This window comes from Bos taurus, chromosome 18, assembly GCF_002263795.3.
Source record: "Bos taurus isolate L1 Dominette 01449 registration number 42190680 breed Hereford chromosome 18, ARS-UCD2.0, whole genome shotgun sequence".
Taxonomy (NCBI): domain Eukaryota; kingdom Metazoa; phylum Chordata; class Mammalia; order Artiodactyla; family Bovidae; genus Bos; species Bos taurus.
Genome location: NC_037345.1, coordinates 15,384,766 through 15,446,039, shown reverse-complemented (window position 1 = coordinate 15,446,039; position 61,274 = coordinate 15,384,766). Strand labels below are relative to the sequence as shown.

The 61,274-nt window shown below is 43.9% G+C and overlaps 1 protein-coding gene, 2 long non-coding RNA genes and 1 pseudogene across 3 annotated transcripts in view; 2 read left to right on the top strand and 2 right to left on the bottom strand.

The window, feature by feature from the left end:
* Positions 1–2,946: 2,946 nt before the first annotated feature.
* LOC789587 (large ribosomal subunit protein uL22-like) lies at positions 2,947–3,528 on the bottom strand (annotated as a pseudogene).
* Positions 3,529–10,231: 6,703 nt separating this feature from the next.
* LOC132342797 (uncharacterized) lies at positions 10,232–11,266 on the top strand. The gene is made up of 3 exons (XR_009491290.1): positions 10,232–10,332; positions 10,761–10,923; positions 10,998–11,266. It is a non-coding gene; the product is annotated as an uncharacterized lncRNA (long non-coding RNA).
* Positions 11,267–22,669: 11,403 nt separating this feature from the next.
* On the bottom strand, positions 22,670–57,277 carry LOC132342796 (uncharacterized). Its single transcript, XR_009491289.1, has 2 exons — positions 57,182–57,277; positions 22,670–23,644 (listed from the first exon to the last, which is right to left on the bottom strand). It is a non-coding gene; the product is annotated as an uncharacterized lncRNA (long non-coding RNA).
* A 2,038-nt stretch (positions 57,278–59,315) lies between these two features.
* Positions 59,316–61,274, top strand: part of DNAJA2 (DnaJ heat shock protein family (Hsp40) member A2) — an 11,559-nt gene continuing 9,600 nt past the window's right edge. Inside the window, exons 1-3 of the mRNA NM_001040491.1 lie at positions 59,316–59,448; positions 60,880–60,939; positions 61,233–61,274. The exon at positions 61,233–61,274 is cut by the window's right edge and continues 182 nt beyond it. Coding sequence (NP_001035581.1) covers positions 59,371–59,448; positions 60,880–60,939; positions 61,233–61,274 — 180 coding nt within the window. The 5' untranslated portion in view covers positions 59,316–59,370. The remainder of the gene's footprint in view (positions 59,449–60,879; positions 60,940–61,232) is intronic.

Here is a 61,274-nt window from a genome sequence, read left to right as displayed (position 1 = left end):
TTGAAGATTTTTCCAGTTTGTTGTGATCCACACAGTCAAAGGCTTTGGAATAGTCAATAAAGCAGAAATAGATGTTTTTCAGGAACTCTCTCGCTTTTTGATGATCAAAAGATGTTGACAATTTGATCTCTGGTTCCTCTGCCTTGTCTACATCCAGCTTGAACATCTGGAAGTTCACAGTTCAGATACTGTTGAAGCCTGGCTTGGAAAATTTTGAGCTATATTTTGCTAGCGTGTGAGATGAGGGCAATTGTGCACTAGTTGGAACATTCTTTGGCATTGCCTTTCTTTGGGATTGGAATGAAAACTGACCTTTTCTAGTCCTGTGGCCACTGCTGAGTTTTCCAAATTTGCTGGCATATTGGTTGCAGCGCTTTCACAGCATCATTTTTTACAATTTGAAATAGCTCAAGTGGAATTCCATCACCTCAACTAGCTTTGTTCGTAGTGGTGCTTCCTAAGACTCACTTGACTTCACATTCCAGGAAGTCTGGCTCTAGGTGAGTGATCACATCATCGTGATTATCTAAGTCATGAAGATCTTTTTTGTATAGTTCTTCTGTGTATTGTTACCACCTCTTCTTAATATCTTCTGCTTCTGTTAGGTCCATACCATTTCAGTCCTTTATTGTGCCCTTCTTTGCATGAAAACTTCCCTTGGTATCTCTAATTTTCTTGAAGAGATCTCTAGCCTTTCCCATTCTATTGTTTTCCTCTATTTCTTTGCATTGATCACTGAGGAAGGCTTTCTCATCTCTCCTTGTTATTCTTTGGAACTCTGCATTCAAATGGGTATATCTTTCCTTTTCTCCTTTGCTTTTCGCTTCTCTTCTTTTCACAGCTATTTGTAAGCCCTCCTCAGACAACAATTTTGCCTTTTTGCATTTCTTCGGGATGGCCTTGATCACTGCCTCCTGTACAATATCATGAACCTCTGTCCATAGTTCTTCAGGCACTCTATCAGACCTAATCCCTTGAATCTATTTGTCGTTTCCACTGTATAGTCGTAAGGGATTTGATTTAGATCATACCTGAATGGTCTAGTGGTTTTCCCTACTTTATTCAATTTAATGATCTGAGCTACAGTCAGCTCCTGATCTTGTTTTGGCTGACTGTATAGAGCTTCTCCATCTTTGGCTGTAGATACAATCAATCTGACTTCAGTATTGACTATGGTGATGTCCATATGTAGAGTCTTCTCTTGTGTTGTTGGAAGGGGATTCTCTTCTTCAGGATCCTGACTTGCTGAGAGATCAAGGAACAACTTTCTCAGCTTCCTTTTCCTTGATCCCAAGTTTACAAACTCCTTTCCTGCAGCACTGATGGACAGGGTCATATTATCTCCCTGGGAGCTGAAGAAAGGTGAGTGACTGTTAACTTTTGTTAACAGTCATGCAGGTTCTCTGAGGCAGGCCATTACGTATAAATATATTTTCAAAAGCAAGAAACAGTTCCAAGACAGAGTCAGAATTGGCTCTTCCCTGCAACAATACTTGTTCTGCCCACTTGGCAGGCATAGGTCAGTGACACGTGGGACCTCAGTGTTTTGTGAATCATGAGGATGCTGGCCCACTTGGGCAGGCCCTCCTCCAGCGCTCTCCTATGACCCCACCCTGGCCTCCTAGTGTGCCTGGACCCTGGTCCAGCTCCCCTCCGGAGACCTGGCAGGGCTCTGGGAACCTGCCCCTGTTGTATCTGCTCACATCCCTATCCTTTTATTTCTCCTTCAAGACATCTTCTCAGTTTACTGTTAATTTTCTTAATTGATTCATATTTTCTTAATTATTATAAAAGTAATCAAATGTCCTGGTTAAAAAAAAAATGCAAACAGCTCACTGAGATAGAAGATGAAAAGGAGAGGTTTTCCTTTTCCAAGCTTCTCAAGCCCCTCCTGTATCAGTAGCTTCAGTTCAGTTCAGTTCAGTCACTCAGTCGTGTCTGACTCTTTGCGACCCCATGAATTGCAGCACGCCAGGCCTCCCTGTCCATCACCAATGCCCGGAGTTCACTCAGACTCACGTCCATAGAGTCAGTGATGCCATCCAGCCATCTCATCCTCTGTCGTCCCCTTCTTCTCCTGCCCCCAATCCCTCCCAACATCAGGGCCTTTTCCAATGACTCAAATCTTCGCATGAGGTGGCCAAAGTACTGGAGTTTCAGCTTTAGCATCATTCCTTCCAAAGAAATCCCAGGGCTCATCTCCTTCAGAATGGACTGGTTGGATCTCCTTGCAATCCAAGGGACTCTCAAGAGTCTTCTCCAACACCACAGTTCAAAAGCATCAATTCTTTGGCGCTCAGCCTTCTTCACAGTCCAACTCTCACAGCCATACATGACCACTGGAAAAACCATAGCCTTGACTAGACAGACCTTTGTTGGCAAAGTAATGTCTCTGCTTTTCAATATGCTATCTAGGTTGGTCATAACTTTTCTTCCAAGGAGTAAGTGTCTTTTAATTTCATGGCTGCAATCACCATCTGCAGTGATTTTGGAGCCCCAAAAAATAAAATCTGACACTGTTTCCCCATCTATTTGCCATGAAGTGATGGGACTGGATGCCATGATCTTCGTTTTCTGAATGTTGAGCGTTAAGCCAACTTTTTCACTCTCCACTTTCACCTTCATCAAGAGGCTTTTTAATTCCTCTTCACTTTCTGCCATAAGGGTGGTGTCATCTGCATACCTGAGGTTATTGATATTTCTCCCGGCAGTCTTGATTCCAGCTTGTGCTTCTTCCAGCCCATTGTTTCTCATGACGTACTCTGCATATAAGTTAAATAAGCAGGGTGACAATATACAGCTTTGACGTACTCCTTTTCCTATTTGGAACCAGTCTGTTGTTCCATGTACAGTTCTTTTTTTTTTTTTTTTTTTTGTGCTAACACGTGAAATACATTTACTAATTAAGACAACCAACACTTTTATTTGCATTTATTTTTTGCGGCATTTATTCCTGGGCCATAAGTTTTTGTTTCTTCAGTTTCTTCTGGGATATCTTTTTCTTCTGTGCAACCTCCTCTTCTGGTTTAGGAACAATCTGTTCTTTTTCAGTAAGGATCATCTCAATGTGGCATGGAGAGCTCATGTGTGGGTTGATCCGACCGTGAGCTCTGTAAGTCCTGCGCCGCATCTTGGGGGCTTTGTTCACTTGGATGTGCTCAATGACCAGAGAATCTACATCTAAGCCCTTAAGTTCAGCGTTACTCTCTGCATTTTTGAGCATGTGTAGTAAAAATTCAGCACTTTTTTTTGGGCCGCCGACCCTGCGTCCAGCCCCACTGTTTAGCCTGTGCACACCTACCAACTCCACCATTGTAACGACGGAATGGCACACATTGTTTCTTTAAAGTGACATCCTTCAGATACTTGGTGGCTTTTCGGATATGCATACCCTTCATGGCCTGGGCAGTTTCACGAGTGTTCTTAAAGTGAACACGAAGATTTGAACCTCTTGATTTGCATGATTTTGTGGGGTTTTCTGGGTCAAGTGAATAGCGCACCATTTTTAGGGGTCACCTCAGGCCGCTTACCAGAAAAGCCATGTCCAGTTCTAACTGTTGCTTCCTGACCTGCATACAGATTTCTCAAGAGGCAGGTCAGGTGGTCTGGTATTCCCATCTCTTGAAGAATTTTCCACAGTTTATTGTGATCCACACAGTCAAAGGCTTTGGCATAGTCAATAAAGCAGAAATAGATGTTTTTCTGGAACTCTCTTGCTTTTTCCATGATCCAGCAGATGTTCGCAATTTGATCTCTGGTTCCTATACCTTTTCTAAAGCCAGCTTGAACAACTGGAAGTTCACGGTTCACGTATTGCTGAATCCTGGCTTGGAGAATTTTGAGCATTACTTTACTAGTGTGTGAGATGAGTGCAATTGTGCGGTAGTTTGAGCATTCTTTGGCATTGCCTTTCTTTGGGATTGGAATGAAAACTGACCTTTTCCAAAAAAAAAAAAAATGCAAACAGCTGTCTGAGATAGAAGATAAAAAGGAGAGGTTTTCCTTTTCCAAGCTTCTCAAGCCTCCCCTGTATCAGTAGCTTAGCATCCCAGCTAACTCCTTGTTCTCTCCATACAGCCCAGGGCATGAGACAGTCTCTGCTTGCAAGGGCCCTACCCTGCCCTACTCAGGGAAATTGGCTTGCACAGGCAACCTCACCAGATGTTTGTGGGGATGGAAGGCATATACACCACTAGCCCCTCAGCACAGAAGTCTGAGCCCCCATGCTCATCTCTGGGCAGCAAGGTGACCAGCATCTGCTGGGTGCCTGGCGCTGCTGCCCATACCCCAGCACTGGGGGGAGAAGGAGTAGGAGAGGGGGCTCCTGGCACTGTGCCTGCAAGGGAGTTGCTGACTGGGGTGGTTGACAGCTTTTTCTGAAATGCCAATAAATCACCAATCTCTGCCTGGCTCACTAGGATAGATTCCGTCACTTAAAAACTCTAATCCTCAGAAGCTCATCACCCCCTATCCAGTGTCTTTATGTTCCCATGGCAGTTGACAAACATAAGACCTCTGGTTGGTGGTGTCAATTATAAAAATATATGCACAACCTAAAAGTTGAGTTATATTTTATTCAGTGGAAGTTTCTAGGACTTCAAGCCCAGGAAGCAGCATCTCCAAAAACCCTGAGAGAACTGCTCTGAGAAGGCTAGTTGTGCAGCCAGGTTATAAGGAAGTTTTGCAACAAAAGGCAAGTAGTAGAAACAAAAGATTAATTAATTAAAGCTAACTAGTTCCAAAGAATAGCAAGAAGAGATAAGAAAGACTTCCTCAACGATCGATGCAAAGAAATAGAGGAAAACAACAGAATGGGAAAGACTAAAGATCTCTTCAAGAAAATTAGAGATACCAAGGGAACATTTCATGCAAAGATGGGCTCGATAAAGGACAAAAATGGTATGGACCTAACAGAAGCAGAAGATATTGAGAAGAGGTGGCAATAATACACAGAAGAACTGTACAAAAAAGATCTTCACGACCCAGATAATCATGATGGTGTGATCACTCACCTAGAGCCAGACATCCTGGAATGTGAAGTCAAGTGGGCCTTGGAAAGCATCACTAGGAACAAAGCTAGTGGAGGTGATGGAATTCCAGTTGAGCTATTTCAAATCCTGAAAGATGATGCTGTGAAAGTGCTACACTCAATATGCCAGCAAATTTGGAAAACTCAGCGGTGGCCACAGGACTGGAAAAGGTCAGTTTTCATTCCAATCCCAAAGAAAGGCAATGTCAAAGAATGCTCAAACTACCACACAATTGCACTCATCTCACATGCTAGTAAAGTAATGCTCAAAATTCTCCAAGCCAGGATTCAGCAATACGTGTACCGTGAACTTCCAGTTGTGCAAGCTGGTTTTAGAAAAGGCAGAGGAACCACAGATCAAATTGCCAACATTTGCTGGATCATGGAAAAAGCAAGAGAGTTCCAGAAAAACATCCATTTCTGCTTTATTGACTATGCCAAAGCCTTTGACTGTGTGGATCACAATAAACTGTGGAAAATTCTTCAAGAGATGGGAATACCAGACCACCTGACCTGCCTCTTGAGAAATCTGTATGCAGGTCAGGAAGCAACAGTTAGAACTGGACATGGAACAACAGACTGGTTCCAAATAGGAAAAGGAGTCCGTCAAGGCTGTATATTGTCACCCTGCTTATTTAACTTATATGCAGAGTACGTCATGAGAAACGCTGGATTGGAAGAAGCACAAGCTGGAATCAAGACTGCCGGGAGAAATATCAATAACCTCAGGTATGCAGATGACACCACCCTTATGGCAGAAAATGAAGAGGAACTAAAAAGCCTCTTGATGAAGGTGAAAGTGGAGAGTGAAAAAGTTGGCTTAATGCTCAACATTCAGAAAATGAAGATCATGGCATCCTGGTCCCATCACTTCGTGACAAATAGATGGGGAAACAGTGGAAACAGTGTCAGACTTTATTTTTTGGGGCTCCAAAATCACTGCAGATGGTGATTGCAGCCATGAAATTAGAAGACACTTACTCCTTGGAAGAAAAGTTATGACCAACCTAGATAGCATATTGAAAAGCAGAGACATTACTTTGCCAACAAAGGTCTGTCTAGTCAAGGCTATGGTTTTTCCTGTGGTCATGTGTGGATGTGAGAGTTGGACTGTGAAGAAGGCTGAGCGCCAAAGAATTGATGCTTTTGAACTGTGGTGTTGGAGAAGACTCTTGAGAGTCCCTTGGACTGCAAGGAGATCCAACCAGTCCATTCTGAAGGAGATGAGCCCTGGGATTTCTTTGGAAGGAATGATGCTGAAGCTGAAACTCCAGTACTTTGGCCACCTCATGCGAAGATTTGACTCATTGGAAAAGACCCTGATGTTGGGAGGGATTGGGGGCAGGAGGAGAAGGGGACAACAGAGGATGAGATGGCTAGATGGCATCACTGACGCGATGGACATGAGTCTGAGTGAACTCCGGGCGTTGGTGATGGACAGGGAGGCCTGGCGTGCTGCGATTCATGGGGTCGCAAAGAGTCAGACACGACTGAGCGACTGAACTGAACTGAGATATCTAATTAAAGTTAATTAAAGAAAACTAGATATCTCAAGGAATTTAACAATTTTCTACACATGGAAAGATGCAAATCTGGGCTTACTGAAATCATTCCTTTGCTATGCACCTCAGCTATCTGGGTCCAGTATCCTATGACTTCACATCCCGAATTTCCTCTGAGATCACCATAGGGAGTGGCTACAGCCTGGTGGCTGCTAGACGTCAGGTATTTGCTTCCTTCCTAAGTTCCTTTGGACCCACCAGCTCACTGTTGGTGGTGGCTGAAATTGCTGATGACTGTGACATCCTTTGTTTACTGATATGTCAGGAAATATTCCATTTCTCAGAGGCATCACATCTGCAGACCTTTGGCCATGGGACTGGGCATGAAGGGTGAGTGTACTCTCTCTGGGTCTTTCTAGGATATAACCACTGGCCAGATGTGCCTGATTTCTGGTCCCAGTCTGTCCTGGCTGCGATGAAATCTTGAATGGAATGCTTTCCCTGGGAGAATGGCATTGAAACATGCATAATATCATATATGAAATGAGTCGCCAGTCCAGGTTCGATGCATGATCTGGATGTTTGGGGCTGGTGCACTGGGATGACCCAGAGGGATGGTATAGGGAGGGAGGAGGGAGGAGGGTTCAGGATGGGGAACACATGTATACCTGTGGTGGATTCATTTTGATATATGGCAAAACCAATACAATATTGTAAAGTTAAAAAATAAATAAAAATTTATAACTCAGAAAGAAGAAAAGTGAAAGTAAAATAAATAAATAAATAAATTTACTTAGAAAAAAAAAAAGAAATGCTTTCCCTTTCTTTATCTCAGTTTCCCCATCTTTACTAATCAACATTGATTGAATTCACTGTTTTACTTGTAAATACAGTTTATTTGGGAACTTCCCAGTGGCTCAATCAGTAAAGAATCTTCCTGTGATGCAGGAGACATGGGTTGGATCAGGAAGATCCCCTAGCGAAGAAAATGGCAACCCACTCCAGTATTCTTGCCTGGGAAATCCCATGGACAAAGGAACCCAGAGGACTACAGTCCATGGGGTTGCAAGAGAGTCAGACACAACTTAGCAACTAAACCCCCATCAGTGGCTCAGAGGTATAGAATCTTCCTGAAATGCAGGACACCCGGGTTTGATCCCTGGATTGAGAAGATCCCCTGGAGAAGGAAATGGCAACCCATTCCATTCAGTATTCTTGCCTAGAGAATTCCATGGACAGAGAAGCCTGGCAGGCTACAGTTTATGGGGTCTCAAAAGAGTTGGACATGACTTAGGGGCTAAACAACACTTTATTTACAATATCTTTGAGTCCTAATACTCATTCCTTAAGGCAGGTACTCACTTTGTCCTTGTCCTCCATGTTGTTACAAATTTTACAACCTGAGGCATGGAGAGGTCAAAGGGCATCCCTATAGGGCACAAGACCAGTGGGTGGCAGAGCTACGGTTTGAGCAATCTAAGCACAGCCCCCATGTTCTGGCTTGCCGACTCAGGAGGCCAAAAGGGGAATTCTTCAGTCCAGCAGGAGCCCCAGGTCCTCTTTTCACAAAAGACTTGGGGGATGAGGAGAGAGAGCAAGCCTTGGAAAGCACTTGCCAGCTTCATACCATTCAGGGAGGCCCATGAGTAGACGAGGAAGGCTGGGGACCCTCCAAGCTGTGGAGTGAGAGCCCCCAGGGGCTTTCACAGACAACACAGGCTTGGGCCCGGAGCAATGGCCAGAGGCTGGTTCGTAGACATCTTCACCTCCCCCACCCCTCACCCCAAGATGGCTGTGGCCACCTTCCTCTCAAAATCTCAAAGCCCCAAAGTGAAACAGGAGGGAATGGGGCAGGGTACAATCTTTAAATACATCTAAGATGGTAGATGAGTTGACTTCCACTAGGCCTTAAGCCTCAGTATACTCTCACCGTGACACAACAGCAAGCTAAGTGATACACCCACAGACGACATGACAGTTCCAAGGCCAACCATCAAAACCCAAAAGTGGAAAGTGCCCCCATTCCTGGACATCTCTGTCTCTTCCTCAAAATAGTTGGAATAACCCTTCCACTCATTAGCCTATGAAATTACTCAGCCCATGAAAACTAAGCACACCATATTTAAGGGCCTTTCACCTTACAAGATGGCCCACACTCTGTCTGTGGAGTGTTTCTCTCTAAATAAATCCACTTCTTACCTATCACTTTGTCTCTCATTGAATTCTTTCTACAACAAGATATCAAGAACCTGAGCATCATTAGGTCCTGAAACCAGCTATGTGATCTCATTTGGAAGACTGAGGCTTTGGCTTAGGTTTTGGCGAGGTCCAAATCCTAATCTGAGGTGAACAGTTTCAACAGGGCCAGCCCCGCCAGTCACCTGAGCATTTCCCCCTAGTGCAGTGGTCTGGGGCTTCAGCTGAGGATGCAGCCTCCGCTCACTTGTCCTTCCCTGGGGCTCTTTTGCAGGCAGGGGGACCTACGGGCCCTGCTGCCGAGGAGGGGGTTGACAGCAAGAACTAGTGGCCCATCAGGGCTGTCCCCATCCCCCCAGACATGTCTCGAAGGGAGAGGCCCAGGAGGCCCTGGTCACTGGTGCAGATGGAAAGAGACTCCAGTCCCTGTCACATACACACTTCCTGGGGGAACCACGCTGAGGACTGTGGTTTCAAGAGAGAGAAACCTGAATCCAACAAGCTCCAGAAGAAGGGGGTTTGTTGGAAGCTACTGGGGCTTCTCACCACTCATGCGCCTCAGGGACAACTAGAATAAAAGACTCAAATACTACAGGGTGCGGCCCACCCGGCCCTGCCCTGTTGCTACATCTGTCTTCCCGACTTCCTCCACACGGGAGTGACCTCAGATGGCCTCGGCCAGCAGCGGCCTGAAGCAGGGTTTCGATTCCTGGCCAGAGGCTGAGTCCAGGCCACAGTGGTGAGAGCATCATATGCTGGTACTAGACCAGTGGTCAGTGATCAGGCCTTGGCTCTTTGGCTTTGAGGAAAAGAATTCCCACAAAGACAAAAAGGAGTGAAACAAAGTATTTATTAGGACAAAAAAGAGTACAGCACCTCTGGATAGACATACAGGCAGACTCAGAGAGAGCTGGGCCCTCATGGAGGTTTAAATCACTTTCTTTGGGGTTTCCTTTGGCCAATTATTTTGATTTGCCTGGTTCAGAGTCCATATTTGGAATATCTCGATCTTCCCATATGTGTAGGTGCATCTCTTAGCCAACATGGATTCTTCTGAAGAGGCCTATGGGTAGTCATCATCACTTGCCTTTTGACCATCAGGGAACATTCATTTCTCCACATGTGTAGTCAGGGAGGTCTTCTGACTTTGAGAAAGAGAAATATGTGGTCTCTTATCTTCTATCAGAGCAGGGCCCAGACTCCTCTCCCAATTTTCCTGCTATTCTCATCTTGAAGTATTAATCCATAGGGAACAAATCTCCAATTGCTCCTCTAGGGTGAGGAGGGGGCCCGTCAACCCCCAGCCACAGGAAATACAAGGCTGCCACAGCTCCAGCCATCACCAGAGGGGGACCACTCCCTTGCCTTACTTCCAGCCTGTCAAATCCAAGAAAGGGGCTTTGATTGGCCAAGCTCGTGTCAGTAGCCCATTCCTAGCCCAATCAGGTTGCCGAGAGGGCAGGACAACATGACATAGGCAAAGCCATTGGCTAGAGAAGGAAACTGGAGAAGGAGACTCACTGAGGGCCAGGAAGTCAATTCAGTTGTTTGTATCTGTTACACCTCTGTGAGATTTCATTTCCTCACCAGTGAATTGATGCTGATGTCAGTGACCACTTCATGGGTGGTTGTGGTTTAATGAGAAGATAGTGAAGTAAATAGTTTGGTGCCGAGAAGTAATCCACAAATATTGGCTTTATTATTGTTGATGTTAATAGGATTTGCTGTAGCTAAGTGAGGAATAAGGTTCCCACTGAGAAGGTTGTGGGTGGAGCAGGGCCTCAGCTGTCGGTCCTGCCTGAACCCCAGTATTCTTGACGTCACTCGCCCGTTAACACGCCCCAGGCAGCAGAGAGGAGGGCTCCCTCCCCAGCTGAACCCCACCCCACCCCCATCTCAGTTTCTTGGTCATCAAACGGACAATAATCCAGACTTGTTTTCCTTTGCTACAGTTGCGAGCAGCAAGCATGAAAGCCTGCGAAGGGGAAACTGCAACGTCTTACTAACAGTTTATTGTTGTTATTAATTATCAGCTCCAGAAAACTGCTGGGATTATGAGCGGGTATTTTCCCCACGTTTCCTCTAAAGGCCATTACAACGAGGGAAGCCAAGCAGACTTAATTTGCTAATGCCAACCACTAAATTATGCAAAACCAGATCTGCTAATGAATTTCTCCCCTCTGGCTGCCAGTGCTGGTTAGTTTGGGGTGCCTTGTTGGAGGGAGAGGCAGGGAAGGGGCCCAGTGCTCAGCTCCCTCTTCCACACCCAGGCAGCCTGCACACGCCCCCTGGATGAGGGCCTCTTAAGATGTGACTCCCTACCCGAGAGGCCTCGAGGGGGCTGAGGAGCTTCTTTGGTAATTCAAGATGGTTTTCGGTTTCTTCGGTTTGAAAAGAATCTCACAGCTTATTTCAGAGGAAGAAAAAGAACACCTTTGAATTAAATGTGAGCCCACAAATGACTTCTCTCTTTCTCTGCTTTATTTCTGACGACTATTTATAGATCTGAGTCCATCACTGCAAATGAAGGACCTTTTCATTCTCCCTCAGCCTCCACTGCTCCCATCCCAGCTTGTGAGGATGATGGTCATTGAGGGGCTCAGCTGAGGCTCCCCTCCTGACAAGGAGCTCCTCCAGGAGAGGGGTGGGGCTGCATGCCCAGGGCCAGGTGAGGCAGGCACAGGCCTCATATCCACCTGGTAAGTCATGGCAAGCTAAGGAAAAACTCTTGGCTTACTTAGGCCAAAGAAGGTAGTTTATCAGAAGGATGCAGGCAGCTCACAGATGAAGAGAAAGGCCTGAATGACCTTTCCCAGCCTTGGAAAGGGCAGGAGCGGGGCAGCCTGGGGACCCAGGTGACAGGAACTATATTTTCAAGGCGCAGTTCTTCCCCAAGGAAATCCAACCAGTCCATCCTAAAGGAAATCAGTCCTGAATATTCATTGGAAGGACTGATGCTGAAGCTGAAACTCAAATACTTTGGCTTCCTCATGCGAAGAACTGACTCACTGGAAAAGACCCTGATGCTGGGAAAGATTGAAGGCAGGAGGAGAAGGGGACGACAGAGGATGAGATGGTTGGATAGCATCACCGACTCAATGGACATGTGTTTGAGTAAATTCTGGGAGTTGGTGATGGACAGGGAGGCCTAGCATGCTGCAGTCCATGGGGTCGCAAAGAGTCAGACACGACTGAGCGACTGAACTAAACTGAACTGAGATACTCCCCAGTTGTTCTTAACTGAAGTGGTTCAAATCCCTCAGTGCCAACCCCATGTGTGACCTTGGCTGGGTTTCTGACTCTGTCTGGGGCTAATTTATTCTGTGAAATGGGGCTCACAGAGCCTTTCTCCCCACCTCTCACAGTTGCTGTGTGTATAACCCAGATGCCAGCTGCAGTTAGACACTGTTCTTTGAAATTTAAATTAAATTGGCTAGGACTTCAATCCCTTGTGAACAGGAAATCCAATATTTTCCCCCAAGATTTCTGTGACTCCCTGGGGACGGCTGCACTCAGGGCCACCCTCTGCCCCTGCTGGCCTCTCCTGCTCATTTGTATCTCACTCCCGTGGCTGTTTTGGCGTCTGCTCAGTGCTGATCCCCACGTGCAACTCAGCACCTCCCTAAAGGCTCCCAGGAGACATTTACGCGTGAAATTTACTGAAAATGGGGGCCGGGGAAGAGGAGGTTTACTCGGTCAATCACAAACAACCACATATAGCATATTAGACTGTTTTCAAAGACACAGAGAGGCAACGTAGCCTAGTGGTTAATAGCTCAGGCACTGGGAGGGGGCCCGTGGAGGCTCAGATCCCAGCATTGCCACTTACTGGGCATGTGGCCTAGAACAAATGACCTCATATCACTTCCCTACAGAGTGAGGATTAGAAACTTCATGATGTGTGTGTGTGTGTGTGCATGCACGTGCACCACTTATGACACGCCCAGGACACAGTAAGTCGTATAAGGGTTATGGACTCTTGTGAAGAATCAGCCTCCTGCCCTCTTGCCTGGCACTGCCCACCCCACCTCCTTTCCTCTCCTCTGTCCCAGTCCCACCTGAAGTCTCCCTGCATTTCTTATGTAGAGCAGTAGGATGCCTCTTTGCTTCACTGTCACCTTCTAAACCAGGATATCACCTTCCACCTCTGAACTGTTTTATCAAGGGCTTTCCTAAAGTTGGTCTCCTCCTTTAGCAGTGCCATTCGTCAAAATAATTGTTTCATATTCAATGCATGAAGAGTGTATAAATGTGAAAACGCTTTGAAAACCCCAAAGTACAGCCCACAGATGAAGCGTCATTTACCTGTTTCTACAAGTACCCATTTTGTGGACAAAGCTTCCTCGGAGGTACCTAAGTTTCTCTTGGCTCATGTTACTGACATCCATCTCTTCCCATTGTTGGTCATGAGTAAGATGGTAAGGATTTTTCTGAAAGAATCCTTTTCGGGCTCAAAATGAACTCAGTCCCCTGAAACTAAACAAATCTATCTCTAACCACCCCTTCCCAATTTTTAAACTTCTTACTGGAAAATAATTTACATAGGGAAAGTCATGTCGTCAACTTTCACACCTGCACCACCAGCTCTGCGCTCAAGACACGGACAATGACCCACTCCCAGAAGCATCCCTGTGTTTCCTTCCATCTGACCCCAAAGGGAGCCCGCCAGCCATCCTGACTGCTACCAGCTCCCTCAGCTCTGCCTGCTTCTGACCTTTACATGCACGGAGTCTTACCTTGTACATGATACTGCGTCTGGCTCCTTCCCCACATGGCTGTGAGATTCACGAATATTCCTGCAGGTCCCCGTTGCTGCACAGAACTCTCTCCTGCGCAGTGTCTACTGCTGATGAACACTGGGGTAGTTCCCACTGCTTTGGACATTCTAGTTGTTTTTCAGCACACATATGGATGTATTTCTGTTGGGTATATACCTAGAAGTAAAACTGTTGACTCACTGGTACCCTTGTGTTCATTTTAAATAAAAGTTGCCAAGTATTTTTCTTCCCACCTTCTTTTCTGAGCATCTGCTCTCAGACCACACTCTGTGGGTCATACCCTAAACAGCAGTGCTGGGATTGGAGTCTATGCTCAGAGGCTGACCTCCTAACCAATAGGCCACACTGCCCTCCCATGTTTCTGAGAACAAAGACTGTAGTATACAACAGAAAGTTGTGTGTAGATTGCAATGTAAACCTCCACGTGCAGTGGGCATGTCTGTTCTTCACTCCAAAAGGAAACACTACCACTCTCTTCTAAGGTTGTTTGCTATTCAAACATCCTGGAAATGACCATCTGGAACGTGCAGTGGGCATGTCTGCTCTTCACTCCAAAAGGAAACACAACGTGCAGTGGGCATATCTGCTCTTCACTCCAAAAGGAAACACTACCACTCTCTTCTAAGGTTGTTTGCTATTCAAACATCCTGGAAATGACCATCTGGAAAGAACGCAATCAGTGCCTGTGCTCACGAAATGTGCAAAGTACGAGAGACCCTAGAGGATTATCTCTAACACCCGGCTCCTCGGCCTGGAGGCTGGGCTCTGGCCACCTGCAGCATCTGCTGCCTCCGTCCCCAGCAGAGGTGCTCGGGGTGTAACACAGCCGGAATGCCTGGGAGCTAGCCTGGAGGGGTTGCAGTGCCATGTGGAAGACACCAGCTGCTGCCACACTTGGGGGCAGGGGGCACACCAAGGCCTCAGCCCAGGCCCTGCAGGGCTCTCCCCATCTCTCCTCTGCCCTTTGCCTCCCCCTCCTTCATCTCTGCTCCCCTGACCCTCTCTTTCTCCCTGTACTTTACCCTCTCTTCATTGCTGCTTCTCCTTCCCTCCTTCTTGCCTTTCATGTATCTCTCTTACTTTCCTTCTCGTGCTTTCTCTCTGGATGATTTTATCTCAGGGACTGTGAGACTTTAAAGGACAAACTTTAAAAAACAAATTAAACAAACATGAACCACAAATGTGAGGAAGCAAGCGAGACTCACCCACAATCCCCCCCCCAGAGATAACCACCGTGAACACCAACTCCAGAGTTTTATACACACACATGTCCGCACCTATCAACACACTTCCTACCAAATTGGGATCCTAAGTAGACAGAGCTCACACTTCCTGGCTACTCCAGAGAAGAGGAGGCTTGTGGAAGGAGCTAAAGGAAGGCTTTCTTCCCCTTGAGAAAAAGAATGAGAAGGAATCCAGGACCACTGCAGACTGCCCAGAGCGTTGAACTTCCAGGGCCCAGACAATCCTAAGCCCCTTCTCCCAGCCCATTCCTGTCAGCAGGGTGAGGCCAGGGGCAAAGTCAGAGAGAGGCCTTGGCAGTGGGGGGTCCCAGGACTGGCCTGGGGCAGAGAACCACATGTGAGCCCTCAACCCAGAGCAGAGGCCAGATCAGAGGCGTGTGTTGGGGGCAGGAAGGTAACAGGTCTGGTATGTGTGTGTGCACATGCTCACACAGCAGCCACTGGGGTCCCTGCCACGGCCGCACAATTCTCTTTTCTTTGACTCAACTCTGGACTGATTCCCACCCTTTGATGTGTCTCACCTTCGACCCTATTGCAGGCTGGGCTGGAAGGGCAGCCTGACTAGACAGACCGGGGAGACCTCCAGGCTTGGCCTGGGGCCTTTGGATTGTCTCTACATTTTCCCTGTTACAAACGTTCCCTTTCCAACGTTCCTGAAGGATAAGGATTGTTACAAGAAACTCAGACAGCAGCCAGTGTCACAGAATGTTGGACGTTCTCCCTACCCTCCCCTTCTTCAATTCCACTCCCCGTGAAGGTGACCACCAGAGACAGCGGTTAATACCCTCTCAGAGTTATCCCTCACAGAAACCAAAATATGAGCCCACGGGACATTTTGTTCCTAGCGCACTGGCCTGCAGAGTTCCACAACTTCCCTTTCACTCACTCATCAAGGCTTCGGAGGCATTTTGCCAGGTCAGCACACACAGAGCTGCTTCGCAGTCGAGAGGGCTGCTCAGAGAGAGAAGCCCGTCAAGACCTGGCAGGTAAGAACTATCAGTCTTTCCACACCTGCGTGTCCTGGGCACTGTTCACAGCCTGAGCAAGACGCAGACAGCCCCATGCTCACAGTCCCCACCTTCCAGCTGTGCGGCCCTGGAGAGGTCACTTGACCCGAGGGCCTGCCCGTGGTGCTGTGGGGATTAAGTGATCCTCTGTGTGGGAGGCTTGGCAGAACCAAAGCGTGCACGACTGTGGGAACCACGACAGTTACCCCAGAAACAGACAAGCGAGGGGAGGAGTGGCTGGAGGCATGCAGCCTCTTCACTCCGCTTGTTTCGTTTTCCACAGTGTTCTCATTTATTCCACAAACAAGATCACTTTCCTCCTGATGCACTTATCAGATCACTACGTTTGGAGTGTTAGTCTGAAAAAGGCTGTTAGTCTGACCACTCTCTGTGGTCACCTCGGGCAGCACTTGGGGTCCCTGAGCCTTGCCTCCTGTCTCTAAAATGGAGAAATGGAGAAATCAATCCCATCCCTCAGCTGCCTAGATGACAGGAGAAACTTCCTATAGAAGTGCTCTGTAAACTGAGGTCTTGTGGACCTAGGGGGGAATTGTGTGGGGTACAGGCTGTGCCCCATTAGAAGGTTCCCTCTTGTGAGGATAGAAACATGGACTCAGTAAATGCTAGCTGCATAACGAAGAAACCTGCTCACCTGAAATAAGAAAATTAAAGCCCTGGGTCCCTAGAATATTTAGCAAACGGACAGGAGGGAAGAGGAAATGCTGATCACACCTAGAGTGTGTCTCCTGCCTTCTCTCCTCTCCCTTCACTCTTTCCTCCTTCCCTCCCTCCTTTCCTCCTTTTATTCAACACAGTGTCCTGACTTTTTTAGGGGAAGAAGAGATTAACAAGGACACTAGCCGACAGCTCCTCATTATCACACACATTTTGTGGTTTACAAAGCACTGTCACATGGTCACATGCTTTCTCTTTTGACCACTGAAATTCAAATTTAACTAGGCCATCCAGTGTTTTGTCTGACAACCCAATACCCAGCCTCTAGGAGACCTCCCCTCAGCTCCCACAGGCCCGACCCAGGGCTTCCCAGTGAGATAAACTCCCCTTCCTGGTTCATCTGGAGTTCATTGACCCTGAATATTCATTGGAAGGACTGATGCAGAAGCTAAAACTCCAATACTTTGGCCACCTAATGCGAAGAACAGACTCATTGGAAAAGACTCTGATGCTGGGAAAGATTGAAGGCAGGAGGAGAAGGGGACGACTGAGGATGAGATGGTTGGATGGCCTCACTGACTCGATGGACATGAGCTTGCGCAAGCTCTGGGAGTTGGTGATGAACAGGGAAGCCTGATGTGCTGGAGTCCATGGGGTCGCAAAGAGTCGGACACGATTGAGCAACTGAACTGACATTGACCCAGGCTTCAGAAATGGCCCAAGCATCCCCCACCTGCCCAATGGCTGTGAAGAAAGCCCTGTGCCAGACTCTTCGGGGTGAGATGACCTGGCAGGGTCTGCCCTGGAGAACCTCAGTAGGAGAGGAAGGATGCATCTATGAGCAACACTGTTAACAGGCGGCAAGTGCCAAGTACATCCATGATGTGGAAACTGAGGTCTGAAAAAGAAGTTACACAGTCTAAGTGTGAAAGCCATGCTATGATTCCTACACCACTTTCACTATGCCTCTCTCTTTCTGAAACGTTCCCCTTCCCTCCTGTGCCCTCCTACCCCTTCTCCTTCCCAGGCTTCCCTCTAGACCACCATCGGCACCCCGAATGCTTGGTTCTCAGTGCTTCCCTTCCTGGAGGGCCATTCGTTCTCTTTGAACCCGTGTTTCATCAAGTGTCTTTCGTGTGTCAAGCCCTGGGCTGGACCGCTGAGATCACCACGTGGGTCCTGACGCAGCGAGAACAGCGGCCTGTCCTCTCTCCTTTACCCTTCTTCCCTCCCGCCTTGCCTTTCCTTCTTCTTTCCTTCCTCCCTCCTTTCTTCTCTCTTTCCTTTCTCCATCCCTCCCTCCAACCCTCCATCCAGTCCCGTACTCCCTGCCCACCGCCTAAGTGCACCTCTGAGCCCCTTGCTCTCATGGGGCTTTCAGGAAGACCCCTCGCTGCCACAGAGGAGGGGATGTACCCTCGGTTTTCTCTCCTCGTTTAGTTTCAGAGCAAAGAAAGAGAATCTCTAACCTGAATAAAACGAAGGGCGTTTTCCCCCTGGTGGCGGAGAATCATTTCACAAGCCAGCGCGCCCTCTGGTGGCCAGAGTCGGGGCCCGGCCGTGGTTGCGTTACCCCGACGAGCTCCCGAGGCTGGGCTTCCCGCGGCATCGCTCCGCCCTCGCTCCGCGCCCCCGCTCTCCTGGTCCCTAGGTGCCACCCTCCCGCGGGGTGTCCCCCTCCGAGACCACCTCCTCCTGGAGCCTTCCGCCCCAGCCCACCTCAATTCGGGAGTCAAAGGCGGCACTTGTACTTGGAGCTTCCCACGTTGTAACAGTGTTGCGCTCCCACGGAACTGGAACCGGGGGTTCACCCAGGCAGACCCTGCCAGGTCGTCTCACCCGCCAGAGAGTCTGGCACGGGGCTCTGTTCACAGCGGCTGGGCTAGGGGTCGGGGGTGGGGGATGCTCGGGCCATTTCTGAAGCCCAGATCAATGAATTACAGATAAACCAGGTACCAGGCGTCACTGGGAGGACGTGGGCCAGGGCTTGCTGGAGCTGAGGGAAGTCTCTCAGAGGCTGGGTATTAGGTTGTCAGATAAAACACAGGACATCCCAGTTAAATTTTAATTTCAGGTAAATGAAAAAAACATTTTTCCCCCTTTGGTTTGTTTAAGTTCCAAATACTGTAGGGTGCACACATACTCAAGCTAAAAAATGTTTTTGTTGTTCGTTTGAAATTTGAATTTAAGTGATGTCCTGTAATTTATTTGCTAAAGCTGGCGACCCTACTGAGTGTAATGGCCATATGGAGCCCATCTGGACAAGGTGGGGGCGAACTAGAGGGAGGCTGGGCAGACAGGTCCCCAAAGGAGCCTGGGGCAGGTCAGGTGTGGGGTGGGGGGAGGGGGGGCAGTGGTCTGAGTCTAAATCCTGCTTTGGACCACACAGAACAGTAATGCAAACTTCACATTTTTACATGGAATTTACATCCACATCATGGTGGTGAGGTGTGGGTGAAAACAAGGAGAGCCTTGTCTGTTCTCAAGGTTCTGCTCAAATGCTGACCTTTGCAATCCCCCCTGCTTCCCTGGGACTGTAATCACACACCCATTAGCAACATTGTTACCAGCCAAATACAGATAGACTTTACCCATGTGGGACTTGAGGACTGAAAAAAGTTATACAATGTAAAAGCATCAGTTCAGTTCAGTTCAGTCCCTCAGTCGTGTCCGACTCTTTGTGACCCCGTGAATCGCAGCTCGCCAGGCCTCCCTGTCCAGCCCTACCATTCCTCCACTACTTTCACCATTCCTCTCTCTTCCTGAAGTTTCCCCTCGTTCCTGTCCCCTCCCACCAGTGGCCCTCCCTTCAACATCTTCAAACTTGTGTCTGCTGGGCACACCAGCACATACCACAACCAAAATCACCTAGAGCGTATCATCAATAATTGGTGTGAAACGAATGGATGTCAAGAGGAAAAGTTGTAGCATGGGAGGGCTACCTCCAGGCCTACCTTGTAAGGCAGGTAATTGGTGTCAAGTCCCTAGAATGATACCTGGCAACCCAGTCGGTGCTCTGTAAACCTCAGCGCCTTCTTCCGTCACAGCTGTTAAAACACTGATTCCTTAGGGGCGTAGCCACTGATTTTTCTCCTGGAATAATATTGCATTCCACTGTTTTCCCACCTTTGATGGCACCCTTTCACAAGACATTCTGGGGAGATTTCCTTTGCTTTCTGAACAAGGTGAGTCTTGAGAACACAGTGTGATCTCACATTCCCTCAGAGAAACAATCTCCTGGCCTCATTTCCCGGTGACCATGGCTGTGCATCTATGTTTCTAGCAGTATTAGAGCTCGTTTATAATGATTTACAGTAATTACATTGGACAGGAGTTTGATGGCCATTAGGCCTCTTTATTTGGCTGAAAAACATTTGAAGCGTGAAGCTGTGTGAGAGAATCAGCGCCAGCACCATCACGAAACATCCTTGTATTTGGAACCAATTTAGAGTGTCATTTTTGATATCGCAAATTATCCATCTTCGGATTCCAAGTCCTTGGTACCTGTGCTCTCCTGCTCTGGTATCGGGAGGACAGCCAGCGGCTGCAGGCCTGCCCCGGGAGTGAGCAGACAGGCCAGCACCAGCCCTGGGAGCTGAGTTCCCAGGGGACGCTGGGTCACCTAACACTCGGCATTTTCACCAGCATCATTCCACCTCCCGTGAGCAGCAAGGCCCTAGGATAGCTGGAAATGCCATCTGAAGTCCTACTTCAGTGTCCGCTCCTCTTCCCTCCACTCACAGAGTGAAAGGGTAGCCAGGACTGCCACCGGCTGGTACACGTCGATGCCGGCTATTTGGGGCTGGCATTCATGCCAGACCTGATGCTCAGTATTTGAATATCACTCAAGCAGAATGGCCATGGAACTGGCTGTGAAGAATCTCTCAAGCTGTGACTATACCATGCCAAAAATGCTGGTTTGAAAAGTGAAAAATTAATAACAGGCCAGATGTTTAATATTCCACAATGACAAATAGAATGTATTTCATCTAGATGTTTCTGTGTAAATATACTCTGGCTTTTTTTCAGATCACTGCAACCTGCCCACACCAACACCTAAGAGATAGTTTCATATGTGTACATTCTTATAAACACAGGAAAAAAGTGGATTCTGCCCAGGAAGAATTGAAGTAAGGCCATGAAAGTGCAAGATTGACCCACGGCCACTGCCATTATCGTGACTGCCCCTGGAAGGGCGCAAGGGCCCCTCCACTCTCTCCAGGGCCCCATGGGAAAATGTCTCTTTCTAAAAGCAAGAACAGCAAGTGCCATATGGTTTGTTTTACCATCATTTTAATGGGAAAGAACAATAAGGGAGCGATTACTGGGCTGAGGAGCTAGCTGCCTGGGCCTGGCAGGTCCGATTCATTTATCCTCCTTTTTTTTTGGAAAACTCAGACTGACTTTAATGATGAGAAATAAAGTGGCTTCCAGCAGCCTCTCTCCACACTAATGGAGCCTGGGCACCCTTTCTTTAAATAGACATTGAAATATGCAAGCGTATCTATGTCATATGAACACCCCTGGACCGAGTTTTGGACACTTTAACTGCTCTTGGTAATTGGATTCTGTACAACTTCAGCCATTTTCCTGTCTCCATTTGCTGGGTGAAATTCATTGTTTTAATATTCACAGTAAACTTAAGGTTTCATTTCACAGAGAAAACCTGTGAAACAGAAACTGGAGATAAGGATGGGAAAACTACTTTAGTGTTTGCATGGGTGACTTTAGCATTTCCCTCTCTTTCTGCCTCTGCCTGGGCTGGGGGAGTGCTTATGGGGCCAGCAGACATTGATGGTTTCAGGTCATCTGCTCCCTGTTTCTTCCAAGGCTGAGACGGGAAGCCATTTACCTGAGCCTGGGGAGGGTGATGGCTTCAGCCTCCCTCCAGAGAGATGGCACAAACCTGCAGGCAGGTGTCTACCTGAGTGCCCTGGTCCGGAAGCCAGGGTCCAAGGAGCAGGGACCAAGGGTTTAGTTAACTGCGCACCCTCAGTGCTGACCACTGTCCTCACCCCAGCTGTGGACAGTGGATGCCTGGTTTCCTAGAGCCCGCTACTCTCTCTCCCTGGTACTTCCATCTCCACCCACAGCCAGACATTTCCTCTGAGCCTAAGAGCCAAAATTCCTACTGCCTTCTTGACATCTCCACGTGGATGAGTCAAGCTCAACACGTGCAAACCAAACTCCAGTGCTTCCCCCACCTACTCCCATTCCAGTGCTCCCTGTCCCAGGGAACTGAAAGTCCCAGAAACCTGAAAGTTCACCTGTGTACTTTTGAAATTATCCTTGTCCAACCTGTGTCCCTAAGAACAGATCATGTTGTAATGACGCTGGCATACTTCCAACCTCCAGGATCTACATGAAGAAACCAGGGGAATCCATTCTTCTAGGCAGGGCAGGCTGGAAATGCCAGGAAGGTAGAACACTCCAGGAGCAGCCTTTGGCCACTGACTGATGGCGCTCTGATTCTTCTGAGCTGTGTGTTTTATCTCATTTCACCAAGCTTCCTGCAGGATTAAGCTCCAGTTGCCCAAAGGCAGGATGGGCTTCACCGACTTGCAATGTGCATGGGACTCCATTGTTTAAAGGGCCCTGCGCTTGACTAAACACTCTGCTGCTTTCATTCTGAATTTCTCAATAATTTATGATTACAAGGCCTCACATTTTCATTTGTACCAGCCCTGCAAATTGCACAACTGGTCCTGCTAAAAAGGTAGCTGGCTTGAGAAGACACTGGCTGCATTCCCTCCTTCCTTCCATGTCTCTCTTCCCTATTCACCTGTTTGTATTTCCTGAGCCCAAATAAACTACTTGACATGAAGTCCTTGTCTCAGGGTCTGCTTCTGGGGGGAAGCTGACACTGACGTATTCATTTCTCCAGAATCTGTCCACTGCCCTTGGTTTATCCTCACCTCACCATGACACTGTCCCTCCTGGACTACTGCAGTGGCCTCCCAACTGGTCTCTCCATGTCCACTTCATTCCCTCCAACTCCTTCTCCACAGTAGCCAGAGGGCTGGTTGGTGGGTGGGTTTGAATATAAAGTTAATCATATCACTTTCCTGCTTGAAACATTTTAAGGGTTAATTGCTGAAGCTGGGTGATGGTATTAGGTACCATAAAAGTAATTATGGTGCCAAACCATAAAAGTAATGAAGGTTTCATACCCTGAATTTAAATCATTATAACTAGGCTCAACACATTTAATTAATCAAAATAGGAACCATTACAACCATCACATTTTTGCCAATGAGAGATAAGTTTATTTCTGTAGCATAAAAATCTGTTTCAGGATTTGATGAACTCTTAGAAAGCATTTTCTGCCTCATGCTGGTTGTGGAAGCATTTTCCCTGCAAAAAGTTGTCGAGACGCTTGAAGAAGTGGTAGTCAGTTGGTGAGAGGTCAGGTGACTATGGCAGATGAGGCAAAACTTCATAGCCCAATTCATTCAACTTTCAAAGCGTTGGTTGTGCATCGTGCGGTCGGGTGTGGTCTTGGAGAAGAACTGGGCACTTTCTGTTGACCAATACCAGCTGCCGTTGTTACATTTATCAGTGCATCGATTTGCTGAGCATACGTCTCAGATGTAATGGTTTCTCTGGGATTCAGAAAGCTGTAGAGGATCAGACAGGTAGCAGACCACCAAACCATGACCTTTTTTCTGGTACAAGTTGGGCTTTGAGATGTGGTTTGGAGCTTCTTTTGGTCCAACCACTGAGCTGGTCATCAACAGCTGTCATATAAAATCTACTTTTCATCGTGTGGAATGGTTTATTGTTGTTGCATAGAATATGAGAAGACGACTCTGGAAAAGGACTTTTTTTTTAAATTTGTGGTCAGCTCATGAGGCTCCCACTTATTGAGCTTTTTCGCCTTTCCAATTAGCTTCAAATCCCAAACAACCATAGAATGGTCGACGTTGAGTTCTCGGGCAACTTCTCATGTAGTTGTAAGAGGATCAGCTTTGATAATGGCTCTCAATTGGTCACTGTCAACTTCCAATGACCAGCCACTATGCTCCTCACCTCCCAGACTCTCATCTCCTTTGCAAAACTTCTCAAGCCACTGCTGCACTGTACATTCATTAGCAGTTCCTGGGCCAAATGTGTTGTTGATGTTGCAAGTTGTCTCTGCTGCTTTGCAATCCATTTTGAACTCAAATAAGAAAACCATTCCGATTTCCTTTTTGTCTAATATAATTTTCATAGTCTAAAATATATAAACAGCAAGTCATATTTCATTAGTAAAAAAACATAAAGCAAGAAATGTACATCAAAATGATGAATAACATAACCACATATCTTTAAGAATGTATTCTAATATCAAATGGCAAAGTTCAAAAACAACAATTACTTTTGCACCAACCTTAATATATAGGAATCTGTGATCTTTTTATTTCTACTTCTGCATATATTTTTAAAACTCTATAATAAAAGTTAAATGAAAAATAAAGTCTCAATCACTTCTCAATGCTATTATGAGAATAGACAAAATCACAGTGCCCTATGAGGCCTGATGGGCTGACGGCCCTTGTTTTTTTGCAGTCTGTACAGTAGCTGTCCTGGCCTTTCCCCTTACATGTACTGTGTTCTTTTTGGCCTCAGGGCCTCTGCCAGGAATGCCTTCTCTCATAATCTGTACTCCCAACAGTTACCCGGCCCCTCTATTTCTCAGATTTTCCTCATATGTAAAATAAGAATGATACTAGCTTTTACAGCACAGGATTTTCTCATAGGAGTATTATTAGGATAAAAGTGCCTGGAACAAAGAAAACACTCAAAAAACAAAACAAAACAAAAAACCACCAGCTAGTAATATTGTAAAAATGATGCTGCTTCCTCTGGGATTTGAGTAACACTGACGATCCAGGAAGCCTGGTCATGTTTATTCTGAGTTCCCTCAGTGTCTGCACCTCAAGAAGATCGTAGGCCTGCCAGCTGTTGTCTGCCTCCCACTCATTATGGTGAGAATCAAGTTAACTTTAGAGATATCGAGGGCCTACATGCATGAGGCATGATTATAGCATGCTTGAGGGACCCAAGAGGAGTTATATCACTCAGTGAATCAGAAGCCCCAAGGTTCTGCCAGCCTGCTTAACTGGTTCCTTCTAGCTGCTGTTGGCCTTTGATTGGGCAGCCACACTTCCAATCAAGTTCAACCTGAGATTATCAGAATTAACCAGATGTCAAACACTTCCTGTCTGATTCAGCCAGCTTCTTGACCTTCTACGTGGCTCTCTGATTATGAGATTGAAGTGAAGTGAAGCGAAAGTCACACAGTCGTGTCTGACTCTTTGTGATCCCATGGACTGTATAGTCTGTGGAATTCTCCAGGCAAGAATACTGGAGTGGGTAGCCTTTCCCTTCTCCAGGGGATCTTCCCAACCCAGGGACTGAACCCAGGTCTCCTGCATTGTGGGCAGATTCTTTACCAGCTGAGCCACAAGAGAAGCCCAAGAATATTGGAGTGGGTAGCCTATCCCTTCTCCAGAAGATCTTCCCAACCCAGGCATCGAACCGGTGTCTCCTGCATTGCAGGCAGATTCTTTACCAACTGAGCTATGAGGGAAGCCCTGAATGAGATTGATACCCTTATTAAAAAGACCCCAGAGAACTCCCTTGTCTGTTTGGCCATGTGCAGTTACAGGACAGCTGTCTATGAACCAAAGAAGCAAATCCTCACCAGACACCAAATTTACTTTAATCTTGATCTTCTCAGCCTTCAAAAAGGTGTGAAATAAATGTTTATTGTCTAAGCCAGCTAGTGTATTGTTATAGCAGCCTAAATGGACTGACACAAGTACCAAGTGCCTAATAATGTCTAGTTTCTGTGCAAACCTTTTGAGATCATCCCAAAGTTACTATTCTTAGGGGTTCTAAGGTTCAGAAGAGTCTGGAAACCTGCTCCAGGTCCCACCAGCAAGATTCAAAACCAGATCTATCTGGCCCTAAGCCTAAATTCTTTCTCCAGGGTTCAGCAATTCTCAAACTCAATATTCCTAGGCTCCCTACACCCACTGCTAATTCAGTAAATTAGGAATTTGTATAAATTCCCAGGCCTGGGTATTTGTATTTTTAAAGTCCCCTGTGTGACTCTGAAGATCATCTAAGTTTGAGGACCATTTGTGGGGGCCACTGTATTCCCCCAAATCCAAACAAAATGGCCCCATGAGGCTGTTCATGAGCTGGGCCCAAGTTCACCATTCACCGTAAACAATTAGTTAGCCACTGTATTTTACATCATGCCTGTCTTATTTCAAATCAAGTCTTTAGACATCTAAACAGAAAAAGTCCTTTATTTATTGACCAAATCCCTGTCGTAAGACAGCATTTGTTCTGTGACTACATGCACTGCAGACCCCTCTGGTGCTGTGCCCTCTCTCATACTGTAGCTGCCGAGAAACAGAAATTGAGCATCTTTCATCTTATCTGTACAGAAAGACACATAATACATGCCTCAGCCCAGCACACGTGGCTTGATAGGAAGAGATGTCTGCCTTGTCATCCTCCAAGATTAGTTCCTGGAGTTCTAGAGGCTCCTTTCTGGCATGGAAGTTAGAGCAAGAGCAGCTTTAAAGATACAGTTTTATGCCCTCAAAGGCATTAATAGACTGGAATCATGTAGGAGCTTTCTAGAACAGAACCATGTCTGCAGTCAGAGCTGCGAGTATGAACCAATTCAGGAGAGAAGTTGCTGCTTATGAATAGGGACTTGCTGAGTTTATAAATGGATTTTTTAAATGAACTTCTTGTCCCACCTCTGATTTCAGGACTGGAGCATGCTAGATTATGCTTCTAATGCCTTTCCCAATTCAAAAATTATGTTTACAATAAGAACCACTTTTAATAAGTCAAGGAATTTATCTAAAGAATGACTTATTTCATGCAGACTGCATTCCTCTCTATTCAAACACTATAACCCTCTTGTTCCACTACCTTCTACAGAAAGCCTCAAGGAGCAATCACTAACTTAATAGCTAAAATAAATGTTTAAATTCTCTGTATTAAAAATAATAATGTTGCTAAACTTAAACTTTAAAAAAAATTATTGGCTCTCCTGATAAGTCTCTTTCCTTCAGAGTTGGCCAGAAAATATATTTAAAATGCCCCCACAGAGTTAAAAAAAACTCACTAGGAAAGGCAGACACATGATTCTGACAGTATAAATGATGATAAAACTTTTTAATGAAGAGCAAAACTCAGTCAATTATCTCCTGTCTGTTCTATGCCAGGAAATGTGTTTGATCTTTTCCCGGTGATTTGTGTTGCTTCTTACTAAACTAATTTGGTTTGCCTGATCAAGACTGTGTGTTTACCACCTTCGTCAGTGGAAGTTATCTTAGTTCCTACATGTATGGGGATGTCCCTGGTGGCTCAGTGGTAAAGAACCTGCCTGCCAATACAGGAGATACAGGTTCAATCTCTGGGTCAGTAAGACCCCCTGGAAAAAGAAATGGTACTGGGAATACTCCAGTATTCTTGCTTGGGAAATCTCAAGGAGCATGGTGAGCTACAGTCCACGGGGTCACAAAAGAGTCAGACATGACTTAGCAACTAAACAAGTACAACTCCATGTATGGTGGAGACGAATAATGTATGGAGTGTGGTTGGCCTTGCTTGTCTGGACATCATATCACTTGGACTTGGGGACCAGCGACACGCTAAGTACTAGCCCCAGGTTTTAGCCACTGTGACCTTTTCGCTAGGGTCACTAGACTGCCACTATATGGACATAAACCAAAGGCACATTGAGGAAGGGACTTGACTGAGCTAGGGATGGGGAGACGTGGAGGCGTTTCACCGAGAGGGGACTTTGCAGCCACACCTTGAAGGATGACTAGACCAACTGGCTGATCACGTCTCAGAGACTGAATCGCCAGCCAACTGTGGCACAGCCAGTGCAACCATTTCATTCTGCAGAGCCAGTGCAGTTGAATTCTCTCTCCTTGCAAAAGTCCTCTCCTCTGAAGGAAAATGTTACTGGCAAGAGACTTCTGCTGGCACACATCCTCAACTTTCTAATTCTCAGTCTCCATGATTTCCTTTGCTCACCCAGTGGACTGGCTCAGGCAGCACATCCGTGGCTGTGGTGACAGGGAGCACTTCCCTCCCGTTCTCCTTGTGATTGTCCATTAGCACAATCAGCCCCCAGGGAGGGCAGGACCCTGCGGGCAGCTCTCTTGTCAGCTTGACTGTGTCCCCCTGCCCAGTACTCATTTTCAGCTACTCGAATCTTTCTTAAGTCTACCTACAACCAGTGTCCTGTGCAGACTCGGGAGAAAAGACGTCCAGTGGGCCACCAAGGTCTTAGGACTCTGGGCTGAGTCTTGGTCCAGGCATCTGAAAAGTGGTGATCTCTTTGGTAAAGGCTCCAAAACCATTTCCAAATGGTACTCCTTGTGTGTGATGGGCTCCATTTTAAGAACATTCAATTTATGAAAACCTGAATTGACAAAACAAATACCTCAAAGGCACATATGTTTGACTCTACATTCAGGCTGCTTCTTCAATCTGAGATTCTTGTATTTCATCAAGTCTGACTATTCTTTTTCTGTAGGGTCATTTCTCTTGTTGCTTAGCTATCTCAGATTCTCAGGGGTACTAATTTTTTTGTGATTGTGTCTGCTGATATTCTCTAATGGTCTATGAATTTCACATGTGAGCTCATCTTTCCCAGGGGAGTTGTGTGTGTGTGTGTGTGTGTGCACATGCGTGTACACACACACACACACATTTTCTCACATGTTATACCCTTGTGTGCATGCTCAGTCATGTCTGACTCTCTGCAAACGTCTGTGTGTATGCCCTCACACATGTTCTATGGACTGTGGTATGTGCAAATGGCCAAACAGAGCAAGTCTAAGTTCTTCTTTGCTGGACACCCAAGTATTTCACCTGTCTGTGGTTAGTTTCTCTCAATTTATTGGCTCTATATTGCTAAAACAAGCAGGAAGAGTAAATTTGGATTCCACATCCTTGCATGGAGAAGGTTTGGGGTTTCAATTTCTCAAGAAGCTCCCTTTTTTCCATCCAGAGTCTTGACAAGATAAACCCCCATGCTAGGGCATGTGTGTAGTGTTTTGGGTTCCCTAATCACAGAGATGCTGCCATTTCAAACCCAAGTTTACACAGGTGTCAATTCCAGGTCCCCACCACTTGTGGTTGAAGGCCATGTCCCTGTCTGACTGTGACCAATGAACTGTTTCAGTCAGTATCAAGGTCCACTGTCCCTGGGCTATCATGGCACTGACTTTCACGAGCAGCAATCTCGTGTGAACTCCTCTTCATTGCTGGCACCCAGGGAAATCTGTTTATTTTGTGCTTGCCCTTGAATTTGAACTTTTCAAAAAATATTTTACGTTACTATTTAAAGTGGGCTTCCCTTGTGGCTCAGCTGGGAAAGAATTCACCTGCAATGAGGAGACCTGGGTTTGGATCCCTGGGTTGGGAAGATCCCCTGGAGAAGGGAAAGTCTACCCACTCCACTATTCTGGCCCGGAGAATTCCATGGACTGTATAGTCCACGAGGTCACAAAGAGTTAGGCACAAGTTAAAGCAAGAGGGGGGACTCCACATTAGTTCATCATACTGTATACTGAAATCCAAACCAGAAGTAATATGTTAATGGTAAAATAGTTCAACAAACAATTACAGAGGGCCAGACAGCTTCACTGATGAATTCTACCAAACACTGAAAGAAGAATTAATACCAATCCCTCTCAAATTCTTCCAAAAAATGGAAGAGGAAGGGGTACTTCCAAACTCATTTCTCAAGGCCAGCATTACTCTGATCTCAAAACCAGTACATCACAAGAAAAAAATTAAAGACCAATATCCTTCATGAACATAGATCCAAAAATCTTTAGCAAAATATTATCAAACTGAATTCAACAATATGTTAAAAGGATCATATGACAGAAGCAGAAGATATTAAGAAGAGGTGGTAACAATACACAGAAGAACTGTACAAAAACGATCTTCACAACCCAGATAATCATGATGGTGTGATCACTCACACTCACCTAGAGCCAGACATTGTGGAATGTGAAGTCAAGTGGGCCTTAGGAAGCATCACTGTGAATGCTAGTGGAGGTGATGGAATTTCAGTTGAGCTATTTCAAATCCTAAAAGATGGTGCTGTGAAAGCACTGCACTCAATATGTCAGCAAATTTGGAAAACTCAGCAGTGGCCATGGGACTGGAAAAGGTCAGTTTTCATTCCAATCCCAAAGAAAGGCAATGCCAAAGAATGCTCAAACTACCGCACAATTGCACTCATCTCACACACTAGCAATGGCACCCCACTCCAGTACTCTTGCCTGGAAAATCCCATGGATGGAGGAGCCTGGTAGGCTGCAGTCCATGGGGTCGCTAAGAGTCGGACATGACTGGGTGACTTCACTTTCACTTCTTACTTTCATGCATTGGAGAAGGAAATGGCAACCCACTCCAGTGTTCTTGCCTGGAGAATCCCAGGGACAGGGGAGCCTGGTGGGCTACCATCTATGGGGTTGAACAGAGTCAGACACGACTGAAGCGACTTAGCAGCAGTAGCAGCAGCATACACTAGCAAAGTAATGCTCAAAATTCTCCAAGCCAGGCTTCAGCAATACATGAACCGTGAACTTCCAGATGTTCAAGCTGGTTTTTAGAAAAAACAGAGGAACCAGAGATCAAATTGCCAACGTCTGCTGGATCATTGAAAAAGCAAGAGAGTTCCAGAAAAACATCTATTTCTGCTTTACTGACTATGCCAAATCCTTTGACTGTGTGGATCACAATAAACTGTGGAAAACTCTGAAAGAGATGGGAATACCAGACCACCTGACCTGCCTCTTGAGAAACCTATATACACGTCAGGAAGCAATAGTTAGAACTGGACATGGAACAACAGACTGGTTCCAAACAGGAAAAGGAGTACATCAAGGCTGTATATTGTCACCCTGCTTATTAACCTTATATGCAGAGTACATCATGAGAAATGCTGGGCTGGAGGAAGCACAAGCTGGAATCAAGATTTCTGGGAGAAATATCAATAACCTCAGATATGCAGATGACACCATCCTTCTGGCAGGAAGCAAAGAACTATAGAGCCTCTTGATGAAAGTGAAACTGGAGAGTGAAAAAGTTGGCTTAAAGCTCAACACTCAGAAAACTAAGATCATGGCACCCGGTCCCATCACTTCATGGGAAATAGACAGGGAAACAGTGGCTGGCTTTATTTTGGGGGGCTCTAAAATCACTGCAGATGGTGATTGCAGCCATGAAATTAAAAGACGCTTACTCCTTGGAAGGAAAGTTATGACCAACCTAGACAGCATATTAAAAAGCAGAGACATTACTTTGTCAACAAAGGTCTGTCCAGTCAAGGCTATAGTTTTTCCAGTGGTCATGTATGGATGTGAGAGTTGGACTGTGAAGAAAGCTGAGCGCTGAAGAATTGATGCTTTTGAACTGTGGTGTTGGAGAAGACTCTTGAGAGTCCCTTGGACAGCAAGGAGATCCAACCAGTCCGTTGTAAAGGAAATCAGTCCTGGGTGTTCATCGGAAGGACTGATGTTGCAGCTGAAACTCCAATACTTCGGCCACCTGATGTGAAGAGCTGATTCATTTGAAAAGACCCTGATGCTGGGAAATATTGAGGGCAGGAGGAGAAGGGGATGACAGAGGATGAGATGGTTGGATGGCATCACCGACTCAATGAACATGAGTTTGGGTGGACTCCGGGAGTTGGTGATGGACAGGGAGGCCTGGTGTGCTGCTGTTCGCGGGGTCACAAAGAGTGGGACACGACTGAGAGACTGAACTGAACTGATACCATAATCACACAAGATTTGTTTATGAAATGCAAGGATGGTTTAACATTTGTAAATCGTTGTTATACACCACATTATCAAAATGAAGGATTAAAATTATACAATCATCTCAATAGATACAGGAAAATCTTTTGAGAAAATCCAGCATTCATTTATGATAAAATCTCTGAACAAGTAGGTATAGAGAAAATATACCTCCACATGATAAAAGCTATGTAAAAGACAAGCCTATAGTTAACATCAAACTCAGTGGTGAAAAGCTGAAAGTTTTTCCTCTAAGATAAAGAATAAAACAGGGGTGTCCATTTTGCCACTCTTATTCAATGAAGTTTTAGGGGGGAGGAACAAAGTATTGGAAGCTCTAGCCATATCAATCAGAAAAGAAAAAGAAATAGAAGATCTTCAAATTGTAATGGAAGAAGTAAAACTGTCACTATTTGCAGATGATATGATACTATATGAGGCCATCCCTGGTGGCTCAGTAGTAAAGAATCCACCTGCAACGCAGGAGTCTCAGGAGACGGGTTCGATCCCTGGCTTGGGAAGATCCCCGGGATAGGGGCACTCCAGTATTCTTCCCTGTGGAATCCCATGGACAGAGGAACCTGGAGGGCTACAGTCAATAGGATTGAAAAGAGTCAGAAGCTACTGAAGTGTCTTGGCATGCACACATGCATGATACTCTACATAGAAAATCCTAAATATGTCACAGAAAAACTACTAGTGCTCATCAATAAAGCCAGAAAAGTTGTAGAATATGAAATTAATATGCAGAAATCTGCTGCATTTCTAAACATTAATGACAAACTATCTGAAAGAGAAATTAAGGAAACAATCCCATTTACAAGGTATCAAAAAGAATAAAGTACCTAGGAATAAATCTACCTGAGGAGATAAAAGACGTGTACTGAGAAAACATTAAGACACTGATGAAATAAAATGAAGATGACATGAACAGATGGAAAGGTATACGGTATTCATTAATTGGATTAGTTAATAGTTTAAAATGACCATACTACCCAAGGCAATCTACAGATTCAATGCAACCGCTAATACAATATCAATGGTATTTTTCACAAAAACCCAAACAATCCAATCAGAAAATGGGCAGTAGATCTGAATAGACATTTTTTCCAAAGAAGATATACAGATGGCTAACAGATATATGAAGAAATGCCCAACATCACTAATTATTAAAGAAATGCAAATTGAAATAACAATGACGTATTACTTCACCCCTCAGAATGACTATCATCAAAAAGTCTACAAATAACAAATATTGGTGAGGATGTGGAGAAAAGAGAACCCTGGTTCACTATTGATGGGAATGTAAATTGGTGCCACATAATGGAAAATAGTATACAGCTTCCTCAAAAAACTAAAAATAGAACTACAAGATGATCCAGCAATTCCAACCCTGGGTATATATCCAAAAAAACCCCACTAATTTGAAAAGATATATGCACCTCAATGTTCATACATTTATACATACAATGGAATATAACTCAGCCACAAAAAGGAATGAAATCTTGGGACTTCCCTGGTGGTCTAATGGTTAAGAATCAGCCTTGAAATGCAGGGGATGCAGGTTCAAACCCTGGTTGGGGAACTAAGACCCACCATCCCACATGCCACGCAACATGGCCAGAAAAAACAATGTATGGACCTGGGAGAGATTATGCTCAGTCAATAAGGAGAGACAAATGCTGTATATGTTCACATATTTTTAACATAAGAAAAATTAAAATATAAATATAATAGAGCAGAGCAGACTCTTCGAATAAATTAGTGGTTACCAGTGGTGAGAGGGTTTCTGAAAAGAGACAATACAGAGAAAAAGGATCTTAAGGAACAAACTACTAGGTATAAAATAAATAAGATACAGGATGTAATGTACACCACACGGAATATGACCAATATATTCTAATAACATTAAATGCAGTATAACCGATAATAATATTGAGTCATTATGTTGTATATTTGAAACTAATGCAACATTATAAATCAACTACACTTTGTAGTTCTACCAAGTTAGATCTTAGGGTTGTGATAGATTTACCACGGCAATGTAGGATATTAAGAATAGGAGAGATGAGGTGAAGGGTTTGTGGGAACCCTCTGTAGTATCTCTGTAACTGTTCCGTAAATTTAAAACTCTTCTTAGTTTATGAAGCCCATCTTCCCCTCTAAAAAGGATGGCCAATATATGCTTTCTTCTGGATCTCTGATCAGTTAGAGACTAGGCAGAGTCTGCTCCTTTTTGGATGTATGGGTAGATCAACCCTGAGTATCCTTATTTCTCAACATTTTTGCCCTTTAAGTCATTTTTCAGTTCAATTCAGTTCAGTCGCTCAGCAGTGTCTGACTTTTTGCAACCCCATGGACTACAGCACACCAGGCTTGTCTGTCCGTCACCAACTCCTGGAGCTTACTCAAACTCATGTTCACTGAGTGTGTGATGCCATCCAACCATCTCATCCTCTGTTGTCCCCTTCTCCTCTCACCTTCAATCCTTCCCAGTATCAGGGTCTTTTCAAATGAGTCATCTCTTCCCATCAGGTGGCCAAAGTATTGGAGCTTCAGCCTCAGCTTCAGCATCAGTCCTTCCAATGAACATTCAGGACTGATTTCTTTAGGATTGACTGGTTTGAACTCCTTGAAGTCCAAGGGACTCTCAAGAGTCTTCTCCAACACCACAGTTCAAAAGCATCTATTCTTTGATACTTACCTTTCTTTATAGTCCAGCTCTCACATCCATACATGACTACTGGGAAAAACATAGCCTTGACTAGATGGACCTTTGTTGGAAAAGTAATGTCTCTGCTTTTTAATATGCTGTCTAAGATTTTCATAGCTTTTCTTCCAAGGAGCAAATGTCTTCTAATTTCACAGCTGTAGTCACCTTCTGCAGTGACTTTGAAGCCCCCAAAATAAAGTCTCTCACTGTTTACATTGTTTCCTCATCTATTTGCCAAGGAGTGATTGAATGGGATGCCATGATCTCAGCTTTTTGAAAGTTGACTTTCAAGCCTGCTTTTTCACTCTCCTCTTTCTCTTTTATCAAGAGGCTCTTCTTCTTCCCTTTCTGCCATAAGAGTGGTGTCATCTGTGTATCTGTGGTAACTGATATTTCTCCTGGCAAGCTTGATTCCAGCTTGTGCTTCATCCATCCTGGCATTTTACATGATGTACTCTACATATAAGTCAAATAAGCGGGGTGACAATATACAGCCTTGACATACTCCTTTCCCAATTTGGAACCAGTCTTTTGTTCCTTGTCCGGTTCTAACTGTTGCTTCTTGACCTGCATACAGATTTCTCAGGAGGCAGGTAAGGTGGTCTGGTATTCCCATCTCTTGAAGAATTTTCCACAGTTTGTTGTGATCCACACAGTCAAAGGCTTTTGCATAGCCAATAAAGGAGAATAGATGTTTTTCTGGAACTCTCTTGCTTTTTCGATGATCAGATGCTGGCAATTTGATCTGTGGTTCCTCTGCCTTTTCTAAATCCAGCTTGAACATCCGGAAGTTCACGGTTCACGTACTGTTGAAGCCTGGCTTGGAGAATTTTGAGCATTACTTTGCTAGCGTGTGAGATGAGTACAATTGTGCGGTAGTTGGAACATTCTTTGGCATTGTCTTTCTTTGGGATTGGAATGAAAACTGACCTTTTCCAGTCCTGTGGCCACTGCTGAGTTTTCCAAATTTGCTGGTATATTGAATGCAGTACTTTCACAGCATCATCTTTTAGGATTTGAAATAGCTCAACAGGAATTCCATCTCTTCCACTAGTTTTGTTGGTAGTGATGCTTCCTAAGGCCCACTTGACTTCACACTCCAGGCTGTCTGGCTCTAGGTGGGTGATTACACCATCATGATTATCTGGGTCATGAAGATGTTTTCATATAGTTCTTCTGTGTATTCTTGCCACCTGTTCTTAATATCTTCTGCTTCTGTTAGGTCCATACATTTCTGTCCTTTATTGTGCCCATCTTTGCATGAAATGTTCCCTTGGTATCTCTAATTTTCTTGAAGACATCTCTAGTCTTTCCCATTCTATTGTTTTCTTCCATTTCTTTGCATTGATCACTGAGGAAGTCTTTCTTATCACTCCTTGCTATTCTTTGGAACTCTGCATTCAAATGGGTATATCTTTCTTTTTATCCTTTGCCTTTTGCTTCCCTTCTTTTCTCTGCTATTTGTAAAGCCTCCTCAGGCAACCATTTTGCCTTTTTGCATTTCTTTTTCTTGGGGATGGTCTTGATCACTGCGTCCTGTACAATGTCATGAACCTCCGTCCATAGTTCGTCATGCACTCTGTCTATCAGATCTAATCCCTTGAATCTATTTGTCACTTCCACTGTATAGTCATAAGAGATTTGATTTAGGTCATACCTGAATGGTCTAGTGGTTTTCCCTGCTTTCTTCAATTTAAGTCTGAATTTTGCAATAAGGAGTTCATGATTTGAGCCACAGTCAGCTCCCAATCTTGTTTTTGCTGACCATATAGAGCTTCTCCACCTTTGGCCGCAAATAATATAATCAATCTGATTTTGGTATTCACCATCTGGTGATATCCATGTTAGTCTTCTCTTGTGTTGTTGGAAGAGGGTGTTTGCTATGACCAGTGCATTCTCTTGGCAAAACTCTGTTAGCCTTTGCCTTGCTTCATTCTGTACTCCAAGGCCAAATTTGCCTGTTACTCCAGGTATTGCTTGACTTCCTACTTTTGCATTCCAGTCCCCTATAATGAAAAGGACACCTTCTTGGGGGTGTTAGTTCTAGAAGGTCTTGTAAGTCTTCATAGAACTGTTCAGCTTCAGCTTCTTCAGCCTTTTTGGTCGGGCCACAGACTTGGATTACTGTGATACTGAATGGTTTGCCTTGAAAACTGACAGAGATCATTCTGTCGTTTTTGAGATTGCATCCAATTATCTTTTCTTAATTTTCATATTTCTGTTGTTGGTCTTTACTGCTTAGAGAAGTCCCTTTAGTATTTCTTGTAAAACCAACTTAATGGTGCTGAAATCTTTCAGCTTTTTCTTGTCTGTAAAACTGTTTGTCTCTCCTTCAAACCTGAATGACAGCTTTTCTGGGTAGAGTATTCTCAGTTTTAGGCTTTCTCCTTTCATCACTTTGAATACATCATGCCACTTCCTTCTGTTCCACAAAATTGCTATGGAAAAGTCAACAGAGAGTATTTGGGAGTTCTCTTTTAAATAACTAGTTGCTTTTCTCTCCTGCTTTAAAGATTCATTATCTTTAATTTTTTCCACTTTAATTTTAATATGTCTTGGTGTTGACCTCTTTGTGTTCATTTTGTTTGGGACTTTCTGTACTTCCTGGAGTAGATGTCTGTTTACTTTCCTGGATAGGAAGTTTTCAGCTGTAATTTCTTCCAATAAGTTCTCTGTCCCTTTCTTTCTTTTTTCTTCTTCTGGGACCCTTATAATGTGGATGTTAGTATTCTGACATTGTCTCAGAGGTCTCATAAACTATCTTCATATTTTTTAATTCTTTTTTTTTCTGTTCAGCTTGGGTAGTTTCCACTACTCTTGTCTTTCAGTTAGCTCATCTGTTCCTCTGTATTACCTAGTCCTTCTAGTGTATTTTTACTTCAGCTATTGTACTCTTTATCTCTGTTTAGTTATTCTTTATATTTTCTAAATCTTTAACTTCTCACTGTGTTCATCTATGTGTCTCTTAGTTCATTAATCATTTTTATGGTCACTACCTTGAACTCTTTATAAGGTAGATTTTTTATCTCCACTTCATTTAGTTCCTCCAGGATTTTGTCTTGTTCCTTCATCTCAAAAATATTCCTCTGTTGCCTCATCTGGCCTGGTTCTCTATGCTTCCTTCCATGAATTAGGTAGTTCAGTTCCATTTCCTGACCTTGGAGAAGTAGCCTTAGTAGCAGACACCCTATGGGGCCCTAGAGCACTCTTCCCTCTAGTCAGCAGAGCTATATGCCCTAGGAGGGCCCTCTATGTGGGCTGTGTGGGCCCTTCTTCTGTTATGATGGGGCTGCCTGCTGTAAGTGTCCTGGTAGACAGGACTGGCCACTGACCTGGTTGGCTGCCAGGCCCTGCCTTTTGTGATGGCTTCTGGCCCATGGGTGGGAAAGACCAGGTTCCACCACAGCTGACTATATAACTCAGTGTCTTGGGCCCGATGCTGGCCTACTGGTGGGTGGGGCAAGGTTTCAAACTAGATGACTAAGCAACCCGTGAGGTCCCAGGACTTGTGCCAGTTCACTGATAGGCAGGGCTATGTCCTGGAGCAACTGGCTGTAGGGGCCAAGGGAATCTTGGTGCTAGTGCCATCCCATTAGTGGGCAGGGCCAGGTGTCAGGATGGCTGGCTCTGGCACCTGGGGTCCAGGAATGGTACTAACTCACTAGTTCGGCGGGGGGGGAGGCTCGGTCTTGGGGTAACTGCTTATGGGGTCCACTCGTGAATGAGGTTGGGTCCCAGGACTGCTGCTGGCCCATTGGCAGAAGGACTGGGTCCTGGGCTCATGAAGACCCACTGGAAGGTATGCAAGCCCCTGGAGATAATAGGCTAGAGGGAAGACTCCAAAATGGCACTTGTTAGCACAGTGCTGTCATGGCAGAACAAATCCCCCCAAAATGGTTGCTGCCAGCATCTGTGTCCCCAGCGTGAATCCCAGTACCCTCCTATCTCTGCAGGAGCCTCTCCAAGATGAGCAAGTAGGTCTGACCCAGGCCTCTTCCAAAGCACTGCCTCTGCCAGCACTCAGAGGGTGTGAGCTTTGGGGAGTGTCCTTTCAGAACAGTGTGCTTCCTGCAGCCCTCCTGCTCTCCCACACACTCCTGCTGGCCTACAGTGTTAGAAGTCCTGGGGGCTTGTCTTCCTGGTGCAAGATCCCTGGGCAGGGGAGCCCAATATGAGACTTGGGCCCCTTACTCCTTGGGGACACCTTTGCATTTGTGATGATCTTATTTGTGGGTCCCCTACCTGGGGGCTAGTGTCTTGACTATGGTGCGTCTCTGTTCCTTCTACCTGTCTCACATTTCCTTCTTTATATTTTTAGTTTGGAAAATCTTTTCTTCTAGTCTTCAGGTAGTTCTCATAGAGGGGGTCTCCATAAATAGTTGTAATTTTGGTGTGCCTGTGGGAGGAGGTGAGTACAGGCCCTTTCTACTCTGCCATTTGGTGATGCCTCTGTCACATCCTTTTCTAAAAGACATTTTCCCCCATGTTCAAATTCTTTTAGTGAAATTTTTTTGCTCTATTCTTATTCTCTGAAGAAAGATGTCAAAATTGCCACTATTTGGAGGGAGTTTCAATTTCTCACTCTCTTTCCTGGATTAAAAATATGTTCTCTAATGTCTGTATTGATTTGGCAAAAATCAGCCAAGATCTTCCTTATGGAGTCTCATAGTTTAATTTTAATAACAGAAGTATTATAAACCATAATGTTGAGAACAGAAGTTTCAACCAAGTGACCCATAAGCCAAATCTGGCATGAAGGTTTGTTTTGGTAGGCCCCACGTAATTTTAAAAAAAGTTAATTTCTCATGAAAATTTGGAATTTCACATTGTCTTGAAATAGTAATTCTGTCAACATAAGACTCATATTTTTCTTCTTTTTTTTGTTTTTGGCCATGTGACATGTGTGATCTTAGTTGCCCAATCAGGGATTGAATTCATGTCCCCTACGGTGGAAGTGTGGCATCTTAACCATTGGACGACCAAGGAAGTCCCAGGACTCTCATTTCTATCTGGTTACAGCTAGCTGGACCTGAAAAAGGGCTTCTTCATTTTGTTGATATTTAAGTCCTTCCCATTCCAGAATTCTTGCCTGGAGAATTCCATGGAGGAGTCTGGTGGGCTACAGTCCATGGAGTCACAAAGAGTCAGACACGACTGAGTGACTAACTTTCACTTTCACTTTTCAAGTCCTTCAGAATGCCACAATCCTCATCTACCCAAATTGTAGGACCCTCCTTGGAAGAAAAGCTATGACCAAACTAGACAGCACATTAAAAAGCAGAGACATTACTTTGCCAACAAAGATCAGTCTAGCCAAAGCTGTGGTTTTTCCAGTAGTCATGTATGGACGTGAGACTTGTACTACAAAGAAATCTAGGCACCGAAGAACTGATGCTTTTGAACTGTGGTGTTGGAGAAGACTCCTGAGAGTCCCTTGGACTGCATGGAGACCCAACCAGTCCATCCTAAAGAAAGTCCTGATATTCATTGGAAGGACTAATGCTGAAACTGAAACTCCAACACTTTGGCCACCTGATACATAGAACTGACTCACTGGAAAAGACCCTGATGCTGGGAGAGACTGAAGGCAGGAGGAGAAGGGGATGCCAGAGAATGAAATGGTTGGATGGCATCACTGACTTCACGGACATGAGTTTGAGCAAACTTCGGGAGTTGGTGATGGACAGGGAAGCCTGGCGTGCTGCAGTCCATGGGGTCGCCAAGAGTCGGACACAACTGAACGACTGAACTGAACTGAACAGTTCACCCCATTTGCGCCTCTCTGCAGCTGATTAAATTTCCAAGTCCTGACCTAGAATACCAAATGCCTTCTTGTCTAAATGATTTTCTTTGGAGTATCATAAAGAGAAAGAGAAAATAGTTAAACATATGAAGCAAAATGAGCCCTGTGCAAACCCTATAAAACCAGGTTAAAATAATCAGTTTACACATTTGTAGAATAAAGTAATAAAGAAATTAGCAACTTATTATAAATGTACTAATTTAGGGATAGTACTATTGAAGCTGCCAACCAAAGTTTGGGGTTCTTGGTACTCAAGGCAAGAAACAAAGTCAGTTCCCAGGATTCACCTTTGCACTTGCTGTGGGATTCAACACAGTCCTTAGACTTTAAATTACATGTTGAATGTTTTTCTAAATTTGAAGTATAATTATGACTGGAAAACATCAGTTCACAGATGATGAAGTAAGGTCAATGGTGTTGAAAGAGGGAAAGAGAATGAATGAATTTTCTGCAGCCTTTACCATAGTGACAGTACACTTATAGACAAAGCCTGCTCGGGGCAGAGCAGCACAAACAAGGCAGAGATGCATGCTGCCAACCCAGTGTCTCAGACCATGTTGGACACTGGCTTTTTAATGTCTATGTCACGAACAGAACTTTACATATTTTCACTTCTTTCCTAAAGGCTTAATCTTTGCTAATATTATGGGCTTCCCCAATGGATCTGCAGTAAAGAAACCGCCTGCAGTGTAGGAGACACAGGTGACATGATCCCTGTGTCATCCCATGTTCGATCCCTGGAGAAGGAAAGGGCAACCCACTCCAGTATTCTTGCCTAAAAAATCCTGTGGACAGAGGAGCCTGGTGGACTACAGTCCAAAAGGTCGCAAAGAGTCAGACATGACTGAGCACACACATGCACACATATACGTGATAATACTACATAGTAAACACAAATGGAAAAAGAAAGAAACTGAGTTTTTCAGCCCAATAGAATGTATATACTGTTTCTTGTTTAGTGCAATGAAATTAATTTTGTCTTAAGCATTTCTAAATAATTCTGCCACATCTTAGAGCCCTGAATCAAGAGTCATACACACTATGTATTGGACTTCTCTCTAAAGCAGGAGTTGGTAGAGATGTATCTGGAAAGGCTTGAAAGAAGGAAACCACAAAGCCTAGTTGTCCCAAAGATAGATAGGACCAATAATGAGCTGGGGAGACACAGGTGGTTGCACTGCCCACACCCCAAATCGTTCATCTCCTGGGACCAAGACTTGATCCAGCTCACTTTCTGGGCCTTCTCAGATGTTCGCTTAGGGCATTACCCTCCAGGAGCAGACAAAGAACAGATTTTACTGTCCTCGGGTTCAGGTTTGCCAAATACTCTGCCCCCTTTAACCCTATGAATTCAGATACAAAGAGGAAGACTGAATTTTAACAAATAGAATCCTCTGGAAAGTTAAATGCTGACCAGGTAGAGCACTTCTAATGGATTTTCCTTTATACGATGTAATAGGAGGAGGCTGATATGCTGGGGCCAGAAGGGAGGGGGCCAGATGTAGATGGAGGGAGGGCCAGCTGAGAAATGTCCCAGAACAGAAGCCTAAAAGAAATGCTAAGAGATTTTACCATAGCAGAATAATGACCCCTTTTACCTCTTGGCTCTTTATCCCGTCCCCATCTACATCTATCCCAGACTAAAACAAAAGACACCCTGATTGAAGACTGGTAGCTTGTTGGGGAGACAAGAGAAATGGAGAGAAACTGATGAAGGTTTAGACACAGTGAAAACCGAGGGAACGGGGCTGAATGCTGTCTGATGAACAATGTGGAAAGAAACATGCTAAAACCTCAGAGTCTGAGAACAAATCCACTTGCATCCCCTTATGTGGAGAAAGTTGCAAAGCCCCAGAGAGGAAATGAGTGCGAAGGAGTCTGGGCGTATGTGGCTTCAGAGAGGCACAATTCCTGCCCAAAGCCCAAGTACAACAATGAAAGCAGCAGCAACGCTGCCATTCTCTACAGGGTGAACTTGGCTACATGACCTGAAGGGACCAGCAGATAGGGGAAGCATGGTTTCATGGACACCTAGTAGGCAACAAGGAGGGCACCCCAACTTTGTGGTACGACAAAAGCCCCTAGAGCTTAGACATAACCACAGGAAAAGGAGGAACTCCATGTTTCCACAACCTTGGTCAAACAGAGGTCTTAGAGATTGAGTTATAGAGCAACAGAAAAAGTTCTGTTTCTTGCCCACTGCAAAATGTAAACTGCTCTGGTCTTGGCCAAAAATGATAGCACTGCGAAGCTGAAATCATAAAACATTTGTAGCAACACACAACCATGGTCAATGTATCTGAACTGAATAATGTGTGGTGTTGCACTGCTTATCGGGAATGAGTGATTTATTTTACGATCCAAATTTTAAATCCCTTAATACGCCCCCGAAGGGGTGCTCTGGTATGGAAAATTAAAAAGGAGTGAATAACTAATGAATGAAAAAGACTACAGAAAAAGTAGAAACTGTTTTATTGAATTTTTTTCTAACATGAATTGCTTTGACCAGAGAAGGTAGATTAGTAAACCAATCTGTTCCTAGGTACAATTTTTATTAAGATTTGGTGGAAAAAGAAAACTGCATTCTATGCAATTATTTGTGAATAAAATGTATATATGGTTACATGTACATAGAAAATGCCTGAAATTATGCATAAGAGAGTGTTATTAACAGAAATAGCCTTCTAAGGAAAGGCTCTGAGAGTCTGGAGCGAAGGAAAAGGAATATTTTATTCGTGAATATATCATTTTAATTTAATTTTAAAGTAACCTTTTTCCCTTCTTTTATTTTTTTGGTTGTGCTGGGTCTTTAATGTGGCATGTGGGCTTTCTCTAGTTGAGACATGTGGGCTTAGTATTTATGGCACATGGGCTTAATTGCTCTGCAGCATATGGGATATTCCTGGACCAGGAGATTGAACCCATGTTCCCTGCATTGGCAGGCAGATTCTTAGCCACTGGATCACCAGGGAAGTCCCCCCAAAGAGTTTTAAATTAATTAATATGGGAATGTAACATATTTAGAAAAATCTATTCACTTACTAAATGTGTATTTAGTGTCTACACTATGCCAGGTACTTTGCTAGGAAATAGAGAAATAAAAACATAAGTCACAAACCTTACCCATTAAGAGCCTAAACTCTATGGGGTTTAACATTCAAGTTAAACATACGCTAGTGTGGTAAATGCTAAGCAGATGCACAAGTCAAGAAATTGGTGGGGCATGCTGTTTTCCACTACCTGTTTTTATGGAGCATTATATTTTTGCTTTACACGTGTGAATAATGTTTCAGTGTAACATACAGTGGTCCAAGACTCAACTCAGCACCAACTGTAAGCATTTGCCCGTGGTTCTCACCCTTCCCTTTTTTTTACACCTCACAACAGATCCGTAAGCTATTACTTTCTTTGTTGTCTGCAAAAATCAATCTAGAATTCAGCCACTGATAAATATCTGGCACCAATAACACCCTGGACATCTCTTGCCTCAGTTCAGTTCAGTCGTTCAGTCGTGTCCGACTCTTTGCAATCCCATGGACTGCAGCATGCCAGGCTTCCCTGTCCAATATCAACTCTCAGAGCTTGCTCAGACTCATGTCCATCAAGTCGGTGATGCCACCGCCAACCACCTCATCCACTGTCGTCCCCTTCTCCTTCTGTCTTCAGTCTTTCCCAGCATCGGGGTCTTTTCCAAGGAGTCAGTTCTTTGCATCAGGTGGCCAAAGTATTGGAGTTTCATCTTAAGCATCAGTCCTTCCAGTGAATATTCAGGACTGATTTCCTTTAGGATGGACTGGTTTGATCTCCTTGCAGTCCAAGGGACTCTCAAGAGTCTTCTCTAACAACACAGTTCAAAAGTATCAATTCTTCAGTGCTCAGCTTTCCTTATAGTCCAACTCTCACATCCATACATGCTGCTGCTGCTGCTAAGTCGCATCAGTCGTGTCCGACTCTGTGCGACCCCATAGATGGCAGCCCACCAGGCTCCTCCATCCATGGGATTATCCAGGCAAGAATACTGGAGTGGGTTGCCATTGCCTTCTCCATCCATACATGACTACTAGAAAAACCATAGCTTTGACTAGACGGACTTTTGTTGGCAAAGTAATGTCTCTGCTTTTTAATATTCTGTCTAGGTTGGTCATAGCTTTTCTTCCAAGAAGCAAGCATCTTTTAATTTCATGGCTGCAGTCACCATCTGCAGTGACTTTGGACCCTCCAAAAATAAAGTCTCTCACTGTTTCCATTGTTTCTCCATCTATTTGCCATGAAGTGATGGGACTGGATGCCATGATCTTCATTTTTTTGATTGCTGAGTTTTAAGCCAACTTTTTCAGTCTCCTCTTTCACTTTCATCAAGAGGCTCTTTACTTCCTCTTCACTTTCTGTCATAAGGGTAGTGTCATCTGCATATCTGAGGTAACTGATATTTCTCCCAGCAGTATTGATTCCAGCTTGGGCTTCATCCAGCCCAGCATTTCACATGATGTACTCTGCATAGAAGTTAAATAAACAGGATGACAATATACAGCCTGACATACTCCTTTCCCAATTTGGAACCAGTCTTTTGTTCCATGTCTGGTTCTAACTGTTGCTTCTTGACCTGCATACAGATTTCTCAGGAGGCAGGTAAGGTGGTCTGGTATTCCCATCTCTTGAAGAATTTTCCACAGTTTGTTGTGATCCACACAGTCAAAGGCTTTGGCATAGTCAATAAAGCAGGAATAGATGTTTTTCTAGAACTCTGTTGCTTTTTCCATGATCCAACAGATGATGGCAATTTGATCTGTGGTTCCTTTTCCTTTTCTAAATCCAGCTTGAACATCTGGAAGTTCATGGTTCATGAACTGTTGAAGCCTTACTTGGAGAATATAAGCATTGCTTTGCTAGTGTATGAGATGAGTGCAATTGTGTGGAGTTGGAACATTCTTTGGCATTGCCTTTCTTTGGGATTGGAATGAAAACTGACTTTTTCCAGTCCTGTGGCCACTGCTGAGTTTGCCAGATTTGCTAGCATATTGAGTACAGCACTTTCACAGCATCATCTTTTAGGATTTGAAATAGCTCAACTGGAATTCCATCACCTCCACTAGCTCTGTTGGTAGTGATGCTTCCTAAAGCCATCTTGACATCACATTCCAGGATGTTTGGCTCTAGGTGGGTGATCACACCATCATGGTTATCTGGGTCATGAAGATTTTTTTTTTTTTTTTTTTAGTTCTTCTGTGTATTCTTGCCACCTCTTCTTAATATCTTTTGCTTTTGTTAGGTCCATACCATTTCTGGCCTTTATCGAGCCCATCTTTGCATGAAAAATTCTCTTGGTATCTCTAACTTTCTTGAAGAGATCTCCAGTCTTCCCCATTCTATTGTTGTCCTCTACTTCTTTGCAATGATCACTGAGGAAACCTTTCTTATCTTGCCTGGATTATTGTAATAACCTCTTAACTTCTGCCCTTATTGCTCTTCAATCCATTTGCAATGCGAGAATTGATGCTTTTGAACTGTGGTGTTGGAGAAGACTCTTGACAGTCCCATGGACTACAAGGAGATCCAACCAGTCCATTCTGAAGGAGATCAGCCCTGGGATTTCTTTGGAAGGAATGATGCTAAAGCTGAAACTCCAGTACTTTGGCCACCTCATGCGAAGAGTTGACTCATTGGAAAAGACTGATGCTGGGAGGGATTGGGGGCAGGAGGAGAAGGGGACGACACAGGATGAGATGGCTGGATGGCATCACTGACTCGATGGATGTGAGTCTGAGTGAACTCCGGGAGTTGGTGATGGACAGGGAGGCCTGGCGTGCTGTGATTCATGGGGTTGCAAAGAGTTGGACACGACTGAGTGACTGAACTGAACTGAAAATACCCTTTGAAAATGTCCATCCCAGCACCTTGCTTCCCTGCTCAAAATCTTTCAATGTCTTCCCATCTAATGCTATGTAAAGGCCAAAGTCTACACAAGGAACATAAGGCTCTGTATGCCCTGTCTTGCTTTACCTTTCTAACTTTGGCACACTCCTGTCACAGGATTTGTACACATGCTGTTCCTTCTGCTTGAACTGGAATGTTCTTTCCCCAGATATCTGGCAGATCCTTCCTTCTTCATTTATATCTTGGCTTTACTTAAATGTCACCATCTAGGGAGGTCTTCTCCGGACATCATATCTACAATTTCAATACTATATCCTTCTCCCAACATTTCTTATTCTCTTTCTCTGCTTCTTCTTCTCTGAAGCACTGGTCTCTATCAAACTTAATATATATTTTACTTACTTATCTTGTTTACAACTAGAATATAAGTTCCATGAGGATAGAAGTTGAATCTGGGTGTTGTTCACTGACTTTTTTTCCCCAAGTGCCTAGAACGGTGTCTATATAAATATTTCACTTAGGTATTTGTGAAATGAACAAATGGGTGAATACATGAATATTTTATACAAGGAATTCATTGTTATTCATTATCCATTCCACAGATAATTGACTGCTTTCTTTTGAAAAATATTCTCTCATTGACCAAACTTTACTCAGATTCCCCTGAACTTTTTTCAGCTCAACCTGACTTCCAGACTTCTGTGTTCATCTACTGCATTGTCCAATTTAAACAAGAATCCTGATAAATCAGTTTAGCCAGAATCTTCCATCCTGCATACCTCATCACCCTCTATATCTTAGCAGCTTCCTCAACCACTACGATCTCTCAGATGATGTCTGATCACCCTAGGCTGACTTTACCAAGAAGCCTGTTAGGTCAGTTTAGCAGAATCTCCCGTTACCTCTGATGTTGTTTCCCAGTAATTTTCTACCCACTGATCCCCACTTTGCTCCTTGACTATAAATTCTCACCTGTCCATGCTATGTTAAGAGTTGCTATGTCCCATCTTTCTCTCTCACTGCAAATTCTACCCAGTGGTACAATACCAATTACTACATTGCTCTCCCCTCCCTTGCCCCCTGTAAAGTTTTCCTTACTATGGCTAACTGTCATTTTAATACTTTACCACTATGTACAAAGCACTTTTTAAAGTAGAGGAAATAAAACAAGCAAGAGAGATATAATTTCTGCTCCCATGAAACTTACAGAAAAGTAGGAAGTGATCTTTAAATTACTTTCACCCTCAGAAAACTTACTGCACAACAGGACATGAGAACCATGACTTTGGTCTTTGCACAATCTACAGATGGGCATTTCCTTTAGCCTAATAGAGCATCCTGGAACCTACAATTACAGTATTTATACAATTATAGTTATAGTATGCATCTCCCATCTCCAAAGAGCAATTGAAATCTTTTTATTAGTGATAAACCACATTCACATCTCAATGTTCCTCCAATTGTGGAATCCAACTGCTGGAAAACACAGCAGTGTTGAAGCTATCTTCATGATGATTTCTTTGAGGAAAGAGGCCATGCCTATTCTATGGTACCTGGTAGGAGTGAGCGCTCAATAAATGTTAGAATGTTAATTGCTGTTACTGAGGACCACTTCAGCAAAGGAGAACAGCCACAACTTGTGGACTTTTTGAAGTTGTGGAGCAATTTTTAGAGGACTAACAACTAATTTTTAAAACTTAATTAATCCTGCTAAGAAAAGAGATAAAAGAACACTTACAAGAAATTCTTGCAGGAGTTGAGGTGGGGCACTTCACTTCAAGTCACCATTGGCTTTTTAGATAATGAGAGCTATTCATTCATTAACCTTATTAGTCTGCAAGCCCCCTAATCTGGCTGGGAAAAAAAATTAAATAGTTAGATTTGCTGAAAGAAAATTTCAGAATGGAATCTTCTTTCCAAGGAGACACAGACTTTAACAACAATCATTTCAGTGAGTTTTATTGCTCATGGAGATCCCCCTAAAGAGTATTCTATTGTGATTTCTTTTAGAGCAAAAAGAGGGCTTCCATCGTCAAGGCCAACAATCTTCTGGATTTCTTCTATGTATTTTTCCAGTTGGACCTGAGTAGTTTGTTTCTTTAGAAGAATAAATCTGCTAGCCAAGTTCACAGCTAAACCACAGCTGAAGAAATGTCTCCATTACGTTGACCTAGAATTCTAGGATATCTGAAAACAATACCTTCTGTTCTTAAGAAAATTTGAATTTTTCTTTTGATTAAAGCAACTTCCTTTAAAAATTAAGCTATCAAAAATAAACTCAAGACTTTTTACACCCTTGTAGAATACTGCTGAAGAATTTGATCCTATTTCCTGAAATTGGTAAATAAAGAATAACTTCTAAGGTATTTTCATCTCTGGGATAGATACATATCTTAGTTACCAGATAACAGGTCAATTGTCCATCAAAAAGAGCTAATTAAATAAATCATGGTACGTTCTCACAATGTATGTTGCTACAAAAAAGAATGAAGAGTTCAAGATGGTTGAGTAGAAGGACGTGTGCTCATCTCCGCCTGCGAGAGCTCCAAAATTGCAACTAGCTTTGAACAACCATCAGCAGGGGGACACTGGAACCCACCAAAAAAAGATACCCCACGTCCAAAGTCAAAGAAGAAGCTGCAGTGAGAAGGTAGGAGGAGCGCAATATTGATAAAATCAAATCCCATACCTGCCAGGTGGGTGAACCACAGACTGGAGAATAATAATACCAAAGAAGTTCTCCCACTATTATGAAGGTTCTGAACCCCCTGTCAGACTTCCCAGCCTGGGGATCCGACAAAGGGACTGGGAATCCCAGGGAATCTGGTCTGCAGGGCCAGTGGGTTTTGATTATAGGCCTTCCAGAGGACTGAGGGAAACACAGAGCTCAGTCTTAGAGGGCACAAACAAAATTTTGCATGCTCCTAAACCCAGAGGAGAGGACCAGTCATCACAGGAGACTGAACCAAAACTCCCTGCTAGTGTTGCAGGGCCTGGGTTGGCAGGGGCTCACCATAGGGATGGGGGCACTGACAGGTCCCTCTTGGCATAAATCCCCTTGGAGTTCACCATTAACCCTACCACACAGCCCTAGGCCCCAGCGCTGGGTCACCTCAGGCCAAACAACTACCAGGGAGGGAGTGCAACCCCATCTATCACCAGATAATTGGGTTAAAGCTTTACTGAGCAAGACCCTGCCTACCAGAGCAAGACCCAGTTTTTCCTACCACCAGTCCCTCCCATCAGAATGGTGGAAATCACTGCTAGAGAACAGAATATAGAAAAAAGAATGAAAAGAAATGAAGACAGCCTAAGAGATCTCTGGGACAACATCAAATGCACAAACATTCGCAGTAGAGGGGTCCCAGAAGGAGAAGAGAAAGAGAAAGGTCCTGAGAAATATTTTTGTTTTCTAGGAAACTATTTGAAGAGATAATAGCTGAAAACTTCCTGAATATGGGACAGGAAATAGTCAACGAAGTCCAGGAAGCACAGAGTCCCAGAAAGGATAAACCCAAGGAGACACACACTGAGACATATAGTAATCAAACTGACAAAAATTAAAGACAGAGATAAAGTATTGAAAGCAACAAGGGAAAAATGATAAATAACATACAAGGGAACTCCCATTAGGCTACCAGCTGATTTCTCAATAGAAACTCTACAAGCCAGAAGGGAATGGCACGATATATTTAAAGTGATGAAAGGGAAGAACTTACAGCTAAGAATACTCTACCCAGCAAGACTCTCCTTCAGATTTGTTGGAGAAATCAAAATATTTCCAGACAAGCAAAAGTTAAAAGAATTCAGCACCACCAAACCAGCTTTACAACAAATTGCTAAAGGAACTTCACTAGGAAGGAAACACAAGGAAAGGAAAAGCCCTAAAGAAAATAAACCCAAAACAATTAAGAAAACAGTAATAGGATCATACATATTGATGGTGGTTTGGTGGTTTAGTTGCTAAGTCGTGTCTGACTCTTGCGAACCCATGGACTGTACTCCTCCAGGCTGCTCTGTCCATGGGATTTTCCAGGCAAGAATACTGCGGTGGATGGCCATTACCTTCTCCAGGGGAATCTTCCCAACTCAGGAATTGAACCCAGGTCTCCTGCATTGCAGGCAGATTCTTTACCGACTGAGCTATGAGGGAAGCCCATACATATTGATAACTACCTTAAATGTAAATGGATTAAACGCAACAACCGAAAAAGACATTGGCTGGGTGGATGAAGCGCATGTATGCACTTCCACTTACCACATCACTCTGCTTGACACCCCCTGCCAAATAGCATGTGATTATTTTATATTGTTAAGTTAATCATGTTCCTATTATGGCTTGCAATTGTAATTATCTTTTATTTTTTGTCTAGTTATTGATTGTGAAAACTGATAAACATCTTTTACTATTATGAGAGAAAAAAAGAATGAGGAAAATCTCTATGTACTGATGTGGAAGGATTTTGAGGATTTTAGTTCAAATACAGTACAGAGCAAAGCATATATTTATAGCATTATACTTCTATATTAAAAAGAAGTGGAGATAAGAATACAAATTTAAATTGCTTGACTTGTATAAAAAAATGATGGAAAGACAAGAAATACAGGCAATTTGTATGAGGTAAACAGGGGTGAAGAGGACAGGGATGGAAGCAAGATTTCTCCTTGTATAATTTTGAATGACATAAATATATTAATTAAAATAAATTTTAAAATAACTTTATTGTCACCAAGATGTCTACATTCATAAATTCATAGGTATAAGAACATTTAGTTGAGATAGATGAAACTGAAGAATAGGTGATTTGAAAATCATCTAATGAAATGATTAAATGATTATAATCATTTAAGTCTACTCATTCAGCCTACTCTAAGGTAGGCTGAATCAAGTTTTCTTTTTCTTTCTTTCTTTTTCCTTTAAGAAACTGATAAATCCTTCAGACCCAGATATTTAAAGAGAAGGTGTTAGGACTCTTGATTACACTAGAATTGGAAAGATAGCCAACATATTTTGATTTAATTAAAGTTCTGCAATAAACCGTCCTGGAAAACCATTTTCCATTCTGGAAAAACCAAAGCTATGGTTTTTTTCCAGTAGTCATGTATGGATGTGAGAGCTGGACCATAAAGAAGATTGAGTGCTAAAGAATTGATGTTTTTGAATTGTGGTGTTGGAGAAGACTCTTGAGAGACCCTTGGACTGCAAGGAGATCCAACCAGTCTATTCTAAAGGAAATTAGTCCTGAATATTCATTGAAAGGACAGATGCTGAAGCTGAAACTACAATACTTTGGCCACCTGCTGCGAAGAGCTGACTCATTGGAAAAGACCCTGATGCTGGGAAAGATTGAAGGCAGGAGGGGAAGGGGATAACAGAGGATGAGGTGGCTGAATGGCATCACCAACTCGATGGACATGAGTTTGAACAAACTCCGGGAGATGGTGAAGGACAGGGAAGCCTGGTGTGCTGCAGTTCATGGGACTGCAGTGTCGGACATGACCGAGTAACTGAACAACAACAACAATAAACCATTCAAGAGTTTTCATAGCCAGATCACACCAGATTTGAATTGGAAAAAATTTGAAGTAGTAAAAATTTAAATTCCTGTCGATTGGGTCTAAACTAATTAAGTCTGAAATTCTTCCTCTCTGCCCTCTGGAATTCACTGCCCATCAAAATTCCCATAGCCTCAACTCCTATGAACTTTGCCTTCTTATTCAGATTGAAAGTGAAGCCCTCTTAAACTGTGACTGTTTTTCCTCCTTTCCCCTGGGCCTAGAAGGTGACTTCAGCCACTCCCCAGACTTTGAAAGCCACCTGGATAACTGTTGCAAAATTTCTATCCCAGCCTTGACCTCTTCCTTGAGCTCTAAGTGATTAATTAGATTTGATTCCTTAGTCTACATTTCTAGTCAGATACTGGAATTTCAAATTTAACTCTGCCAAAATATTTAATAGTCTTGATTCATACAACCACCAAATCTGCTCCTTCCTTAGCCTTTTTCATCTCTGTAAATGATTTTACCACCACTTTCGTGCCTCAAATTAAAATATGAAATCATTTCAATTTTTCTCATCTTTCAAACATCTATTACTATATCAAATCCATCCCCCTATAGGACCAGGACCCCATAATCCATTGATAGTACTACATTCTGATATCCACAATCAAACATTATCATCTCTCCACTATACACTTTAAAAGTCCTTGTTCCATTCTCATAATGGTCTCCACTTTGCTAAATCCAGTCCTGGTGTGGTTGAAAGATTGTTGGGTTCAGAGTATTAGAGGGAGTGGAAAGATAAGTGGTAATCAGTGAATGAGATTAATGAGAGTTTGGCAATGACAAAGTTATAAAACCACCAGAGTAAGTAGCTCCATGGCAATGGAGGACAAGACCATTGAATGTGAGTTCAAGGAAGTGAGAGGCCAAGGTGTTAGAAGGGTCATTTACACATGTTTCAAGCTAAAGATTAAGACAGAAGTGAAGCTGGAGAGTAAACAAACCAAGAGCTACAAGAGAAATAAGAGGAATAATAAGGGTCAATAAACTGACAATCAGGTAGTAAATGATGTTATCTGGTGACTAAAAACTAAAGGCTTTATGTTTTCAGGAATGTGGGAGGGAGAAATACCTGGAAATAGCAATGAGATTCATACATATTATCTGGGAAAGATTGAAGGCGGGAGAAGGGGACGACAGAGGATGAGATGGTTGGATGGCATCACTGACTCAATGGAAATGAATTTGAGTAAACTCTGGGAGTTGGTGATGGACAAGGAGGCCTGGCATGCTGCAGTCCATGGGGTCGCAAAGAGTCGGACACAACTGAGCGACTGAACTGAACTGATACCAAATTCATTCACGCCTCTCCATTTTTACCATTGGCATCCTAGTCCATACTGTCTGAATTCCTGCAATTGAGCTTCCTAATTCCATACCTAACAGGGAAGCCCTGATCCTTGTGTACCAACATTTTATACTGTGTGTCTTTGATACCGTGATTTGTTTTAACCTGATGAAATGTACTGAGAAAAAAGGTATCTGATAAGAAAATTAAGCTGACTTCCAGATTGTGACTACCTTAATGACTAAGTCAGAATTGAATGAACTTTCTGGATTCTGTTCATTTACATTGTTTAATTAGAAGAAATTCTTAGCAACAATTTATTCTGATTAAACAATGTTAAGACCTTTAAGTACGATGTCTAGGAAAAAGATTTGACACTTCAATGTCACTATAGATTTTGGATGATTTTCCTAATTTATATTATCAATTGTTTAATAACAAATTGATGCTTTTGAACTGTGGTGTTGGAGAAGACTCTTGAGAGTCCCTTGGACTGCAAGGAGATCCAACCAGTCCATTCTGAAGGAGATCAGCCCTGGGATTTCTTTGGAAGGGATGATGCTAAAGCTGAAAGTCCAGTATTTTGGCCACCTCATGCGAAGAGTTGACTCATTGGAAAAGACTCTGATAATGGGAGGGATTGGGGGCAGGAGGAGAAGGGGATGACAGAGGATGAGGTGGCTGGATGGCATCACTGACTTGATGGACGTGAGTCTGAGTGAATTCCAGGAGTTGGTGATGGACAGGGAGGCCTGGCGTGCTGCGATTCATGGGGTCACAAAGAGTCGGACACGACTAAGTGACTGAACTGAACTGAATGAACTAAGGTATGGAAATTTTATTTTTAAAAAACCCACACTTTTAGAATATTTTCAAGGCTATTGCCAAGCCCTTTGCCAATTTTTCTGCCCTCCTGCTGAGTATTAGCCAATCATTCCACGTCCTTTTCCCATCTCAGCAGTGAAGTGAAAGTGAAAGTTGCTCAGTCATGTCTGACTCTTTGCAACCCCATGGACTATACAGCCCATGGAATTCTCCAGGTCAGAATACTGGAGTGGGTAGCCTATCCCTTCTCCAGTGGATCTTCCCAACCCAGGGATCGAACCCTGCTCTCCCGCATTGCTGGCAGATTCTTTACCAGCTGAGCCACACGGGAAGCCCAGAATATTTTAAGATTTTATGCCAGAACAAAAGCATGTGTTCTTCAGGAGTAAATTGACAAAATGAAAATATTAACAATATTCTAGAAATGTATCCTATGAAAGCAACTAAGAATACGCACAAAAATTAGACTATAAGGCAGTTCATAGAAGCATTGTTTACAATGTTAAAAAAAAAACATTGTAATGTAAAAAAACATTTACTATGTAAAAAAAAACTATAACAATCTAAGTATTCAAAAATAGACTATTTTAAAAAATGTAATGCCTTCCTCTATTTCTGATCAGTTCAGTCAGGACCTCTGGGAGGACATTGGAATCTTTAAAAAGTTCCTCCAGGGGTTCTAATGTGTAGTTACTGAGTAAACTATCATAGGTGAGATTAGCAAGTCTTAAGTTATATACCATCAATGTGTTGAGGGAGTCCTCAATTTACATCTAAACTGCAGCCTAAACTGCAGCCCTTCCAACTCCATTCTTATAAACCCACTGCTTACTCAACATTGCTCCTTGAATGTATGATAAGCATCTCTAATTTAACATGAATGCTTATTTTTACCATTACACCCCAGATTTAACTCTATCGGTTCCAAATTCAAAATATATCCAGAATCTGACCTTTCCTCAGCAACTTCCACCTCTTCAACCTGGGCCCAAGTCATTCCTCCCTTGGGTTTTATTACAATAGATTCTCAACACAGTTACTGGATGCATTTATTTGTTTAATATTTATTTATTTGGCTGCACTGGGTCTTAGTTGCAGCATGCAGGACCTTCGGTCTTTCTTTCAGCATGTGGGATCTAGTTTCTTGACCGGAAGCCAGGCCCCCTGCATTGAAAGCTCACAGTCTTAGCCACTGGACCGCCAGGGAGGTCCCACACCCCATTTAAAATGTCACTTAGTTTCTGTTTCTCTTCTGGTCAATCTTGTTAAAGGCTTCCCATCACACTCAGAGTAAAAGCCAAAGTCTTTACAATGGACCTAACTGGGTCTTTGACAACATCTCTGACTTTAGCTCCTTGTACTATCTCCTTCATTTGCTGTTACCCAGCCATCCTGGCCTCCATCCTCTATAAAGAACATGCTTTACAGCAGGCATGTTCTGCCTTAGGGCCTTTGCTTGCCCACTGCCTGGAAAGCTTTCTCAAATATTCCTGTGGCTAACTCCATCACTTCCTTTAAAGTTCAAATGTCACCTTATCAATGAAGTCTTCCCCAAATATTGTAAATAAAAATACTGTCCAACCCCAATACTTCCTTATCTTTCTTCTTTTTCACCTGTTATACCATGTATTTACTTGTTAGTTTACCTCCTGTCTTCACCACTAGAATGTACGTTCTGTAAAGGAAAGGATTTTGTTTTGTTTATGATTGTATCCCTTACCCTAAAAAATGCCCAACACAAAATGGGTCCATAATACATATTTGTTGAATGAGTGGATAAATATATAGACATATTTTCCCCATTATTTGTCCCTAAACAAATGCTTTAACTTTCCAGTTTGTCTGCTTACTATACCATTGCAATGATATAAGCAAACTGAAAAGTTAAATGTGCTAATTGACAAGAAAGGTTTGACGTGACAGGGTTTAACAGGTTAGCTGTGGAGCTATACAATGATGTACACCATATGTATATGTGTGTGTATATAAATGTATAGATGTGTGTGTATATGTGTACATACACACATATATATTTAGATATAGATATATTTGATACTTAAATGTCAGTATAGATTTTGGATGATTTTCCTAATCTATATTGTCAATTGTTTATTAACAATTGTTCTAACACTTAAGGTATGGACATTTTATTAAGCAAACCCACAACTTCAGAATATTTTAAGATTATATGCCAGAACAAAAGCATGTGCTCCTCACATGCAAATTGACAAAATGAAAATATTAACAGTATCCTAGAAATGTATCCTATGGAAGCAACTAAGAACATGCACAAAAATGAGACTGTAAGGCAGTTCATAGAAACACCGTATTGTGTATGTACAATATATACACACACATATACATATATACCCTATATAACCACGCTGCACTATTACTAAACAATCTAGTTCAGGAACTGCAAGGAATGCAGATTATCCAGCCATCCAAACTCCACAATTTTTTTTCTCAGAGTACCAACAATCATCAATTCTAATTGTACTAACATCCTCATGACAAGGGTATGTCTTCTGTATACCCTGACAAATATTTCAACTGGCATCATCTGCTCTGTACATTCAAAACTAGTTAGATTTACAGAACATTCCACACAATAGCAGAATAAACATTCAAGTGCACACACACATGCACACACACACACACTAGTTAGGTAAAAGGCAGAAAGCAAAACTACTGTCTGAACTGCCTGAACCATATATTTACTGCTGCTGCTGCTGCTGCTGCTAAGTCGCTTCAGTATATTTAAGACTATTTAAAAGCATGGACCTCATGGTACTGTATTCACTTAGTTGTGAACAATATGAAGGGCCTTTCAGGTTCCTACAGTCTCTCCCTAGTCCTTCTCCACCTCCACCCCACTCCCAATCCCACATTACACAAGCACAGTAAATTTAAAAAAGAAAAAGAAATTGAACAACAATATAAACCTGGCAGAAATCTGAAATCACTCCAACTTCAAACTTTAAATCACTTGCCTAGTGAGAGCAGCCCTCAGATGCACTGTGACTCAGCATTTTATGATGCCTGAAACATGAAATGAGATAAAGATCTTGTTCCCTTCACGGCATTAGCTAAATATGGAGCTAAAATAAATGAGCTATCTTAAAAATACAAAGTCAGTGGCTGAAAATGTTACAGTGCTCACCCTGACCCAGGTTTGACTCAGTATGTGATGACAGGGAGGAGAGCATGTGTCAGCTGAAGCACACAGAACTCTTCTGAAATAACTTGTTGACCTATAACATTAGCAAATAACAATGCTGACTACAATTAATGCTCAGAAATGGAGGAATTATTGTAAGTAAATGAAAATAAAAATATGAGCTGTGACAACTGATTTAAGTCAGGTAGTAAAGTAAATCTGACCTGGGTGGGAGTGGTGGTGGTGGTGGGACTTACCCAGCTATTCTTCACTAGAAAACAGAAGCTAAAATCTAACCAAGGGAAAACCTTTGCAAAAAAAAAAATTAAGTAAAACTGAAACAAATAGAAGTTTGACTCTTTATGGACAGAAAGAAAATAAGATGAAAATAAAATAATGAACTATACAAAAGTTGCAATTCAGACAAAGTTTTTAGTTCATAATCTCATGTGGAACAGGAATGGATGGAGGAAGGAGAGAATCTGGTAATCAGCAAGCAGGGAGAACTGGATAGCCGAGATCACCAAGAAGGACTGAGGACTATTCCACATAGGCAATGAAGTTGGGAAATGAAGTTGGGAAATCCCACTTGGAAAGCCAAGAATTTAGATAAAGACAATGAATAGAGATGTGGTGACAGTTCATAGGCAAATGGGCAAAAAAAGTTGCTAATACTTACTTGGTTTTAGCTCCTGTTTTCAGTACTGTATATCAACTCTTTTAATCATCAGAGTAAGTCAATGATATAAAAACTATTAAACCCCATTTTACATGTGAGGCAACAGCCTCAGAAAAGTTAAGTAACTTGCTCAAGGTCATGTTGTTAATAAATGGCAGAGCCAGGCTACCAGCCTACGTGTTTTAACTCCTCCACAACTTTATATTGCCTCTTATGAACCACTCAAAATGTGAAAAGGAAGTGGAGGAATTGAAATTATTGGGGCCTTTACTGCATTCAAAACTAGACCATCTGCATTCAAAAACAGAAGAGTGAATTTCCCCTAAGGAACCTACTAATGGAGCTCAGACTCACAGCAAAATACCATTCAAGTTCCACAAGCCACGGGTAGTGGGGATTCAAATAAGAAAGCAATGTTCAACTGGTTATGGAGTCAAGAAGGACTTCACTCAAAGAGCAGCATTTTGGTCAGGATTTGAGAAAAACAGAAGAGTTAGGTGAAAAGAGAATCATGACTTCAATTACTCCCCAGGGTTTTCAGGATAAATTTCAACTCCTTGGCTTGGCACTCAAAGCCCTCCAAACTAGGTCTGGAGGAATGCCAGGGAGAAATGGTTATCCTAAATGAGATGCCTGTGCTGGAGTCTTTATTACTATACTAGATCAGGTTCCAAAGGATCGGAAGATGTTGTTTTTTTCTATCTTCATAAATCATTAGTGAGTTTAAAAGCTAGGCATTATGACTTATTCTTCTGTAACACTCCCCTCCACCAGGAGGCCATACATCTTAGCACGTGGTAAACAGTGAAAGTCGCTCAGTCGTGTGGGACTCTTTGCGACCCCATGGACTATAGAGTCCATGGAATTCTCCAGGCCAGAATACTGGAGTGGGTAGCCTTTCCTTCTTCTTCAGGAGATCTTCCCAACTCAGGGATCGAACCCCGGTCTCCTGCATTGCGGGCGGATTCTTTACCAGCTGAGCCACAAGGTAAGTCCATGGCTAGGTGCATGGCAAACATTTTCTGAACCTAAATCATGGGCAACAATCATCAGATGACTATGCGCCCAACCAGGCTGCTGCTACCATCTAGATCTCTGACTGACTAATTTTAAAGTTATTATACACCAAGTAAGAGACGTAGGCACTTGATCCAGATGCAAGGGGTGGAACTTGTGCATCTAGATGCTACGAACCAACTGTGAAAGGACATGGGACAATGGTGAAAGTCTAAACAGTCCCTTAAAAATTTGCCTGCAATGCAGTAACCCCAGGTTCCATCCCTGGGGAGGGAAGATCCCAAGGAAAAGGGAATGGCTGCCCATTCCAGTATTCTTGCCTGGAGAATCTCATAGACAGAGGAGCCTGGCAGGCTCCAGTCCCTAGGGTCGCAGAGTCCGACATGACTGAGCCACTAGGCTCAAATGCAGATTAGGAATTAAATGAATTCATTTCATTACATGTGGGGATGTGACCCTGCCTTAAAAAATTATATGTATACACACACACAGAGTATTTATAAACGAATGATTTCCCTTAAGACACTGTAAGTAGGGGGTATGGGGGAATACATTAAAAATCGGCAAAATGCAGCTAACCGTTGAACAGTTTAATACACAACTTTTGGTGAATGCTTCAAAATGCCCTAATAGAAAACACCATTCAAGTCCTACAAGATGTTTTTTATCTTAAGCCCGGAGGGAACCAGACCCACAGGGTCCGCGCGCGGCATCTTTTAACTCTGAGGACGACCTCCGCGAGCCCGGAACAGACTTTCTCTACGGCGGGACTGGAAGTGGACCGAAGGGGCGGGCGTGGGCCGCATCGGCTTCTTCATCCTTTCAGTACCCCCAATAAATGCCTCTGGAGAGAGCTAATGTCCCTGAGAGCCCCATGAAGAGTTAGTTCTCCGGGTTTCTACTCTGGACCTCATCTGGCGGCCCATAACTTCAATCTAGAAGAGTACCCAGCATGCTTCCTCACCACCCACGACCCCAACGGTCCCCTGCGCTCGCGGCGGGCTCTGCGCAGCGACGTCACGGAGCGCCGTGCGTCAGGTCAAAGTTTAGCCCCACCTCCGCTTCCTCACTGTCTCCGCCTGCGCTGCCGCCACCTCTGCCGCTGCTTAGGGCCCGGTTCCGCTCCTCCTCCTTCTCCGCCTTCTTTCCTGAGCGCTGCCCGGCCGGCCGCCATGGCGAACGTGGCCGACACGAAACTGTACGACATCCTGGGCGTCCCGCCTGGAGCCAGCGAGAACGAGCTGAAGAAGGTATTGGGGCGCGGGCCGGCTGGGCAAGGTGTCAGGGGCGCGGGCCTGCGCGACTGGGACGGCCAGGCCGCGCTGCGGGGCAGCCCGCGAGCCGGCAGCGGCCGGCCCAGGCTGGGGGCCGGCGGCGAGACCGGCCCGCGTCGTGCCGCGCACTCCGGCCTCGGCTGACCTTGGGCCGCCGTCCCCGCCCGCCCGCCCGCCCGCAGATGCAGCAAATAAAACCCACCTCTGCGCAAACACTACGAAAACGCTTCCTTCCTCCCTCCCCCGGCGAGCGCCGGAGGCCGGGCGCTCCCGGGAGGCAGCTGCCTGCCTGGCCTTGCTCATGCGGAGGTCACCACCCTGGAAAAACAGGTTGGACCAAGGCGTCCAGCGCATCCTAGCCCCAGGAGAGGAGCTGACCACGCCGCGGACGTCGGCGCCCGAGCCGCATTGGGACTGATTTGGGGCCTGGTGGAGGGGTCGAGGCCGCCCCCGCTGGCTGCTTGGGGAAGCTTAGGGATGTTTCCTGGGAGCCGCGGCTGGGGAGCTTCTCCCTCGCCTGTCGCTCCGGAGGTGGCGTGGGTCTGTGTTTGGGTGCATTGTTCTGTAGGCAGGTAACTCAGATGTTCTCTACCAGCTTCAGGAAGAAGCCATGGGTCCCAGCCAAACACCTGAGTGTACACTGACTAAAAATAAATAGAAGGCCTCATTATCGCTCTTTGCAGTGCTGCGACTCTTTCCTCGCAGGATTTCAAAGCATTTGAGACATTTAAGTCCCATAGCATCTTCACGGGGCTTAGAGTATCCGGATTTGTAAGCTTAGAAAAATGAGAATGCTTCTTAGGCAGTGGGACGGGTGCAGTTCAGAGTAAAAGGACTTCCTGTTACCTTACCGGAAATGCTGTTCTCTATTACATAATTCATCTATCTGTGAATGAACGCTTAAGTGGTTTATAGCTCAGTCACCCAAATGTATGCAGCTTCGCGAAGACTGAAGTCACGCCAATTGAGACCACAGTCAATTCACCGTATGAAAATAAACATGACATAGGAGATTGTCTTGGATTTTTCCTGATACTACAATTAGAGAAGCCATCATGAGCCTGGATTCTTACCTTAGCTTAATTTTTTAGAGTTTATTGGAGTCTTCTTGGTGTGGTTACTGGCCATCAAAGACGTTTGACAACAGTAAAAATATGGGATGTTTCAGTGTTTTGTTTTTCTATGTGGTTTTGTTTTATTGTTTGCGTCTGTCTTTAGTATAATATGTTTTCTAATGTAACTACTGTTTACTTTGTTATTAGTGAGTAAATGGTATTAAGATGGGAATGTCCAACAGTGCCGATGGAAGTATTGCTTCTCAGAAATTTGGATGTGAAAGTTAGTACTCAGCAGGTCTTTAAACTGGTCTTTATATGTAACCTTTTTTTTTTAAATCTTTTATTGAAGGCATACAGAAAGTTAGCCAAAGAATACCATCCTGATAAGAATCCAAATGCTGGTGACAAAGTAAGTTATTCGAGACTTTTTTCCCCCTGAGATTTTTGTTTTAAACTTAAATTGCCCTTTTTGGACAAAAAGGGAATGTTGTAAGGAAAGTCCACTTACGCCCGTAGAGCACGTTTTTATGTTAATATTTTGGACTTCATAATAGGGATACTAACATTCTGGGTAGTGGCAGTTGGTAAATAGGACCACCTGTAACTTTTTTTAGAATTAAATGAATTCTAGATTCCTGTAGCCTTTCCCTAGTTCTTTATTTGAAAATCCAACTGTTTTCCTTTTTCCCTTTTTGTTCATAGTTCAAAGAAATAAGCTTTGCATATGAAGTACTATCAAATCCT